Source organism: Chionomys nivalis, chromosome X, assembly GCF_950005125.1.
Source record: "Chionomys nivalis chromosome X, mChiNiv1.1, whole genome shotgun sequence".
NCBI classification, from domain to species: Eukaryota; Metazoa; Chordata; class Mammalia; order Rodentia; family Cricetidae; genus Chionomys; species Chionomys nivalis.
In genome coordinates this window covers 37993056-38064923 of record NC_080112.1, presented here as the reverse complement: position 1 = coordinate 38064923, position 71868 = coordinate 37993056, and the positions used below count along the sequence as shown (strand labels likewise).

General features: G+C 42.9%; 3 protein-coding genes across 3 annotated transcripts; all 3 read left to right on the top strand.

The window, feature by feature from the left end:
- The first annotated feature begins 26437 nt into the window (after positions 1 to 26437).
- Uxt (ubiquitously expressed prefoldin like chaperone) lies at positions 26438 to 37015 on the top strand. Its single transcript, XM_057760213.1, has 7 exons — positions 26438 to 26502; positions 26670 to 26775; positions 28497 to 28578; positions 28708 to 28775; positions 29044 to 29151; positions 36443 to 36506; positions 36690 to 37015. The coding sequence occupies exons 2-7, from the start codon at positions 26678 to 26680 to the stop codon at positions 36741 to 36743; spliced, it is 474 nt and encodes a 157-aa protein (XP_057616196.1). The 5' UTR covers positions 26438 to 26502; positions 26670 to 26677; the 3' UTR covers positions 36744 to 37015.
- A 717-nt stretch (positions 37016 to 37732) lies between these two features.
- On the top strand, positions 37733 to 58791 carry Elk1 (ETS transcription factor ELK1). Its single transcript, XM_057760210.1, has 6 exons — positions 37733 to 38181; positions 46550 to 46793; positions 54374 to 54820; positions 55359 to 55790; positions 56603 to 56704; positions 56790 to 58791. Exons 2-6 carry the CDS (start codon positions 46584 to 46586, stop codon positions 56886 to 56888), a joined length of 1290 nt encoding a protein of 429 aa, XP_057616193.1. The 5' UTR covers positions 37733 to 38181; positions 46550 to 46583; the 3' UTR covers positions 56889 to 58791.
- A 5685-nt stretch (positions 58792 to 64476) lies between these two features.
- Cfp (complement factor properdin) lies at positions 64477 to 70413 on the top strand. The gene is made up of 9 exons (XM_057760209.1): positions 64477 to 64600; positions 64688 to 64838; positions 66199 to 66374; positions 66781 to 66951; positions 67077 to 67268; positions 67471 to 67644; positions 67867 to 68058; positions 68199 to 68310; positions 70201 to 70413. The coding sequence occupies exons 1-9, from the start codon at positions 64537 to 64539 to the stop codon at positions 70364 to 70366; spliced, it is 1398 nt and encodes a 465-aa protein (XP_057616192.1). The 5' UTR covers positions 64477 to 64536; the 3' UTR covers positions 70367 to 70413.
- Positions 70414 to 71868: the final 1455 nt, after the last annotated feature.

Sequence of the window (71868 nt, the reverse complement as noted above, 5' to 3'; positions counted from 1 at the left end):
ATACAAAACATACAGAATAAAGAGCAAATATTAAGAGCTGCAAGGGAAAAAGGTCAAGTAACACATAAAGGGAAACCTATCAGAATTACACCTGACTTCTCAATGGAAACCATGAAAGCCAGAAGGTCTTGGATAGATGTGCTGCAGACACTAAGAGACTATGGATACAAGCCCAGACTACTATTCCCAGCAAAGCTTTCATTCACCATCGATGGAGAAAATAAGATATTCCAGGACAAAAACAGATTTAAACAATACATAGCCACAAACCCAGCCTTACAGAAAATACTAGAAGGAAAACCACAAACCAAGGAAGCCAACATCACCTCTAATAACACAAACATCTAACAACCCTCCACCAGCACAATTTAAGGAAGGGAAACACACAAACACACCACCAGAAAAAAATAACTGGAGTTAGCAACCACTGGTCATTAATATCATTTAATATCAATTAACCCGCCCAGAAGGTCCTAAGTTATTCCAGGGTCTGAAGAGGCACTATCTGAAAGACGAGAGAGAGAGAGAGAGAGAGAGAGAGAGAGAGAGAGAGAGAGAGAGAGAGAGGCCAAGCAGTATTCCTTTTTTCAAGGCATCCGTTTATTGAACCAAGTTTCATGTCTTAAATACTCCTCAGAAAGGAGCTAGGGCAAGGGGGAACTGAGAAAAGGGGGAAGGAAAGGAGGGGCTCAGTAGCTAGGCAACTAAGTGGGGCAGTTTGGCAGCTAAGCAGGGCACTTGCAATGTCAGTGGCTAGAACACCTGCTGTTAGTGATAAGCAGGAAGCCATGAAGACACTCTGTGGTGCTTTCCAGAGCTTGAGTCTCCACGGTCAGCACATAATCTTTTGGCTAACTTTAAGTTTTCTTGTCTCAAGATTTTTCCTTCAAGGCCCTGTGAGATGTGAGAAAGGAGAAGCCTGAAATGGCTCCTGACAATCAATGGGCTCAATTCACCTATAAAAAGGCACAGGTTAAGAGAATGGATACAAAACCAGGATCCAACAATCTGCTGTTTACAGGAAACATACCTCTACCTCAAAGACAGACACTACCTCAGAGTAAAGCGTTGGGAAAAGATTTTCCAATCAAGAGATCTGATCTCGGCACCAGAAGAGACAGCAGGGCGGTGAGTTTCTGACCAGTGGCGGCGGAAGCAGCCCTGGACAGGGAACTCTGAAGTTCCTCATCCCCCTCCCTATACTCCCCGGGCTCCCTGCAGAGGCTCTACCCCCCCCACACTGCCTCTCTCTTCTTGTCCCACCCAGCTTGCATCCAGAACCCTTCTTCCTTCTGTCCCCTTTCCTCTTTGGGCACATAACACCATCCAGCTCAGTCTGTCTGGCGCTGGGGGCAAACCCTCAGGGCAAGTAGGCAGGCGAGACCTCCTTTGTCTCACTGGCCCGCCTGCACCAACCAAGGTAGGCGCTTTGTTTACGAACTACCCAACCTGCACGGAGATCTGATCTCGACACCAGGAGAGACAGCAGGGCGGTGAGTTTGTGACCAGTGGCGGCGGAAGCAGCCCTGGACAGGGAACTCTGAAGTTCCTCATCCCCTCCCTATACTCCCCGGGCTCCCTGCAGGGGCTCTACCCCCCCATACTGCCTCTCTCTTCTTGTCCCACCCAGCTTGCATCCAGAACCCTTCTTCCTTCTGTCCCCTTTCCTCTTTGGACACATAACACCATCCAGCTCAGTCTGTCTGGCGCTGGGGGCAAACCCTCAGGGCAAGTAGGCAGGCGAGACCTCCTTTGTCTCACTGGCCCGCCCGCACCAACCAAGGTAGGCGCTTTGTTTACGAACTACCCAACCTGCACGGAGATCTGATCTCGGCACCAGGAGAGACAGCAGGGCGGTGAGTTTGTGACCAGTGGCGGCGGAAGCAGCCCTGGACAGGGAACTCTGAAGTTCCTCATCCCCTCCCTATACTCCCCGGGCTCCCTGCAGGGGCTCTACCCCCCCATACTGCCTCTCTCTTCTTGTCCCACCCAGCTTGCATCCAGAACCCTCCTTCCTTCTGTCCCCTTTCCTCTTTGGGCACATAACACCATCCAGCTCAGTCTGTCTGGCGCTGGGGGCAAACCCTCAGGGCAAGTAGGCAGGCGAGACCTCCTTTGTCTCACTGGCCCGCCTGCACCAACCAAGGTAGGCGCTTTGTTTACGAACTACCCAACCTGCAAGGAGATCTGATCTCGGCACCAGGAGAGACAGCAGGGCGGTGAGTTTGTGACCAGTGGCGGCGGAAGCAGCCCTGGACAGGGAACTCTGAAGTTCCTCATCCCCTCCCTATACTCCCCGGGCTCCCTGCAGGGGCTCTACCCCCCCATACTGCCTCTCTCTTCTTGTCCCACCCAGCTTGCATCCAGAACCCTTCTTCCTTCTGTCCCCTTTCCTCTTTGGACACATAACACCATCCAGCTCAGTCTGTCTGGCGCTGGGGGCAAACCCTCAGGGCAAGTAGGCAGGCGAGACCTCCTTTGTCTCACTGGCCCGCCCGCACCAACCAAGGTAGGCGCTTTGTTTACGAACTACCCAACCTGCACGGAGATCTGATCTCGGCGCCAGGAGAGACAGCAGGGCGGTGAGTTTGTGACCAGTGGCGGCGGAAGCAGCCCTGGACAGGGAACTCTGAAGTTCCTCATCCCCTCCCTATACTCCCCGGGCTCCCTGCAGGGGCTCTACCCCCCCATACTGCCTCTCTCTTCTTGTCCCACCCAGCTTGCATCCAGAACCCTTCTTCCTTCTGTCCCCTTTCCTCTTTGGGCACATAACACCATCCAGCTCAGTCTGTCTGGCGCTGGGGGCAAACCCTCAGGGCAAGTAGGCAGGCGAGACCTCCTTTGTCTCACTGGCCCGCCTGCACCAACCAAGGTAGGCGCTTTGTTTACGAACTACCCAACCTGCACGGAGATCTGATCTCGGCACCAGGAGAGACAGCAGGGCGGTGAGTTTGTGACCAGTGGCAGCGGAAGCAGCCCTGGACAGGGAACTCTGAAGTCCCTCATCCCCCTCCCTATACTCCCCGGGCTCCCTGCAGGGGCTCTACCCCCCCATACTGCCTCTCTCTTCTTGTCCCACCCAGCTTGCATCCAGAACCCTTCTTCCTTCTGTCCCCTTTCCTCTTTGGGCACATAACACCATCCAGCTCAGTCTGTCTGGCGCTGGGGGCAAATCCTCAGGGCAAGTAGGCAGGCGAGACCTCCTTTGTCTCACTGGCCTGCCTGCAACAAGCAAGGAGAGACATCACTATAACACCAGGAGACTAGCACTGCAGAGAGCCATCACTGGGAAGGTACATCAGTAGGCAAGGAGACCTGATCCGGTAAAAGAAGATCCAGAGGGGAGCATTCAGAGAAAGAGATGGGCAGGCGCCAATGCAAGAATTCACCTAACAATCTGAAAAACTATATGAAACCACCAGAACCCAGCGACCTCCCAACAGGTGGACATGAACACCTTAATCATGAAGAAGTAGATAAAATTGACTTTATGAAAGTGATTGACGCCCTTAAACAACATGTAAAAAATGCCCTTATAGAAATGGATGAGAAGTATAACAGAAAGTTTGAAGAATTGAGTAAATCAGTGAATGATACCCTGGGAAACCAAGGAAAAACAATCAAACAGATAATGGAAACAGTTCAAGACTTAAAAACTGAAATGGAGGCAAAGAAGAAAACACAAACAGAAGGTCAGCTGGACAGGGAAAATCTAGGTAAACGAATAGAGACTACAGAAGCAAGCATAACCAACAGAATACAAGAGATAGAAGAAAGAATCTCAGATTCTGAAGATACCATAGAGAAAATAAACACGCTGATCAAAGAAAACAGCAAGGCCAACAAATTCTCATCACAAAACATTCAGGAAATATGGGACACAATAAAAAGACCAAACCTAAGAATAATAGGAATAGAAGAAGGAGAAGAAGCGCAGCTCAACGGTCCAGAAAATATATTTAATAAAATTATAGAAGAAAACTTTCCCAACCTAAAGAAAGATATACCTATGAAGATTCAAGAAGCATACAGAACACCGAATAGGCTGGATCAAAAAAAAACATCCTCTCGCCATATAATAATCAAAACACAAAGCATACAGAATAAAGAAAGAATACTAAGAGCAGTAAAGGAAAAAGGCCAAGTTACTTATAAAGGTAAACCTATCAGACTTACACCTGACTTCTCTATGGAAACCATGAAAGCCAGAAGGTCCTGGATAGATGTACTGCAGAAACTAAGAGACCATGGATGCAAGCCCAGACTGCTATACCCAGCCAAGCTTTCGTTCACTATAAATGGAGAAAACAAAATTTTCCAGGATAAAAACAAATTTAAACAATACGTAGCCACAAATCCAGCCTTACAGAAAGTAATAGAAGGAAAATCACTAACCAAGGAGTCCAACAATGACCACAATATCTCAGACAACTAGAGACCCTTCACCAGCGCAACACAAAGAAGGGGAACACACAAAATTTCCAACTTAAAAAATGACCGGAGTTAACAACCACTGGTCATTAATATCACTTAATGTCAATGGACTCAACTCTCCTATAAAAAGGCACAGACTAAGAGATTGGATACGAAAACAGGATCCAACATTCTGCTGTTTACAAGAAACACACCTCAACCACAAAGACAGGCACCTACTCAGAATAAAGGGTTGGGATAAGGCTTATCAAGTAAATGGACCTAAGAAACAAGCAGGGGTGGCCATACTAATTTCTAACAAAGTTGACTTCAAACTTAAATCAATCAGGAGAGATGGAGAGGGACATTTTCTACTCATAACAGGAACAATTCATCAGGATGAAGTCTCAATCCTGAATATCTATGCCCCTAATATAAAAGCACCCACGTACGTAAAAGAAACATTGTTAAAACTCAAGGCAGCCATCAAACCGCACACATTAATAGTAGGAGACTTTAATACTCCTCTCTCACCAATGGACAGGTCAAGTAGACAGAAACCTAACAGAGAAATAAGAGAATTAATGGAGGTAATGAATCAAATGGACTTAACAGACATCTATAGAATATTCCACCCAAATAGGAAAGAATATACCTTCTTCTCTGCAGCTCATGGAACCTTCTCAAAAATCGACCACATACTCGGTAACAAAGCAAACATCCACAGTTACAAAAAAATATTAATAACCACCTGTATCTTATCAGATCACCATGGATTAAAGCTAGAATTCTGCAACAATGCTACCCCCAGAAAGCCTACAAACTCATGGAAACTGAATAGTCAACTACTGAACCATTCCTGGATTAAGGAAGAAATAAAGAAAGAAATTAAACTCTTCCTTGAAGACAATGAAAATAAAGAAACAACATACTCAAACCTATGGGACACTATGAAAGCAGTTCTGAGAGGAAAGTTCATAGCACTAACTGCCCACTTAAAGAAAACAGAGAAAGCACACATTGGAGACTTAACAGCCCACCTGAAAGCTCTAGAAAAAAAAGAAGCAGACTCACCTAGAAGGGGTAGAAGACTGGAAATAATCAAACTGAGGGCTGAAATCAACAAAATAGAGACACAGAAAACAATTGAAAGAATCAATGAATCAAAAAGCTGGTTCCTGGAGAAAATCAACAAGATTGATAAACCCCTATCCAAACTAATCAAACGGCAGAGAGAGAATTTGCAAATTAATAAGATCAGAAATGAAAAGGGAGACATAACCACAGACACAGAGGAAATTCAGAGAATCATTAGATCTTACTACAAAGGCCTGTATGCCACAAAACTGGAAAATGTAAAAGAAATGGATGCTTTTTTAGATAAATACCATTTACCAAAGTTAAACCAGGACCAGGTGAACAACCTAAATAGACCGGTTAGTCGTGAAGAATTAGAAGCTGTTATCAAAAACCTCCCTTCCAAAAAAAGTCCAGGACCAGATGGTTTCAATGCAGAATTCTACCAGAACTTCCAAGAAGACCTAATACCTATTCTCCTTAATGTATTTTACAATATAGAAACAGAAGAGTCATTGCCAAATTCCTTTTATGAAGCTACAGTAACTCTGATACCAAAACCACACAAAGACACAACCAAGAAAGAGAATTACAGGCCAATCTCACTCATGAACATCGACGCAAAAATCCTCAACAAAATTCTGGCAAACCGAATCCAAGAACACATTAGAAAAATTATCCATTATGATCAAGTAGGCTTCATACCAGAGATGCAGGGCTGGTTTAACATACGCAAATCTATCAATGTAATCCATCATATAAATAAACTGAAAGAAAAAAACCATATGATCGTTTCATTAGATGCTGAAAAAGCATTTGACAAAATTCAACATCCCTTTATGATAAAAGTCTTGGAGAGATTAGGGATACAAGGGTCATACCTAAATATAATTAAAGCTATATACAGCAAGCCGACAGCTAATATCAAATTAAATGGAGAGAAACTTAAAGCCATCCCACTAAAATCAGGAACACGCCAAGGCTGTCCACTCTCTCCATACCTCTTCAATATAGTTCTCGAAGTTTTAGCAATAGCAATAAGACAACATAAAGGGATAAAGGGGATTCAAATTGGAAAGGAAGAAGTTAAACTTGCATTATTTGCAGATGATATGATAGTGTACATGAGCGACCCCAAAAACTCCTCCAAAGAACTCCTACAGCTGATAAACGCCTTTAGTAATGTGGCAGGATACAAGATCAACTCCAAAAAATCAGTCGCCCTCTTATACACAAAGGATCTGGAAGCAGAGAGAGAAATAAGAGAATCATCACCTTTCACGATAGCCACAAACAGCATAAAATATCTTGGGGTAACTCTAACCAAGGAAGTGAAAGATCTATTTGACAAAAACTTTAAGGCATTGAAGAAAGAAATTGAAGAGGATACCAGAAAATGGAAGGATCTCCCTTGCTCTTGGATTGGCAGAATCAACATAGTAAAAATGGCAATTCTACCAAGGGCAATTTATAGATTCAATGCAATCCCCATTAAAATCCCATCAAAATTCTTCACAGATCTTGAAAGGACAATAATCAACTTTATATGGAGAAACAAAAAACCCAGGATAGCCAAAACAATCTTATACAATAAAGGAACTTCTGGAGGCATTACCATCCCTGACTTCAAACTCTATTACAGAGCTACAGTAATGAAAGCAGCGTGGTACTGGCATAAAAACAGAGAAGTCGACCAATGGAATCGTATAGAAGACCCGGATTTTAACCCACAAACCTATGAACAACTGATTTTTGATAAAGGAGCTAAAAGTATACAATGGAAGAAAGAGAGCATCTTCAACAAATGGTGCTGGCACAATTGGATGTCAACCTGTAGAAGAATGAAAATAGACCCATATCTATCACCATGCACAAAACTCAAGTCCAAATGGATCAAAGACCTCAATATCAATCTGAACACACTGAACCTGATAGAAGAGAAAATGGGAAGTACCCTACAACATATGGGCACTGGAGATCGCTTCCTATGTATAACCCCAGCAGCACAGACATTAAGGACAACATTGAATAAATGGGACCTCCTGAAACTGAGAAGCTTCTGTAAAGCAAAGGACACTGTCATTAAGACAAAAAGGCAGCCTACTGACTGGGAGAAGATCTTCACCAACCCCGCAACAGACAAAGGTCTGATCTCCAAAATATATAAAGAACTCAAGAAACTAGACTTTAAAAGGATAATTAACCCAATTAAAAAATGGGGCACTGAACTGAACAGAGAATTCTCAACAGAAGAAGTTAAAATGGCCAAAAGATACTTAAGGTCATGCTCAACCTCCTTAGCGATCAGAGAAATGCAAATCAAAACAACTTTGAGATATCATCTTACACCTGTCAGAATGGCTAAAATCAAAAACACCAAGGATAGCCTTTGCTGGAGAGGTTGTGGAGAAAGGGGTACCCTCATCCATTGCTGGTGGGACTGCAAACTTGTGCAACCACTTTGGAAATCAGTGTGGCGGTTTCTCAGAAAAATTGGGATCAACCTACCCCTGGACCCAGCAATACCACTCTTGGGAATATACCCAAGAGATGCCCTATCATATGACAAAAGCATCTGTCCAACTATGTTCATAGCAGCATTATTTGTAATAGCCAGAACCTGGAAGCAACCTAGATGCCCTTCAATGGAAGAATGGATGAAGAAAGTGTGGAATATATACACATTAGAGTACTACTCTGCGGTAAAAAACAATGACTTCTCGAATTTTGCATGCAAATGGATGGAAATAGAAAATACGATCCTTAGTGAGGTAACCCAGACCCAAAAAGAAGAACATGGGATGTACTCACTCATAATTGGTTTCTAGCCATGGATAGGGGCCACTGAGTCTATAATCTGTGATCCTAAAGAAGCTAAACAAGAGGGTAAACCCAAGGGAAAACATATAGATATCCTCCCAGCTATGGGAAATAGTCATGACTGATGGGCAAAAAATTGGAATCTTGGGGGTGGGGTGGGATGGGGATGAGGGGTGATGGGGAGAGAAAAGTGTGTAGGAGAGGATGAGGGGAACTGGGGGAATCGGGGTGAATGGGGATAAAGAAAGGTTGGATAGGGGAGCAGGGAAACTCATACCTTAGGTAAGGGAGCCACCTAAGGGGTGACAAGAGACTTGAACTTGGAATGGCTACCAGATGCCCAGGGCAATGTCCCCAGTTAGTTCATTGGGGCACCTGAGGATAGGGAACCTGAAATGAACCTATCCTATAATCTTACTGATGAATATCTTGCATATCGCCATAGAACCTTCATCTAGCGATGGATGGAGATAGAGCCAGAGACCCACACTGGAGCACCGGACTGAGCTCCCAAGGTTATAATGAGGAGCAGAAGGAGAGAGAACATGAACAAGGAAGTCAGGACCATGAGGGGTGCACCCAACCACTGAGACAGTGGGGCCGATCTATTGGGAGCTCACCAAGGTCAGCTGGACTGCTACTGAAAAAAACATGGGATAAAACCGGACTCTCGGAATGTGGCGGACAATGAGAGCTGACGAGAGGCCAAGGAGAATGGCACAGGAACTTTCATCTGGCGATGGATCGAGAGAGAGACAGAGACCCAATTTGGATCAACCGTCTGAGCTCTTAAGGTCCAAATGAAGAGCAGAAGGAGGGAGAACATGAGCAAGGAAATCAGGACCACGAGGCGTGCACCCACCCACAGTGACAGTGGAACTGATCTATTGGGAGCTCTCCAAGGCCAGCTGGACTGGGACTGAATAAGCATGGGTTGAAACTGGACTCTCTGAACATGGCGGACAATGAAGGCTGATGAGAAGCCAAGGACAATGGCACTAGGTTTCGATCCTAATACATGAACTGGCTTTGTGGGAGCTTAGCCTGTTTTGATGCTCACCTTCCTGGGCCTGGATGGAAGTGGGAGGACCTTGGTCTTCCTGTAGGGCAGGGAATTTGGACTGCTCTTCAGTAGCGAGAGGGAGGGGGAATGGACTGGGGGGAGGAGAAGAGGAGTGGGGTTAGGGGAGGGGAGAGGGGGGAGGGGGCAATGTGTGGGAGGAGGGGAAGGAAATGGGAAACGGGGAGCAGTTGGAAATTTTAATTAAAAAAGAATAAAAAAAAATATATAATAAAAAAAAAAAAAAAAAAAAAAGATTTTCCAATCAAATGGTCCAAAGAAATAAGTGAGTGTGGCTATACTAATATCTAACAAAATTGACTTCAAACTAAAATCAGTCAGAAGAGATGGAGAAGGACACTTTATTCTCATAACAGGAACAATTCATCAGGAGGAAATCTCAATTCTTAATATTTATGCACCTAATATAAAAGCACCCACATATGTAAAAGAAACAATACTAGAACTCAAAGAATACATCAAACCCGACACTCTAATAGTAGGAGATTTCAACACTCCTCTCTCACCAATGGACAGGTCAACCAGACAGAAACTTAACAGAGAAATAAGAGAACTAACAGATGTAATGAACGAAATAGACTTAAAAGACATCTATAGAATATTCCACCCAAACAGAAAAGAATATACCTTCTTCTCAGCAACTCATGGAACCTCCTCAAAAATTGATTGCATAATTAGTAACAAAGCAAACATCCATAGATACAAAGAAATTGTAATAACAACCTGTGTACTATCAGATCACCATGGAATAAAGTTAGAATTCAACAACAATGCTACCCCCAGAAAGCCTACAAACTCATGGAAACTGAATATTCAAATACTGAACCACCCCTGGGTCAAAGAAGAAATGAAGAAAGAAATTAAAGTCTTCTTTGAATTTAATGAAAATAAAGACTCAACATACTCAAACCTTTGAAACACTATGAAAGCATTACTAAGAGGAAAGTTCATAGCACTAAGTGCCCACATAAATAAAATGAAGAAAGCACATATTGGAGACTAAACAGCACACCTGAAAGCTCTAGAAAAAAGAAGCAGACGCACCTAGGTGGACTAGAAGACTGGAAATAATCAAACTGAGGGCTGAAATCAACAAAATAGAAACACAGAAAACAATCCAAAGAATCAATGAAACACAAAGTTGGTTCTTAGAGAAAAATCAACAAGATTGACAAACCCCTATCCAAACTAATCAAACGGCAGAGAGAGAACACGCAAATTAACAAGATCAAAAATGAAAAGGGGGACACAACCACAGACACAGAGGAAATTCAGAGAATCATTAGATCTTACTACAAAAGCCTGTATGCCACAAAGTTGGAAAATGTAAAAGAAATGGACATTTTTTTACATAAGGACCATATACCAAAGTTAAACCAAGACCAAGTGAACGATCTAAATAGACTTGTTAGTCACTGTTATCAAAAACTTACCTACCAAAAAAAGCCCAGGATCAGATGGTTTCAATGCAGAATTCTACCAGAACTTCCAAGAAGACCTAATACCTACCTATACTCCTAATGTATTTCACAATATAGAAACAGAAGAGTCATTGCCAAATTCCTTTTATGAAGCTGCAGTTACCCTGATACCAAAACCACACAAAGACTCAACCAAAAAAGAGAATTACAGGCCAATCTCACTCATGAACATCGACGCAAAAATTCTCAATAAAATACTGGCAAACCAAATCCAAGAACACATTAGAAAAATTATCCATTATGATCAAGTAGGCTTCATCCCAGAGATGAATCTATCAATGTAATCCATCATATAAATAAACTGAAAGAAATAAAACCATATGATCATTTCATTAGATGCTGAAAAAGCATTTGACAATATTCAACACCCCTTTATTATAAAAGCCTTGGAGAGATTAGGGATACAAGAGTCATACCTAAATATAATAAAAGCTATTTACAGCAAGCCGACAGCTAACATCAAATTAAATGGAGAGATACTCAAAGCCATCCCACTGAAATCAGGAACAAGACAAGGATGTCCACTCTCTCCATACCTCTTCAATATAGTGCTTGAAGTTCTAGCAATAGCAATAAGACAACATAGGGGGATCAAGGGTATTCGAATTGGAAAGGAAGAGGTTAAACTGTAGTTATTTGCAGATGATATGATAGTGTACATAAGCAACCCCAAAAACTCTATCAAAGAACTCCTACAGCTGATAAACTCCTTTAGTGTTGTGGCAGGATACAAAATCAACTCCAAAAATGAGTTGCCCTCCTATACACTAAGGATAAGGATACAGAGAGGGAATTCAGAGAAGCATCAACTTTCACGATAGCCACAAATAGCAATCTTGGGGTAACTCTGACCAAGGAAGTGAAAGATCTATTTGATAAGAACTTTAAGTCTTTGAAGAAAGAAATTGAAGAGGATACCAGAAAATGGAAGGATCTCCATAGTAAAAATGGCAATTCTCCCAAAACCAATCTATAGATTCAATGCAATCCCCATCAAAATCCCATCAAAATTCTTCACAGAACTTGAGAGGACAATAATCAACTTTATATGGAAAAACAAAAAACCCAGGATAGCCAAAACAATCTTATACAATAAAGGAACTTCTGGAAGCATTACCATCCCTGACTTCAAACTCTATTACAGAGTTTCAGTATTGAAAACAGCTTGGTACTGGCATAAAAACAGAGAAGTAGATCAATGGAATCGAGTAGAAGACCCGGATTTTAACCCACAAACCTATGAACACCTCATTTTTGATAAAGGAGCTAAAAGTATACAATGGAAGAAAGAAAGCATCTTCAACAAATGGTGCTGGCACAACTGGATGTCAACCTGTAGAAGAATGAAAATAGACCCATATCTATCACCATGCACAAAAATCAAGTCCAAATAGATCAAAGACTTCAATATCAATCTGAACACACTGAATCTGATACAAGAGAAAATGGGAAGTACCCTAGAACATATGGGCACAGGAGATCGCTTCCTATGTACAACCCCAGCAGCACAGACACTAAGGGCAACATTGAATAAATGGGACCTCCTGAGACTGAGAAGCTTCTGTAAAGCAAAGGACACTGTCATTAAGACAAAAAGGCAGCCTACTGACTGGGAGAAGATCTTCACCAACCCCGCAACAGACAAAGGTCTGATCTCCAAAAGTATATAAAGAACTCAAGAAACTAGACTTTAAAATGATAATTAGCCCAATTAAAAAATGGGGCACTGAACTGAACAAAGAATTCTTAACAGAAGAAGTTCAAATGGCCAAAAGATACTTAAGGTCATGCTCAACCTCCTTAGCGATCAGAGAAATGCAAATCAAAACAACTTTGAGATATCATCTTACACCTGTCAGAATGGCTAAAATCAAAAACACCAAGGATAGCCTTTGCTGGAGAGGTTGTGGAGAAAGGGGTACCCTCATCCATTGCTGGTGGGACTGCAAACTTGTGCAACCACTTTGGAAATTAGTGTGGCGGTTTCTCAGAAAAATTGGGATCAACCTACCCCTGGACCCAGCAATACCACTCTTGGGAATATACCCAAGAGATGCCCTATCATATTACAAAAGCATTTGTTCAACTATGTTCATAGCAGCATTATTTGTAATAGCCAGAACCTGGAAGCAACCTAGATGTCCTTCAATGGAAGAATGGATGAAGAAAGTGTGGAATATATATACATTAGAGTACTACTCTGTGGTAAAAAACAATGACTTCTCGAATTTTGCATGCAAATAGATGGAAATAGAAAATACTATCCTGAGTGAGGTAACCCAGACCCAAAAAGAAGATCATGGGATGTACTCACTCATAATTGGTTTCTAGCCATGGATAGGGGCCACTGAGTCTATAATTTGTGATCCTAAAGAAGCTAAACAAGAGGGTAAACCCAAGGAAAAACATATAGTTATCCTCCTAGCTATGGGAAATAGACAAGATTGCCGGGCAAAAAATTGGAATCTTGGGGGTCGGGTGGGATGGGGGTGAGGGGAGATGGGGAGAGAAAAACGGTGAATGAGAGGATGAGGGGAACTGGGGAAATCGGGGTGATTGGGGATAAAGGAAGGTTGGATTGGGGAGCAGGGAAACTCATATCTTAGTTAAGGGAGCCACCTAAGGGTTGGCAAGAGACTTGAACCTGGAATGGCTACCAGGTGCCCACGGCAATGTCCCCAGTTAGTGTCTTGGGGCACCTGAGGATAGGGAACCTGAAATGAACCTATCCTATAACCATACTGATGAATATCTTGCATATCACCATAGAACCTTCATCTAGCATTGGATGAAGATAGAGACAGAGACCCACACTGGAGCACCGGACTGAGCTCCCAAGGTTCTAATGAGGAGCAGAAGGAGGGAGAACATGAACAAGGAAGTCAGGACCATGAGGTGTGCACCCACCCACTGAGACAGTGGGGCCGATCTATTGGGAGCTCACCAAGGCCAGCTGGACTGTGACTTAAAAAGCATGGGATAAAACCGGACTCTCTGAACATGGCGGACAATGAGAGCTGACGAGAGGCCAAGGACAATGGCACAGGGTTTTGATCCTACTTCATGTTCTGGCTTTGTGGGAGCCTAGACAGTTTGGATGGTCACCTTCCTAGACCTGGATGGAGGGGGGAGGACCTTGGACTTTCCACAGGGCAGGGAACCCTGAGTGCTCTTGGGACTGGAGAGGGAGGAGAAGAGGAGTGGGGGGAGGGGGAGAGGGGCGGGAGGAGGGGGAGGGAAATGGGAGGCGAGGAGGAAGTGGGAAAATTTTTTCAATAAAAAAATAATAAAAAAAATTAATAAAAAAAGAAGAAAAAATAAAATAAAAATACTAAATAAAATACTAGCAAATCGAATCCAAGAACACTTCAGAAAATTATCCACCATGATCAAGTCGGCTTCATCCCAGAGATGTAGGGAGGGTTCAACATACAAAAATCTGTCAACATAATCCACCATATAAACACGCTGAAAAATAAAAACCACAGGATCATCTCATTAGATGCTGAAAAAGCTTTTGACAAAATATAACATCCCTTCATGATAAAGGTCTTGGAGAGAGAAGGTATACAAGGAACATATCTTAACATAATAAAGGCAATATTCAGCAAAACCAACAGCCAACATCAAACTAAATGGAGAGAAACTCACAGTGATCCCACTGAAATCAGGAATAAGACACGGTTGTCCACTCTCTCCATATCTATTCAATATAGTACTTGAGGTTCTAGATAGAGCAATAAGACACCAAAACGAGATCAAAGGGATACAAATTGGAAAAGAAGAAGTCAAACTCTCACTGTTTGGTGATGATATGATAGTTTACATAGGTGACCCCAAAAATTCTACCAAGGAACTTCTACAACTCATAAACACTTTCAATAATGTAAGCAGGATACAAGATTACTTCAAATAAAAAATCAGTAGCCCTCCTGTACACAGATGATAAAAGGATTGGGAAAGAAATCAGAGAAAAAATCACCCTTCACAATAGCCACAAATAGCATAAAATATCTCGGTGTAACTATAACCAAACAAGTGAAAGACTTGTATGACAAGAAAATTAAATCTTTGAAGAAAGAAGTTGAAGAAGACACCAGAAAGTGGAAAGATCTCCCAGGCTCATCGGTAGGCAGAATTAACATAGTAAAAGTGGCAATCTTACCAAAAGCAATCCACACTCAATGCAATGCCCATCAAAACCCCAGCAAAATTCTTCACAGATCTCGAAAGAACAGTACTCAACTTCATATGGAAAAGCAAAAAACCTAGGATAGCCAAAACAATCCTGTACAATAAAAGAACTTCTGGAGGCATCACAATCCCTGCCTTCAAACTCTACTGCAGAGCTACAATACTGAAAACAGCCTGGTATTGGTATAAGAACAGACAGGAGGACCAATGAAATTAAATAGAAGGCCCAGATATCAATCCGCACATCTTCAAACACCTGACTTTTTACAAAGAAGCAAAAAGTATCAAATGGAAAAAAGAAAGCATATTTAACAAGTGGTGCTGGCATAACTGGATATCAACATGTAGAAGAACAACATGCACAAAACTCAAGTTCAAATGGATCAAAGACTTCAACATAAAGCCAGCCACACTGAACCTTATAGAAGAGAAGTGGGAAGTACACTTGAATGCATTGGCACAGGGAACCACTTCCTAAATATAACCCCAGTAGCACAGACATGGAGAGAAACAATTAATAAATGGAATCTCCTGAAACTGAAAAGCTTCTGTAAAGCAAAAGACATGGTCAACAAGACAAAATGACAGCCTACAGAATGGGAAAAGATCTTCACTACATCCACATCAGACAGAGGTCTGATCTCCAAAATACACAAAGAATTTAAGAAATTGGTCACCAACAGAACACATAATCTAATGAAAAAATGGAGTACAGACCTAAACAGAGAATTCTCAACAGAGAAATCTAAAATGGCTGAAAGACACTTATGGAAATGTTCAGCGTCCTTAGCCATCAGAGAAATGCAAATCAAAACAACTCTGAGACACCATCTTACACCTGTCAGAATGTCTAAGACCAAAACAACAATGATAGCTTAGGCTGGAGAGGATGTGGCATAAAGGGAACACTCATCCACTGCTAGTGGGAGTGCAAACTTGTACAACCACTTTGGAAATCAGTTTGGCAGTTTCTCAGAAAATTGGGAATCAACCTACCTCAGGACCCAGCAATATCACTCTTGGGCATATACCCAAAAGATGCTCAATCATACTACAAGGACACTTGTTCAACTCTATTCACAGCAGCATTATTTGTAATGGACAGAACTTGGAAACAACCTAGATGCCCCTCAACCAAAGAATGGATAAAGAAAATGTGGCACATTTATTCATTAGAGTAACACTCAGCGGCAAAAAAACAATGACATCTTGAAATTTGCATGCAAATGGATGGAACTAGAAAAATCATCCTGAGTGAGGTAACCCAGACCCAGAAAGATGAACATGGTATGTACTCACTCATAAGTGAATGCTAACTGTAAAACAAAGGATATTGATACTAGAGAAGCTAACTAACAAGGTGAACCCTAAGGAAAACATATATAAATCCACCTGGAAAGGGGAAACAGACAAGATCACCTTACAAAATTGGGAGCATGGGGATAGGATAAGTAGGGAGGACAGAAGGGGAAGATGAGGGGAGAAGGAGAGCGGGGAGGAGAACAGGAGAAAATGGGAAAGTTGAGATGGAGGAAGGACAGAGATGAGAGCAAAGAAAGAAATATTTTGATTGAGGGAACCATTATGGGGATAGCAAGAAACCTGGCACTAGAGAAATTCCCAGGAATTCAAAAGGATGACCCCAGCTAAGACCCTAAGCAATAGAGGAAAGGGTGCCCGAATTGGCCTTGCCCTGTAGTCAGACTGATGAATATCTTAAATATCATCATAAAACCTTCATCCAGGAACTGATAGAAATAGAGACCCACATCAGAGCACTAACCTGAGCTCCCAAATTCCAGTTGAAGAGTGAGAAGAATGAGATTATGAGCAAAGAGGTCAAGGCCATGATGGGTACACCCATTGAAACAGTTTACCTGAGCTAATGGGAGCTCTTCAATGCCAGTTGGACTGGGAAGGAACAAGCATAGGACCAAACTAGACCCTCTGAATGTGGTTGACAGTTGTATGGCTAGGGCAGACTGCGTGGTCACTGGAAGTGGCACCAGGATTTATCCCTACTGCTTGTTACTGGCTTTTTGGGAACCTACTCTTTTTGGATGGATACCTTGCTCGGCCTAGATATAGTAGGGAGGGCCTTGAACCCTCCCCAAAGCAATGTGCCTTAACCTCTCTGAGAAGTAGATGAGAGGTGGGGGGGGGGTAAGTGGATGGAATGGGAAGAGAGGAGGGAGGGAGAACTTGGGTTAGTATGTATTATGAAAGATAGTTTGTTTTCTTTTTTAAAAAGAAGAAAACAGCCTGGTATTGGCATAAAGATGGGAGGACCAATGGAATCAAATCGAAGACCCAAGTATCAATCCACACACCTACAAACACCTGGTTTTTGACAAAGAAGCTAAAAAATATATAATAGACGAAAGAAAGCATATTCAACAAATGGTGCTGGCGTAACTGGATCTTAACATGTAGAAGAATGCAAATAGATTCATATCTATCTCCATGTAAAAACCCAAGTCCAAATGGATCAAAGACCTCAACATAAAATGAATCACACAAAACCTCATAGAAGAGACATTGGGAAGTACACCTGAATGCATTGGCACAGGAAACCACTTCCTAGCTATAACTCCAGTAGCACAGATACTGAGAGAAACAATTAATATAAGGGACCTCCTGAAACTGAGAAGCTTCTGTAAAACAAAGGGCGCGATCAACAAGACAAAACAGCAACCTACAGAATGGGAAAAGATCTTCACCAACCCCACATCAGACAGAGGACTGATCTCCAAAATATACAAAGAACTCAAAACTTAACATCAAAAGAACAAAAAAGTCCAATAAAAAATGGGATACAAGCCGGGCGGTGGTGGCGCACGCCTTTAATCCCAGCACTCGGGAGGCAGAGGTAGGTGGATCTCTGGGAGTTCGAGGCCAGCCTGGTCTACAAGAGCTAGTTCTAGGACAGGCTCCAAAACCACTGAGAAACCCTGTCTCGAAAAACCAAAAAAAAAAAAAATGGGATACAGACCTAAACAGAGAACACTCAATGGATGAATCTCAAATGACTGAAAGACACTTAAGGAAATGCTCAACATCCTTACCCATCAGAGAATTGCAAGTCAAAACAACTCTGAGATTCCATCTTACATCTGTCAGAATGGCCAAGATCAAAAACACTGATGACAGCTTATGCTGGAAAGGATGTAGGGAAGGAAAACACTCCTCCATTGCTGGTGGGAGTACAAATTCGTACAGCTGCTTTGTAAATCAGTATGGCGATTTCTCAGAAAATTAAGAAACAATCTACCTCAAGACCCAGCAATACCACTTTTGGGTATATACCCAAAGGATGCTCAGTCATACCCAAATTAAGCATTATTCATAATATCCAGAACCTGAAAACAACCTACATGCCCATCAACCAAAGAATGGACAAACAAAATGTGGTACATTTACACAATGGAGTACTATTCGGTGGTAAAAAGTGACAACTTGAAATTTGCAGGCAATTGGATGGATCTAGGAAAAAAAATCACATTGAATGAGGTAACCCAGAAAGAGAAATATAATATGTACTCACTCATAAGTGGCTTTTAGACATAAAGCAAAGAAAAAACAGCCTACATTTCACAATCCCAGAGAACCTAGATAAAGAAGACCCTAAAAGGGGCATACATGGATATACACAGAAAGGAGAAAAGACAAGATCTCCTGAGTAAATTGGGAGTATCTGGGTCACAGGAGATGATAGAAGCAGAGAGGGGAGAAAGGGAGGGGAGAGAACCAAACTGTATAGCTCAATAAAAACAATTTTAAAAAAAGAAAGAAAAATCTCATTCTAGATGTAAGACATTTGCAAGCAAAACTGCTCTTTTGTCATTTCTAATATATAAATGATGATGAAATTTTTCTTTATAAACATCTTTTCTTTTTCTAAAAAAAGATAAGGGTCTAGGGAGAATGACTGAGGTAAGCATATTGCATGTGGGAGTCAGAACTGGCCTGGCCCTAAGATAACACAGAAGTTCCTTAGGTTGTTGGAAAGCACAAGTGACTTCTCTCAAAAGGATGGGTTTTAAGCAATGCTCAAGATTTAGGGGGGGAAAATCTGGGATAAACAAACAAAATAGTCTGAGAGATTTGGGTGAAGCCTGAATCTACAAATAGCAAAAGATCACCAGGTCATATACTACATCACTTCCCAGCATTCCAGGTGGAAGACAGGTAAACATCTCTTTCCTTTGTGCCTAGGTGTTTAACGTTTCCTGGTTTCCCTAGTGCTTATCTGTTTGTACAAGGACCTCCTACCCTCTACAAAACCTCTGTCTACATTCTCTGGGAGGTGAACTGCTTCTTTCCATAAGTTATCAAACTTAAAAGAAACTGTTTCTTGAATCTAAAACTCTACTACCACCTGAATCACTGTGCTCTATAATTAAGACCTGATCAGACATAAAAATGGCTCTACAAGTATGAGCACTGGCTGCTTTGACAGAAGATCTATGTTTAATTTTCTGCACCCTACACAGCTGCTCAAAACCATCTGTAACTACAGATCCAGGGGATCCTGTGAGTATTTCTGGCCTCCACAGGCATTATACACATGGTGTGCAAACATACAAATGGGCAAAACATCCATAGGTATAAAATTTTAAAATTAAAAAAAAATGTTTTGAAAGACCTGATCTTTATATCCTTCTAACTTCACAGGTGAAAATCGATCCATATTATGCTGGGAAAACACGGAATACTGCTCCTTCCTTGGAGAAATTGTCATTATTAAATAGTAACCAGACAACATTGAATATGTCATTAAACTCCCCTGGGGTGGGTCAGTGATGAATTTAGCCACTTGCTTTATTTTCTTCAAGGAATTTGTCACCACTAAACATATAATTAAATATTTATGTTGAATACCTTCAAAAGAATTCCAGGAGCACAGAGCAAAGGTCCTCTCTTAACACTAAATCCTCAAATTTTGCCATCTTTGGTTGCTCTGACTGGCTGAAAGCAGGCTGGACTGAGAAATTTTTATAGGACCCTGAGTATACAGTTATACGAAAAAAGCATAGAAATCAAATATTTTAAAATTATTTATTTTTAAATGACTCTTTAATATATGTGCTGGTTAGGTTTGTTTTGTCAACTTGACACAAGTTACAGTCATCTGGGGAGAGAAACCTCAATTGACAACATGTTCCCATCAGATTGGCCTATGGGTATTTTCTTAGTGATTGATATGGGAAGTCACAGCACATGGTATTCAGTGCCACCTCTGGGCACATGGTCCTGGACTGTATAAGAAAACAGACTGAGCAAGCCATGGAGAACAAGTAAGTAAGCAGCAGTCCTTCATGATCTCTGCATCAGTGCTTACTGATGAGAGTTTCTACCCTGATTTCCCTCAATAAGACTATGGTATAGAAGTATGAGCTGAAACAAACCCTTTCCTCCCCAAATTGCTTTTGATCATAGATAGTATTTATCCCATCAGTAGAAAGCAAACTAAAGCAGCATACAAATAATTTTTACCGTTATTAAAGATGAAAATATATATATTAGTAAAATGTATATGTTTGTTTATTTATACAAGAAGAAATAAATCTTGGCTGGATATCTGATACTATAGGACACAGCAACTTTCACTTTAATTTTTTAGATTTGATCAATATTTTGATTTTATAATCATCAATTCTAAGAACAGAGCAAGAGATGTAAAGAAATGTCTGTTCAATCCAAATAAGAGTGTACTGGCAAGCCAACAGGATCCTGTCGAAGTCAAGTTTGGTGAATAAAAATTGAGATGACTGGACTGAGCCAGCGACCTGTGCCGGAGAAGGCCAGGGATGGTGAACTCCATAGGAGCACAACTGAGTCAGTGACCTATGCCAAAACAGGACTGAGGCAGCAAGCTCCATGGGAGTGGGACTGAGCCAGTGACCTGGGCCTGAGACAGCAAACTCCACATTAGTGGGAGCAGATCCTGATGGGGGACATTTATGGAAACAGGATTGAGCCAGCAACCTAGGATGGAACAGGCCTGAGGCAGTGAACTCCACAGAAGCAGGACTGAGCTAGAAACTTGGGCCGGAGCAGGTCTGGTATGACAAACTCCATAGGAGCAGGACTGAGCCAGCAACCTAGGCCAAAGAAGGCCTGACACAGCAAACTCCACAGAAACAGGACTGAGTCAGTGAACTGGGCCAGAGTGGACCTGGGACGGTGAACACAACAGGAGCAGGAGTGGATCCAGACCAGGGACATTTGCAGAAGCAGGACTGGGCCAGTGACCCAGGCCAGAGTAGGCCTGAGGCGGCAAGCTCCACGGAAGGAGGACTGTGACAATGAACTAGGCCAGAGCAAGCCTGAGACAGCAAACTCCACAGGAGCAGGTACAGGGAAGCAACTGCTGAGGGAGTAGGCTGGAGCCAAAGACCTCTGTAGGTCCAGGCATTAGTCTGTGACCTACGAGAGTACAAGCAGGAACCAGAGACTTCTGCAGGTCCAGGTGTGAGTATAGGACCTTCGAGGGACTAGACCTGAGCCAGGACCCCTGCAGGTCCAGGCATGAGTCTGGGACCTCCAAGGAACTAGGCTTGAGCCAGGACCTCTGTAGGTCTAGGAATGAGTCTGGGCCCTCCGAGGGAGTAGGCAGGAACCAGAGAACTCTGAAGGTCCACGCATGAGTCTGGGACCTCTGAAGTAGAAGGCCTGAGCCAGGATCTCTGCGAGTCCAGGCGCAACTGAGTCTGGGACCTCCAAAGGAGTAGATCGGAGTCAGAGACCTTTGCGATACCAACCCCAAACCAGGGAGCTCCACAGGAGTGGATCCAGACCAGGGACATTTACAGAAACAGGTATGAGTGGGCAACCTATGCCAGAGCAGGCCTGAGACAGCAAATTCTATGGGAGCAGAGCAAACCCCAGGAGTACTGAGAAACCTCCATGAAAAAAATGGAGTGAAATGGGGTAACGAGAACCGTGGCACTAACTGCACCATGAGGAGCACCATATGAACCTTGGATCCACTGGTACCTGGAAAACTGATCACCAGAGTCACAGACATCCCCAACTACACCAATTAGAGGAAAAGATAGGTAGACAAAGTGAAAACACATGTAACAACACAAAAAGTAACACAACACCAATAAAATCTAGTGCCTCTACAACAGCAAGACTTGAACAACCAAATATAGATGAAGCAGAAGAAAATGACCTAAAAAATAATTTTAGGAAAATGTTTGAGGCTCTTAAAGAAGAAATGAGAAATTCTCTCAAAGAAATGGAGGAAAGACAAACAAAAAATTGGAAGACATCAGCAAATCCCTTAAAGAAAACCAAGAAAAAGAAATCAAACATATGAAAGAAACTATTCAAGACTTGAAAATCGAAATAGAGACAATAAAGAAAACACAAGCCAAGAGAATTATAGAAACAGAAATCATGAGAAAATGATCAGGAACCACAAATGCAAGCATAAACAGCAGATTACAAAAAAGGGAAGAGAAAATTTCAAGCACTGAAGATACAATAGAGGAAATAGATTCATCAGTCAAAGAAAACATTAAATCTAACAAAAGCTCAACACAAAATATCCAGGAAATATGGGACACCATGAAAAGACCAAACCTAAGAATAATAGGTATAAAAGAAGGAGAAGTTGTTCGACTCAAAAGCACAGAAAATATATTTAACAAAACCACAGAAGAAAACTTTCCCAACCTAAAGAAAGATATGCCCATGAAGATACAAGAAGCTTACAGAACACCAAATAGACTGGATCCAAAACAAAAAGTCCCCTTGCCACATAATAATCAAAACACCAAACATGCGGAATAAAGAAAGAATATTAAAAGCTGCAAAGGAAAAAGGCCAAGTAACATATAAAGGCAGACCTATCAGAATTATGCCCCAAATACAAGGGCACCATCATATGTAAAGCTTAAATCATACATTAAACCCCACACACCAGTAGTGGGAGACTTCAGCACTCCCCTCTCACCACTGGACAGGTCAGACAGACAAAAAATTAACAGAGAAATAAGGGAGCTAACAGATGTTATGACTCAAATGGACTTAACAGACAATAGTTTATCCAAACTGAAAAGAATATACCTTCTTCTCAGCACTTCATGGAACCTTCTCAAAAACTGACCACATACTCGGTAACAAAACAAACCTCAACAGATACAAAAAAAATGGAATAACCCCATGTATCTTATCAGATCACCATGGCTTACAATTAGAATTCAACAGCAACACTAATTCCAGAAAGCCCACAAACACATGGAAATTAAACTACGTTCACCTGAATCATCAATGGGTCAGGGAAAAATAAAGGGGGAAAATAAAGACTTCCTAAAATTCAATGAAAATGACCACACAACATACCCAAATTTATAGGACACAATGAAAGCACTGTTAAGAGGAAAGTTCATAGCACTAAATGCCTACATGAAGAAGCTGAAAAAAATCCCACACTGGTGAATTAACAGAACATTTGAAAACTTTAGAACAAAAAGAAGCAAACTCACCTAAGAGAACTCAAAGGCAGGAAATAATCAAATTGAGATCTGAAATCAACAAAATAGAAATAAAGAAAATAATACAAAGAATCAATGAGGCAAAGAGTTGGTTCTTCGAGAAAAATCAACAAAATAGACAAACTTTTATCAAACTAATCAAAAGGCAGAAAGACAATATCCAAATTAACAAAATCAGAAATGAAAAGGGGGACATAACAACAGACAATGAAGGAAATTCAGAGAATCATCAGGTCATTATTTGAAAACCTGTACTCCACAAAATTGGAAAACTTAAAGGAAATGGACAACTTTCTGGATAAATATCACTTACCAGAATTAAATCAAAACCACATAAGCAAATTAAATAGACATATATCTGCTAAAGAAATAGAAACAGTCATCAAAAGTCTCCCAACCAAAAAAAAAAAAAAAAAAAAACCAGGACCAGATAGTTTCAGCTCAAAATTCTACAAAACTTTCAAAGAAGAACTAATACCAATACTCCTCAAATTGTTCCACACAATAGAAACAGAAGGAACATTGCCAAACTATTTTTATGAGGCTACAATTACCCTGATAACCAAGCCACAGAAAGACATAACTAAGAAAGAGAATTACAGACCAATCTCACTCATGAACATTGATAGAAAAATACTAAATAAAATACTGGCAAATCGAATCTAAGAAAACTTCAGAAAATCATCCACCATGATCAAGTTGGCTTCATCCCAGAGATGCAGGGAGGGTTCAACATACGAAAATCTGTCAACATAATGCACCATATAAACAAGCTGAAAAATAAAAACCACAGGATGCAGAAAAAGCTTTTGACAAAATACAACCCCTTCATGATAAAGGTCTTGGAGAGAGAAGGTATACAAGGAACAGACATAAACATAATAAAGGCAATAAATAGCAAGCCAACAGCCAACATCAAACTAAATGGAGAGAAACTCAGAGTGATCCCACTGAAATCAGGAACAAGACATGGTTTTCCGCTCTCTCCGTACCTATTCAATATAGTTCTTGAGGTCCTAGCTAGAGTAATAAGACAACAAAAGGAGATCAAATTGGAAAAGAAGTCAAACTCTCACTGTTTGGTGATATGATAGTTTACATAAGTGACCCCAAAAATTCTACCAAGGAACTTCTACAACTCATAAACACTTTCAGTGATGTAGCAGGATACAAGATCAATTCAAATAAAAAATCAGTAGCCAGATGACAAAAGGGCTAAGAAACAAATCAGAGAAACATCACCCTTCACAATAGCCACAAATTGCATAAAATATCTCGGTGTAACTCTAACCAAACAAGTGGAAGACTTGTATGACAAGAATTTTAAATCTTTGAAGAAAGAAGTTAAAGAAGACACCAGAAAGTGGAAAGATCTCCCATGTTCTTAGGTAGGCAGAATTAACATAGTAAAAATGGCAACCTTACCATTTAAAAAAAAAATAGGAGGGAGTATTTTTTTCTTAACTACAAGCTAGTCTATCTTCAGTACAGGACTTCAGTGATGGACATGTAACTATGAAGTGAGGTGATTAAGCACAGCATTTTGCCAGTCTCTGCCTGAGTCTAGGTCAAGGAATGCAAGCCACCAAGCAGGAGTTATTCAAAATGAATTTCTTATAATTTGTCTCTGTTTATGTACTCTTGCTCATTCCTTTTACAGAGGGTGAACCCCAAACCATGTGTGACATATATAATCAGTATTCAAACTGACATGTTGTCGCTGGACATACTGCCCTTTTTATAAATTAGCACCATAATTGTTTCTGGTTTATAGGCACTCTGGTGCTTTTTAACTTTTTTTTCCGTTTTTCGAGACAGGGTTTCTCTGTGTAACAGCCCTGACTGTCCTGGAACTAGCTCTTGTAGAACAGGCAGCCCTCGAACTCAGAGAGATCTGCTTGTCTCTGCCTTCTGGGTGCTGGGATTAAAGACATGCGCCACCTAAAAGCTTAATTGAACTCTGAGGTTTGTTGTTGTTGTTGTTGTTGTTTCAGGTTTTATTTTGTTAAAGAGGACATGACCATGACGGTGGGAGGGGAAGGTGATAGGGTCTGGGAGGAAGTAGGGAGAGGATATAATGGTTAATACACACACACACATATGTATATAATACATTGCACACATATATTAAATTCCCGAAGAATAGAAATGATTTAAAAAAAAAAAAAAGGGGGGCTACATAGATGGATCAGTGGTTAAGAGCTATTAGTCACTATTCTTGTAGAGGCCCAATGTTCACAAATGGTCAGTAGCTTCAGCTCCAGCCCTGTTTTAGCCTCCGCGGGCACTGAATGCACATTGTGCACAAACTTGCAGACAAAACAGATAAAGTAAGAAAATTTCTTAAGAGTTGGGAGGGGGCTACAGAAATGGCTCCGCAATTAAGAGCACAAAGGGATCTTGTATAGGACCGGAACTCCGTTACTAGCACCAAAATCATGGTAGTTCACAACTGCGTGTAACTCCAGTACCGCTGGGACTCGCGTACGCGAGCATGCGAGCGGGCATGCACACACACTTCAACTAAATAAATTGTAAAAGATTAACTCCCTCTCCCTACCTTCCTGTGAGTCCAGCCTCCCTCAGAACCCGCCAAATCACATTAAACTTCACCTGATCCAAAGCAACACAGAGAAACTCTGTCTCGGGGGGAAAAAATCAAACTTTACTTGAACCAGCCAGCCGCAGGCTCGCGACCTGGTCCGCTAGCAGACAGCTACCTGGCTCTCCGGCTCGGCAAAATTCGGATATCTCCAGGGATTCATTAACGGAGCGCGCCGCCTGTAACCCGTCCCTTTAAGTGGGTCTTTTCTCATTCTGGACCGCCCCTCCCACCAATTTGGTTGGCGCCCATGCTGGAAGCACGTCATCCAACTGCGCCACCCGGAAGCCGTGGTTCATATTAACAGTTATTGCAGGTGGCCTTAAGGTAAGCACCGCGCACCGTGAGTGGATGAGTCTTAGAGTCGGGTTGGGCAAAAGGAGGAACCCCGTAGCATGATCCGACAGAAGTCATCCCCAACGTTGAGAGGTTGGAGAGAACTTTTTGAAGTTAAACAGGAGCACTCATTTTGGTTTTCCCCCCTCCTCACTCAGGCAACATCATGGCGACACCCCCCAAACGGCGGGCCTTGGATACTGTCGGAGAGAAAGTGCTGCGGTACGAGGCCTTTATCAGTGACGTACTGCAGCGAGACTTGCAGTGAGTGACAACGCAGATTCTAGGCGTGACGTTTGAGAAATTCCACGTAGTGGGTGGGACGGAATCCCTGACAAACTTTTGGATTGGCCGGGAAAAGGGGTTGACGTCCGGGCTATGATTTGGTTAAACATGGCCCTTGTAGGAGAGCCTTTGATGCTGTTTGTCGTATTAAAATAGTCATTACGAACCCACAATATTTCAGACTGGGCTATTTAACCATTATTTATAAACAAGTTGTACCTCACCTTCCTATGCTTTATGAACTTTTCCTCATCAGTGAGATGGGAAAGTTTATGGGGCCTTCATAATGTGGTCTTTTTGAGTTTTACATGTGTCAACTCAGGTAAAGAATGTAACCCAAAGCCGAGCGTGATATAACACAGGACTGTAATTCCAGCACGAGGGAGGCAGAAGCAGGCGGAGCTTCAAAAGTTGGAGACCAGCCTGGGCTATAGACTGACTGTCTCAAAAAGAAAAAAATTTAGACTAAAGCCAGGCTCAGGCTCTGTGGTGTGTGCCAGTAGTCCTATCTAGTGGTGAGGTGGGAAAATTTATTTCTTTAGCCAGAATGTTCAAGCCAGCCTTGACAATAGAACATGGTTGTATTAAAAACTAAGAATTAAAAAAAGCTCACTGTGATGACACAGGCCTGTAGTCCCTGTCCTTGCAATGGGTAAAGCAGGAGGACCCAGAGCTCAAAATTATCCTCAGCTACATTTCAAAGTTGAGTACAGCATAGACTCTGAGACTATGTCTCAAAAAATAAGAAGAAAAAAGCTAGCAGGATGGCTTGCCTTGCCTCCAATACCAGTGCTCTGAGCTAGATCTCTGGGATCTAGTAAAAGGAAAAAACTCCCAAAAGCTGTCCCCTGACTTACATGTGTGTACAATGTCACCAATACATGTACACAAAATAAATACATTAAATAATAATACTTTTTTTTGATGTACATAAACCCAACTGCTGTTATATTAAGGCTGAGAGAAATACTAGCCTGGGAAACTCAGCTCTAGTATCAGAAAATAAAACAAATAACCTGGATAGTTGTTTTGAAAAAGGAATTTTGCTCCAGTGCCTGAAACAATAAAGACTCAATAACTAGATGATTACCATTGCTGTCATTATTAATCTGAACAGTTAGGTGTTCAGAACTAGAGCTGTATGATCATCCTAAACAAGATGGCGGAGAGGAGAGATATATTTAGGGTGAAGATGGGACATTTTAATTAGCATAAGGCACTGCGTAAAATGTAATATTTGTAATAGTATTAAAGTATACAGTGCTTACCCATTTGGGTGACATTTAAAACACTTTAAAGTCAAGTCATAATAAACACTTGATTCTAATGACTCCTATGAGGGGAAACCAAATCCCAAACAGATTTCCTACTTGCCAAAGACACATTGCTGGTAAGAGGTAGAGCTCAGGATGAAATACAGTCTGACTTATATTTATTAAAATACTTGGTGCTTCTTTCTCTGTCTATACGCCGCCGTGTGTGTGTGTGTGTGTGTGTGTGTGTGTGTGTGTTTAACGCAGGGTCTCGCTATGTAGCCCAGGCTGGTCTTGAGCTCAGTTATCCTGCCTCAGTCTTTCAACTACTGGAATTACTTTCATGAACCACCACACCTGGCTTAAAATGGTTATTGGGCCATGCTGTGATATATCTCAAGAGGAATGGGACTGCCTAATGTTCACTGTTGTATTTCTACATGTCAGAAAGGTGCTGAATCATCGAGACAAGGTATATGAGCAGCTGTCTGTATACCTTCAACTGAGAAATGTCATTGAGCGACTCCAGGTAAAGGCCTTTAAATTGGGTATCAGTTTGTGTATGTGTACAAAGAAGGAAAGAAACCCCAGAACAAAACCTTTTACCTGCCCTAAAAATTGGCCACTGACATCTACTTCTTTTCTCCTGGCCCTACAGGAAACTAATCATTCGGAGTTATATATGCAGGTGGATTTGGGCTGTAACTTCTTCGTTGACACAGTGGTGTGAGTGTATTCCCTCCCCTCTGAGTTTCTCCCTTCTTTCTGCAACAAGTATTTCTTAATATTTTCTATATATTAGATTCTGGTGGCTTTTCTGTTGCATAAAGATATAAGCTACATGCTGTGGGTATGACAGTGAATGAACAGAAAATACCTTCTCTTACAGAGCATTCACTTTGGGGAACTGAAGGGAATAGGAAACATCTTAAACTGTCCAATATGCTAAATGATAATAAAGACTTCCTCCACTTCCTCTGACTTCTTTCCTCAGCCCAGATACTTCACGCATCTATGTGGCCCTGGGATATGGTTTTTTCCTGGAGTTGACACTGGCTGAAGCTCTCAAGTTCATTGACCGAAAGAGTTCTCTCCTTACAGAGTGAGTTCATTCCATGAGGATAGTATGTAAAACCACCTACATTGGCTCGGGGTGCAGGGCAGTGGAACAGCATTTGCCTAACATGTGTAAAGCCCTGGGTTCTATCTCTAGCACACACCAGACAGAAAGATACACACAAAATACATAAAAGTCAGATATGGTGATACACACCTGTAACCCCGGGACTCTGGAGGATGAAACAGGAGGATCTTGAGTTTGAGGCCAGTCTGGGTGATAAAACAAGGCCCTATCTAAAAATAAATAAATAAATAAACATCACAAAATTTAACACTCTATCCTTTTTCCCCCATGACTGCAGGGAATGGAACTTATAGAACCATACTACCTTCCTCTTTAAAGCTAGGACTCTAAAGAAAAGTGAGGATGCAAAGTTCAACCTTTGCATAATAAACAATAAATGTTTTTTGTGTCAATTCCTTCACACATTTATTGAGTACCTTGTGTATACCAGGTTATGTGATTAGTGTTGAGAAGAAAAGAGTCTTACATTCTAGGACTATGCTGTTGTATGTACATATATCTATGGATATCATGGATGAGGTTTCAACCCATGAGTCAGTAACGGTCAAAGAAGCTACTTGTCACTTAACTATCTGCGAATATTTCTGCTTATTGACATTTTTATTCACAGAAGTTTCTGTTTTCTCAACACTCTAAACCTCACATGCCTGTACCCACACATGCACAGATAACACCCTCTTCTGTTGCTGTCTGCCTTATTCTCTTGGGACAGGATCTTCACCAAACCTTAGAGTTTGCCATTTTGGGGGCTTCAGCAAGCTCCTGTCCTATGGTTAGAGGTGTTTTTACATTGTTACTGGGGATCCACGCTCAGGTCCTTATGCTTGTACAGCAAATGTTCTTGTCCACTGAGCCACCTTCCTAGCCTTAACACATGCTTTAAGCATTCCCTTTGGGAGAATTCAATAGCTGCTGGTTTTTTGTCTGCAACTGCTCCCCCATTAGTTTCTTTTTTTCCTCACTCAGTTGTCTTGTACAAATAATACTCTCTCAACAAATTCTTCTGTGACCTAACTTCAAAATTGCAACCCCTAGCCCTCTTGACTTGCCCCTCCACTTTAAAAAATTAATATTACTGTGTGTGTGTGCATGTAGGTGTGTGCTCATATGCACTTGTCTGTAGGTGTATGTGCTATATATAGCATGCATGTGGAGATCAGAGAATAGTTTTATAGAGTTGGTGCTCTGATTCCAGGGATTCTATGAATAGAACTCAGATTTCCAGGCTTATGTGGCAAGTACCTTTATCTGCTGAGCCATCTCACTAGCCATCTTCTAGTTTTTCTGTTTTTCCAGCATCTTTCTCATGTTCATTGTGTTTTATAAATAATTAATAAGCATTATTTACATTTTTACAGGGCTAATACGTAAGCCAAGGTCTCTTGTATACTAAGCAAGAGCTCTGTTGCTGAACTATGTCCCCAGCCCAGGTTTATAACCTGGCATTTGTAAAGGGGAAAGTTTAAACTATAGATGCCTAAAATAGTGTAAAGCACAAAGTTTTTGTTGAATGAAGTGTATTGTTTCAATATGCTAGAAGCATATTGAAGGGTTTATCAAAGGTTACCTATGTGGGTAATGGTGGGCAGAGAAAGTGTGGGTTCCAGATGAGTTATGGTTTTGTGTAGGGAAAAACTAGTTTAGGTGAGTAGTTTGAAATATTATAGGTAGTGTTGTAGCTGGAGAGATGGTTCAGCAGTGAAAAGCACTTGCTACTCTTGCACAGGACCCAGGTAATGAGTCCAGAGCCCACACAGTGGTTCACAACCTATAACTCCAGTGCCAGTGGATCTGATGTCCTCTTCTGGCCTCTGAGCACCAAACACACAAATGGTGTATAGACATGCATGCAGGCAAAACATCCATATACATAAAATAAGGTAGGTAGTGAAGGCCTTCTAGAAGGCCTACCCTCAACTCCTACTCCCAGAGGAGTGACATTTGAATAATATTGTGTGAACAAGCCATGAGCTATCTGGGAGAAAATATTCTTGGCAAAGGTGACAGAGTGCCTGGCATGCTAGAGAAATTGTCACATGTAGAATAGCTTAGAATAAGTATGAAGGGGCAGTGAGCAGTCCACTTAGATAAATATACACTTACAAACACGAACACCGGCCGGGCGATGGTAGCGCACGCCTTTAATCCCAGCACTCGGGAGGCAGAGGCAGGCGGATCTCTGTGAGTTCGAGACCAGCCTGGTCTACAAGAGCTAGTTCCAGGACAAGCTCCAAAGTCACAGAGAAACCCTGTCTCGAAAAACCAAAAAAACCCAGCCCTAGAGAGGAATATAAAATGGGAGGAAACAGATCTCACACAGTTTCATTCTGAGAAGGATCGCCATTTCAGACTGAGTAGAGATAAGAGTCAGTGGCTGGCTGTTTTACTTTTCTGACCTTCAGGTTGAACCCCAAAAAAAAAGAAAAAAAAAAAAAAAGAAAACACAAACACCTCCAATGTAAAATTTCCCCTTGGTCATATTTATTCCTGCATTCATTTTGCCCAGAGTTTCCTCCTTTAAGGTTTCAGTACTTATTCTATTAAGCTTTCCAGAGTTTCTAGTTTTAGTAGACCTGAGTGATCAAACAAATTGGCAAATAGTTTGATCAAGGGCAGTATAATTCCAAACTAGTGGCCATTTAGAACAAGTTCAGTTTTTATAGCAAGTTTTTCTCCTATGACACAGGGTTTCAGGGTCTTTAATTTTTTTTCTTTTTGAGAATTGATGATTTTCCTCAAAATGAGGCATTTGAAGTTATCAGTACCTATCAGAAAAACTCCTTGCCTGGTCTTTCTAATCTATTGACATGCTGTTATAACTAATAGAGCTGTCTCAAACTTTCATCATTCTAGATTAGGATTTGAGTCTACGTAGTTGAACTTTCTTTTTAAAACTTGATTACTTGGGATATACTTTATAGTAACATATTTTCTGGTTGCTTTTTGTATCCCAAACTGCCTGCCAGTACTTAATTGTTTTTAATGTATTTCTTTGGTTATTATTATTGCTGTGTGTGTGTATCACACATGTATATATAATCTACTGAGTCCATTTAGCTTTGTTTGTATGTACATGTGTCCAGGGTTGACTACTTGAGATTGGGCAACCTATGTGGGAGTTTATCCCTAAAGGAGACTGATTCTGCCTCTTTCAGCAGACTTTGATCACTTGTAGTTCTTCATCTCAAGGTAGGCCATTGTGTAATTTCCCCTTTCCACTTTGACATGCCAACTGGTGTTGTCATTATGCTGGCTTTATTCATATTCTTGGAAATTCATGGGTACAGCTTTCCTAGCTTGTCCAGGGAATATCTAACAGCAGACATTCTGAGCCTCTGACTCTTATAATCTGTTCACCCTGTCTCTATGATTTTCCCTGAGCCTTAGGAATAGGGGTTACATTACAGATGTATCAGTTGGGGTTGGGCACCTCACAGACTCTTATTCTCTGCATTTTGGCCAATTGTGGATCTCTGTGATAGTCTCCATCAGCTGCAAAAAGAAACTTTTTTTTTTTATTTATTTATTTATTTTTTTTTGGTTTTTCAAGACAGGGTTTCTCTGTGTATCTTTGGCTGCCCTGGATCTCATGCTATAGACCAGGCTGGCCTCAAACTCACAGAGATCCACCTGCCCCTGCCTCGCGAGTACTGGGATTAAAGGTGTGCGCCACCACTGCCCGGCACAAAAAGAAACTTTTTTAATGAGGAGTGACGGCTACACTTATCTGTGGGTAAAAGGATATTTTTTTAGAAAACAGAAATTATATTAATTTAGGCTCTTGGGTCTATGGCCACTCCAGCAATGGGTAGTTAGCTAGGTTTACAGTACTAGGACTAAATTCCTTCCTGTTGTGCATGGCTTAACTCCAGTAAGACAGCTGATGGTTAACTCCAAGATAAAAGGTGCTTCTCTTGCCCCATTGGAAATATCTTGAATCAGTTGTGATTCATAGATTTTTATAGCTGGGTAGAACTAGTATTGATCCTCTCCCTTTGTAGCTTACATAGCACCTATGAGAGCCAGTCCCCATGGAAGAGGCGTCCAGGTTAGTACCAGCTTGATTCCTCTTAACTCCTGTGTCTGAAGTACCATATGTATTTTCAGGAGTGGAGTCTTAACATTTAAGTTCTGGGAGGCAACCAAGAGCAACAGCAATTGCCTATATAGCTTTGGTAGTCTCTTTAATTACCCTGACCAACAACTCTATAGCAGTCCAGGCAAGTAGATCTCAAATTGGAGGCCAGATGGGCTCTGCCTTGTCACTGGAGTTTTTGCTATAGTTTATACATAATACATACATACATACATAATGTATGTATATATGCATATATAAAGTACATACATATGTTATAAACATAAAATAGTGTTTCCCTATGGCCATTTCAATCATCCTCATGTTTTTTAGCCCTCCTCTGTCCCTCTTCCTCAGTGTTTCTCTCCCTCTCCCCTCCCCAACTTTTCCCAGTTCCCCATCATAGCACCTGTGCCATACTACCCCATTCTCTACAGTTTCTACTCCTCCCTATCTCCTGGTCCCTTTTAACTTTCCTGGTTTCTGTGGTTACTCCAGCTTATATACTCACATCTAAAGATTCAGAGTTAGCATCCACAAATAAGAGAAAACTTGCAATGTTTATCTTTCTGGGTCTGAGTTACCTCATTCAGTATAATATGCTGTAGTTCCATCTATTTACCTGTAAATTTCTTAATTTCACTTTTCTGTGTAGCTGAACAGAATTCTGTTGTGTATATGCACCATATCTTTATTATCCATTCATCTAGTGGATGACATTTATATTGTTTCCATTTCATAGCTATTGAGAGTGAATAGAACAGCTATGTATGAACATGGCTGAGAAAAGGTATTCTTGTTCTCCAGCAATAATGCTATGCTTCATACCCTGTCCTAATCATAGACTTAAGTATTATTTAAGGATAAGGATATTGGGTTCCTTTGAATTCAGCAATCTTCATTCATTCAACATCCATTGGGTCCCCACTCTGTGTCATATACTTCTTCTGGTCCTCATTATACAACAAGCAGCAAAACAGACCACAGTCTGCCTTTGCAGCTGTCATTCTGATAAAAGGAAACAATAAGTAAATAAGGCCATGATGTAGTATAATAGATGTTGACAGTGGTACAGACAGTACATAATGGAGATGGGAAGTTTTGCTTGAGATGCACTTGTGGTGTTGAATGGCTGACTGGATATGAAAAACAAAGAGGAGCCTTGAAGCTGTGGTACCTGTCAGTCAATAGTAGAGTACATAACTGGGCTGTGTGAGGTCCTGAGTTCAAAGCTAATTCTGCAAAAAGAAGAGAATCTGGGTTTTTTGTAAGCAACCAGAAAGATGCCATTACTTCTATCTGAGATGGAAAAGCAGACCAGTTGGAAGAGCTGGGACTCATTGTAGGACTTAAACACCAAAGTGAGGTTTTTGAAGATAGTTGGCAATATAAATTTGGGAAGATAGTAGTATATAAATAGTTGATACTAGTTTTTTTCCAACTTAACTTTCTATCCCATTGCCTTGTTTCTTTGTGAAGTCTTCAGTCTCATTTACGCAGATCAGCACAATTAAATTGGATTTCCTATTATGCTATCAAGATCCTGCACTATCTAGCCCCTTCTGCTGCTTCCACATTCTCTAATACCATCTCCCTTAACTACACACTTAATTCATAATACTGACTGCTTTTCACAAAGCTTTTTTGTGCCCAGTGGTCCTTTCTCTTACACCTGACTGCAACCCTTTGGCCCTGCCTTCAAAATACTTACCAAACTGAGTTCTTTCTATTACTTCAACTCTACTGCTCCCTGTGGTCTGAGCCTCCATTCTTCACCTGGACTATTGCATTAACCTCCTCACTGCACTTACTGACCTCACATTTGGGTTTCTTGTCCTGTCAGTGCTCTGCCCTATAGCCAGGTGTGTTCTTTAAACCATAATGAGTTTATTTATCCAATCAATTTGCATCTATCCTCCACTCTCAACCTTCCTCTTTTTCCCACCTTATTTAATATAAAAGCTAAGGTCTTTACCACAATCCTGTAGACTTTACACCCTCTGCCTCCTCCCTTACCTCTGCTTCACCTCTTAGGGTCCTCCTTCACATATTCTCTAGCCACAGTGGCTCGTACCTGAACCATACCAAGCACACTGCTAGCACCTTTGTATTGCCTGCTCTTTTCATTGGAACACTTATCTTCCGTGTCACCCACACTATATAAACTTCTTCATTTTAGGTAAGTGGTAGAGTGATAGTACACATCTGTAATCTCGGCAAATCAGCAGGAGGATCTTGAATTTGGAAGTGAGGCTGGGCTATATAGTCTTAAAAGAAAACCTCTCAGTATAGCCAAACCTGAGCACTCTTTAAAATTGAAGCCTCCACTTGCTACCTCTTTTCCTTTCGTTATTAATTTCCTTATACTTAGATCTTACACATAGTTGCTTGTGTTTATTTTGTCTCTTAATATTTTAAGAGCTAGAGAGATGGCTTCGTGGTTAAGAGCACATACTGCTCTCCAGAGGAACTGAGTTTGGTTCTAGAACCCATATCAGGCAGCTCACAACCAGCTATAAGTACAACTCCAGGGGATCTAATGTCTTCTTCTGACCTCTGTGGGCACTTACACTCAAGGGTACATTTTCCCTACACACAACAGACAGATAATTAAAAAGTAAATTTTTAAAGGACCTCCAGGGGCCCAAGAATTTTGTTTCATTTACTCCTGTTTCTGCTGCTATTTCCCCAATATTTATAGCTGCCTGACATCCAGAAGATATTCAATAATCTTTACTTTTTTATCATATACTCATTATAATGGGTTTCATAAAGACAGTTTCTTTCCAGTATAGTTTGATCAGAGACCCTGTATTCTCCCCACTCTTCCCCTTATCCAAAAAAAAAAAATTACTACATTTTTTGTGAGTACATGTGAAGGTAAGAGGTCAACTTTTGGAAGTCAATTCTCTCCTCCACTATTTGGGTCCTGGGAATTGAACTCAAGTTGTCAAACTTGGCAGCAATCACTTTTACATGCTGAGCCATCTCACTGGCCCTATTCCCCTCAGTTTTTAAATGAGGAAATTCCAAGTAGTAGTAGACATCTCTGCATAGGAGCAGCCCAGGTGGAAATCATCCAGGATGCAAGCATTTCTTGAAATGATGAGGAAGGAATCATCGTTGTAAGCCTAAATAGGGCCCACTTTGCCCTTTCTTGTTCCTTTTTTCTAGGCTCAGCGACAGCCTCACCAAGGACTCCATGAATATCAAGGCCCATATCCACATGATGCTAGAGGTGAGAACAGCTCACTCTACTCTACCCTTCAAATATTTTAGGATGATAACCTGAAGGAGAAAGCTAAAAAAGGGAGGGATCATCTTTCCTTCTGAACTGAAACCAAGGAAGTGAAAAGCAGAGAAAACCTGGGGCAGGATCTGAACCCAGCCTCTGCTCAGTCTATTTTGTCCTCTTTTACAGGGACTTAGAGAACTACAAGGCCTGCAGAATTTCCCAGAGCCATCTCCCCATTGACTGCTTCCTCCCATCTAATATTAAAGAGCCGAATGCCTTGGAATTACATAGCCATTCTTTTTCCCCCTCTCACTGACTAAGTGCCCTGGAGACCCATCCACTCTGTAGAACCTCTAAAACACTCTAGAGGTCTTGCCTCTGATTTGTATTTTCCACGTGACTTTATGCTTTACCCTTTTTGTCACCTTGTGAACTTCGACCCACCTCGTCACAATTTAATTCCTTTTCCTAGATATTTGTATCTGTGCTCTTTGTATTACCATAAAGAATGGACTGATGCATGGGCTGGGGGTGAAGTTCAATTGGTAGAGTGCTTGCCTATCACACATGAAACCCTCAATTCATAGGAGGTCTACCTGAGTGAGATCAGGAGTAGGCAGGAAGGTCAGAAGTTCAAGGTCATCCTGAGCTATCCATGAGACCCTTGGAACAAATTTTAAAAGTGCCAATTCAAAGTGATTTGTTTCCATGGCCATTAGCCTTTTCCTCAGATCTTAAGGTTTATTACCTCTCTCTCACAGCCTTGATTTGTTCCCTAAATGGTTCCAATAGTTCTAAATAGATCTGGTTTCCACCAATAGGCACAGATCCTGCCTTTCTTGCTACAGGCCCTATAACCTAGAGTCTAGTCTTAGATAACTAAGAACCAAGTTCCACCCTTATAACTGGCTGCAATTTGACCCTGCCCTTGTAGACAGTTAATTTCCACCCCTCAACTCCCTGGCAGCCATTCAGTCCTCCTACCTCTGCTGGATTCTAAATTCGTCTTGCCTAGCTAATTACCACAGCGTTACCCTACCCTCCTTCATAGAGTCAAGCCCTACCCTACTGCTATTCCTCATTCTAAATAAGTCCCGTTTCCGCTGAACCGCATGGTGTGCAGCACCACCTACTTTGGTGTTTTGGCAGCTGTCTCGGTGTCTCCACCAATCAGCTGAAAACAGAACCCATCCACCGCCCCTCCATCCTCTGGGACTGTCTGCCATCAATCTCATTTAGGCCAATCGGTGTGAACCAGGCGCCCTCCTCCCCCAACCTTGGCACTTGCCCACTTGGCTACCAGTCGTCGACCCAATCAGGGTGAAGAATAAGTGCCGCCCGACGCCTCTCTAGTTGGCCACCCGCAGTCCATCAATCCCCTTCAAGCCAATCGTGTCACAGCTCTGTTAGGATTCCACCACCGGGCCCTGAAGCTGTGCCTACATCCTTGACTTTTTGGCCAATCAGCAAACAACAGGACGCTCAGCTCCTCCTCTGAGGGCCCACGTGAGCGGAGGGGAAACGCAGGGGCGGCTTCTGGGTGCTGCCGCTGCCGCCTCTGTTGCTCCCGCCGCCCGCTACCGCCACCGCCTTGGAACTCGGGCCTGGGGGGCGGTGGGGCCTCGTATGGAGCCCCCGCCCCCCGGAGCTGCCGCCGCCACCGCCGCGCCACACGCAGGTGAGCCCCAGGCCCACAAGGTGGAGGGCGCCGTCCATGACCCCATGTATCCTCGCCCCCGCGCTTAGGATGTGGCTTGGCCCAGCCTGCTGCTATTCGACTCCACTGCCACCAACTGATTTCCCCTGTGTGTGCATTTCCAGCTCCTTTTGCCACTTACAGTGGATCTGAGTGTGGCCTAACCTCCTACTGTGTCTGTATAATGGATCGATGTTTTTCCTCACCCCAACTTAATGGACTCGTCCATGTCTTGCCCTCCCCAACCCCCACTTACTGGAAACCAGTCTGTTGCATTGTCCAGTCTTCCTTTAGTAGTAGATGCTTCTCAAGTGTTTGCATTTCTCCTAGCCTCAACTTTAAGGGGATCTTTCTGTGGCCTTGTTTATTGAGCCTCTCATGTTTTGTTGTAGTGAATCAGTTCGTGGCACTGTACCCCCTCCAGGGACACAATGTTTGTTTAACAGTCAGTCCACCTGAGTTTATATTTCTGCCCCCTTGAATCCCCAGTGCATAAACCCATGACTTTACCCACCTCCTCCCGCTGCCCCCATCTTACTGTGGGTTAGTCTGCATGGCTGCATTCACATCACTCTAGTTATCACTACCCTAACTTTTCTCCCTTATTTGTAGACTATAGCCATTGAGCTGCTTCCTTTTAACAATGGGTCAGTTTAGTGCTTTTTCTTTCTTTCTTTCCATTTTCGGCAGCCCAGTCTATGGCCTTGTCCTGTCCCTCATTTTAATCATTATGTGAGGCTCTTCTCTGCTATTGTATAGGAGTCAGCTTAAACCATATCTCCCTCCTTTTGTGATAGATCTGTTCAGTAGCATCCTGCCACCTCAGTGTTTGTATTTCTCATATTCGTCTGAGTTCAGTGCTTGCAATCTGTCCCCGAGGAAGATAGGCCTTGCGATTTTTTTCCCTCCTCCTCTCCATGTGTTCGATCAATCTTCCCTGCCCCATCTCTTAGGCGATCCTGTGTACTTCTGAAACCCAGGGACTAACACTGTATACTTTATATATTTTCTCATAGACACTCTTAACCACTTAGACATTTTGCCTTGATACAGTTCTCAAGTACAGTAGTGGTACTGATGTTAGTGACAGTCAGAGCTAACCTTTCCACTTTACACTTGCTGAGTGTACTATAGTCTCCAGCTTGCTTAGTCCTCATCACAGCCTTGTGAGACAGGCTACTGACGAAACTGGGGCATATGGAGGTTAAAAGCCTTAGTCAGAAATGGTCCAATAACTACTTAAAACAAGAAACATTTTCGAAGTGCCCCCTCTACCTCATTGCATCCCACATGAGGACACATTCCTTAACAGTCAGATTAGCGCCAATTACCAGGTTTTTGTTCCTGCTCTTCTGCATCAGAGCTATCTCCATTCCACACTGGTCTCAAAACCCATCAACCCCCAGTCCCAGCAGTGCTATGACTTTACATGAATGGTGTAACTACTTTTTCCCTGTACTGGACTGAAAGAGGGGAGGCAGGAACTATAATCCTTTCCAGTGTGAAGAGAAAATATGTACTTAGCTCCTTCACCTCCCCTTTCAGACCCCATGGTACAGTCATGCTGGCCTCCTCTTCATGGCTTCTCAAAAGCAGCAGGTACAGGCAAGCCTCAGGGTATTTGCATTAGCTCTTCTTTCTCCCTTAACACTACGCCCACATTTCTGTATGGTAACTTCCTAGGCTCTGTTCAGGTGCCATTCTCAAAAGAATTTTACCACACTGTGCAGGGAACACACTAAAGATGTTTCTAGGAATGCCATTTGAGTTGTGGCTAAGGTGAGTGTAAAGGGTGTGTTAATAGAAATGTGATGCCGGTGATATGAAAAGACACAAATAGAACAGATGTTGCAGTGAACACTTTTCTGTCTTTGCATCTGGGTAGTGTTCTTTCAGTAAAACATGTATTTGCCCCACTGGTACTTGGATTATACTATATAAAGGCACATGTTTCAAAGGATACTTTGTTGAAAGCAAAGTAGTCAACACCCACCCCTCCCCTTGACCATCTGATTTTGCACACCCAGCAGGGTTCAGGTCTCCTGCTTGCTTTGTTCTTTTCTACTCTGTCACCGTTAGAAATGCTGTACAGATCGTTATATTGTCTGCCTTTCCTCAGAATGGAGGTCCTATGGGTACTTAGAGATTTTATCTACTTACTCAGTGATCATTCTTTATCTAAAAATGTGCCTTCTTAAAGTAGGTGCTTGAAAGAATTGGTGCACAAATAAATGAGGAGATGTTATCTATCTAGGCTGTGCTTGGGTGATTCACAACTATGTATTTCCAGCATGGAAGACCAAGAGAGATTTTTCAGGAAGTAAATGCTAACTTGGGCTATATAGTGAGTTTCAGACTAACCTGGACTATGGAGTAAGATCCTGTCACAAAATTGAATATGAAAATTATATCCCAGATATCAATATGGCAACAAATAAAAGAAGAAAGGGGATGTAAGAATTAAGATACTTGTTGGGATTATTTAAATGTTGACAGATATTTTCTAAGCACCTAGTGAATACCAACCAGCCATTCATTCTAGATGCTGGCGATATGGAGAAGCAAAACGGCAGAAATCCCTGCACATAGGAAGCAGGTGTTACTAAAAGTAAAGAAGACAGACTGTATAAATAGGTAAAAATAGTGTATTATACAAATGCTAAGGAACAAACATGAAGTGGGGCAAATAGGACTGGAGTATCAAGATGTTTGATACTCTTGGAACAAGGCAGGCTACACTTGGAAATGTGACTCATGAATTGAGGCCTGAAGGAAACAGAGGATGAATCCATAATGTGTAAAGGAAGAGTGTACCAGAAAGAGCACTCAGTACAAAGACCATAAAGTCACATTGTACCTGCATGTCCAAAGCCAGTGTGGCTGGAAAAGAGTCAGCAGGAAGCGGGGGGGGGGGGAGGCAAAAGACAAAGTATGAACAGAGCCAGATGCGGGGTGGGGGGGGAAGGATGACACACAACCTAAGGGCTAACATTTATTGAGTGTTTACCATGTTCTAGAGACACTTTTCTAAGTCTTTTACATATATTGGCATGTTGAATCCTTATAAAAAGCCTTTGAGGGAAGGCATACTTTTTTAAAATTCTTTTTTGGTTTGAGAGTAAAATACCCTGTTTTACAGATGTTCAACTAGACGTAAAAAGTTGAGCAACTTGCTCAAAGCCACACAGACAGAACAGGGCAGAATGTGAGGCTGTGAAGACCAAGACAGAACAAATTTGCAAGGACAAGCAAGTTACTCCATGCATTGGATTGTGCAGAGGAAAAGTTAATTCTACCTGCTAGGGACTAGAACTTGAGAGTACGATAGAATTAGTCCTGGGAGGAAATGACACTCCTGGCAGAGAACATTGTGTGTCTCAGAAAGTGAGAATTATCCTAGGAACCATGATACCTCAGGTAGACACTTCAGAGCTTTTGTATATGTGATTTCCTTTACCAAAATTATCCTTCCCGTGGACATCAATATGACTTGCTACTACCCCTCCTTCAAATGTCACTTCCTCAGGGAAGCCTGTCCTACTCACAGCATTGTCACTCTGGGATCTTGCCCGTCTATATTTTCTTCATAGAGAACCGGCCTTGAGTAGCTAGGGATGCTGAGTCAGAATTTATCCAGCATTCAACATCTCATCCAATGATGAGATCTTAGGCAAGTTACTTAACTACTAGCTCCACACTTACTTGTCTGAGAAATGGATGTAATAATACAATCCACCTTTTGGAGGGCGGTTGTATTGTGTTGTGTTTTCTTCTTTTTGGAGATATTGAATGTATGAATTATACTAGCACGCAGGAATTCCTCTCTGTTGTGTCCTAAGCTGTTTTGGGGCATCCAGTAAATGAGGTGAGGAGCAAAAGGAAAACCTTCTAAGAAGGGCAGGTGACAAGGATTCTCATTAGGAGTTGTGCGAGAAAAGCAATAATCAAATTCAGCCCCCTGTCTGACAGGCTGCCCACTAATTGGGCAGCTTTCACTCAGCTGCTGGATTTTAGCATAGCTCAGAAGAGGTGGTGAAGTTGCCTGTCTTCGCCACTAGGAGTCACACTGGACTCGGCCTCTGAAAGAAGTCAGTCTTGGGTATATTTTAGTCTTTTAAAGCTCTGAGGAGGGGACTCTGATCCACTGTTCTTTGGCACTGTAATTTGGATAGCTGCCTAACACTGTGCCTGCTAAATGAACCTTGAACTAGCTCAGACATATGAGACAATCATACTTTAATTTAATTCAGATTAAAGAATAAAGCTATAGATATAAATCATAAGTTCTTCAAAACCTTAGAAGGTTTATTCTTAACCTAACAGTCCCAGCCAGGTGGACAGCTGGTTGATGGAGTCCCATCAGGGACTAGAGGGTTCAAGGTTAGCTCCAGTTTGCTTACTGGAAAGAACAGTAATGGGATGACAGGAAACATCCTTCCTCTTCAGGGCATGCCTAAAAAGAGTAATCATTTGAAGTAATATTTTGATTTGCTTTGTTCTTCCTTTTATTGAAAATAGATTTTTTTCTCAAATAATATACATTCTGTTTATGGTTTCCCCTCCTTCTTACTCCCACTAATTCCTTCCCATTTCTCAGATCCACTCTCATAAGAAAACAAACAGGCAAAACAAGCGTGGTGGTGCACACCTTTAATCCCAACACTCAGAGGTAGAGGCGGTACACCTCTGTGAGTTCAAGGCCAGCCTAAGGGCATCGAGGATGTTAAACAGAGAATCCCTGTCTCAAAAAAATAAAAACAAAATGAAAACAAACAGGAAGCCGGGCCGTGGTGGCATATGCCTTTAATACTAGCACTCAGAAGGCAGAGGCCAGCCTGGTCTACAGAGGAAGTTCAAGGACAGCTAGGGCTACACAGAAAAACCCTATCTCAAAAAAAAAAAGAAAAGAAAAGAAACAGGCTTCTAAGGGTTAATAATTATAACAAAACAAAAACTAACACATTTAACACATTGCAACTGGGCAAAACAAACAGAAAGAAATAGCCCAAGAGAAGACCCAAGAAACAGGGACTCATTTGTTTAAACACTAAGGAATCCCATAAAAACACTGAACTGTAAGGTGTAATATATACTCAGAGGACCTGATGCAAACCTGTGCAGGTGGTTAAATGCTCAGATCCTTTGAAGCTGGTCATGGTGACCCATCCCTGTAAGTTCAGTCACAGGGAGGTAGAAACAGGAAAATCAGGAGTTCAAGGTCATCCTCCATATGGCAAGTTTTAGGCTAGCATAGACTGTGTGAGACCTTGTCTCTAAACATAAACAAACAACAAAACACTTAGATCCCTGGACTAAATTTGGTTCAAATGCAGGAACTGTCTGTCACCTACAGCAGTGTAGCATAGTGAAGTCACTTGGACATCTCTTGCCTCAGTATATAAATTAGGTGACTTGTATATAAATTAGTGATATTACAATAAGAATATGTCCTTTCCAAAAGGAAAAATGCCTACTTTCCAGAGTTGGGATGAGAAATAAGTGAGTCAGTGCCTATAAAAATAACAGCCCATGCCTTTATCCAAAACCCCAGAGACCAGATGTATTTCAGAATTGTGAATTTTTCAGTTTAGAAAGGTAGCAGGGTGCACATATGATACGTTACATAATATCTTCAGCAGCTCTGTCACCAGCTGCTTTTAGATCTCTGCAGCAGAATGCATGAACATTCACACTAAGCAGGATCAATAAAAACCAGAATGGGCCTTGCTTTCTTTCAAATCATGTTTTGTTGCCAAAAGCATTACAAAAGTTCTTAGAGCTTTTTGGATTTAGAGATAGCAGGAAAAGGACCTTTGAACAAATTAGAAAATTCTTAAAGCTTTTACCCCAAGCAGGTTATATTTAATTCACACAATGATAATGGTGCATAGTGTCTGTTTTATAGATGGGTATGTCACTGTCCCTATTTCACAAATGAAAAAAAAATTGAGGTACAGAGAGGTTAATGAATCTGGCCAGGATCACACAGTTAATAACTGGCAGAACAAGGATTCAAAACATAGAAGTCTAGCATTAGACTGAGGCTGATTGTCCAGTAGACCAGCCTTTATGCTTAGAGCAGTGCCTAACATAATAGTTTACATGTTTGTTTAAAGAAAGACATAGGTTTATAGTGAAGCTCTGTGATAAAAACATGTGTTTAACATGCATGAGGCCCTGGAGTTGGTCTCTAGCACTTCAGAAAGAAGCGGCAGCCATGTATTCTTGATATGTATAATCTCAGCACTCAGGAGATGGAGGCAATAGCATCAAGAGTTTGAAGACCACTTGAACTACATAAGAATGAATGAATGAAATGTATGCCCTGGTAATGCTGAAACATGCATGGGCAGCCCGTATATGGTGGTTCTGTTGAACTTGTCCATATTGGGTTTTATAGTCTAAGTTGATGAGGAGGCCTGTCCAGGTCTCTTCCTCAAGAGAGCACCAGATCTCATTACAGATGGTTGTGGTGGCATACGCTGGTAGGGTTTGTTGAAGGAGGAACTACATAAGACCCTGTCACAAAACAGCAACATGGCAAAACAAGGACTCATATGGCCCCACGATTTCCTGAGGGTCTATAGGACTTTAATGTTTACTGGAAGAAGGAGAGACATTTTCTTAAGTGACATAGCCACTGATAAGACATCTGTGCTCCTGAAAACAAACCCACACCCCTGTGACTCTGCTGAAACCGATTGGATCATAAAAAGTCATAAAATACAAAGAGGCCTAGGCGGGAAGAGGAAGGTGATCAGTGGGAAGGAAGGGAAACAGGCTAGGGGTAATGGAGGTGAATGTAATCAAAATGGTTCCAATGGAAATATTATAATGAAACCCATTATTATGTATAATAAATATGTGCTCATCAAGAAAACATTTTTTAAAAAGCCTAAACCGAGGCTAGAGAGATGGCTCAGAGGTTAAGAGCACTGGCTGCTCTTCCAGAGGTCCTGAGTTCAATTCCCAGCAACCACATGATGGCTCACGACCATCTATAATGAGATCCAGTGGTGTCTTCTGGCATACATGCACACAGAACACTGTATATGTAGTAAATAAATAAATCTTTTTTTTAAGTCTAAACCATTGAGGGACAGAAAAGTGTAGGTATTCAGTTTTAGAAGGCTTCATAAACCTGACTTGAACTTTGAGTGGGTTTTTTTTTTTTTTTTTGGAAGATGACTGTGCACTACAGGAAAGGAGCCCCATATGCAGTGAACAGTGTTTACAAGGGCCTAGCAAAAGGCACACCCTCAAAAAGTTAATGGGGTAGAAGATTGTTAGAGTCAAGTCAAGGACATTTCACTAGTTTTCTAGTACTGCTATATAAATTATCTCTAACTTAATCTCCTTAAAACTACAGACTTGTGTAGGTGCATAGATGCACACCTCTAAGCCCAGTACTCAGCAAGCTGAGACAGAAATTCAAGACCAGCCTGAGCTACATAATAAGACACTGTCTTTTTAAAATAATTACACATTTATCATCTGATAGTTCTGTAGCTCAGAAATCCAACACTGTTCTCACCAGGCTAACATTATTGTCTTGGCAGGACTTTAGTCCTTTTTAGAGAATTGTTGCCTGTTCATTCAGGTTGTCTTTTGAGTTGTGATATTGAAATTTCCTTCCTGGCTGTAGGTGGAGAGTCATTCCCGATTTGTGAACCTGCCCAACTTCTTTGTCTTGGAGCCTTCTCCAGATTCAGGGATGGCAGGAAAAATCCCTCAATGTTTGAAATCTACTGCCTCTCCTGCCATTCTGCCTCTAATGTTTCAGCCTTATTTTTCTGCTCTTAAAAGAGCTCATACAGTGAAGCTGACCTCAAATAAAAACCAGAATTCTTGCTGTATCTTAAGGTCTGTAATCTTAATTTCATTTAAAATTCCATTTTGCTATGTAGCATAACATAGTCAGACTCTAGGATATGGGAACTCTTTGGGACTCAGGTTGTATTATCCTGTCTTCCCTCTAGCTCCTAATGATACATATTTGTCATGGTTGAACTGATGGCTCAGTGGTAAAGAGTGCTGGCTGCTCTCACAGAGAACCAGAGCTCAATTCCTAGAACCCATGTTGGGCAGCTCATAAGTGGCTGTAACTCTAGCTCCAAGGGATCCATTGCCCTCTTCTGGTCTCCCTTGGCACCCATACACATGTTCACATACACACAGACATACATAAATATCTTTTCTTTTAACTCGCTTTTGTCCCACGTGTGAAATGCAAGAGGCATCCAAAGCTATATAAGGGAGTTTAGGAGACTGTTTAGGGAATAGTAGTGGGATTTGGAAACAGAGGTGGAGACAAGGTAACAAGAAAGAAATCATTTTTGCTGTCCTCCAGGTACCTCTGGAATGGCGTGAGCACTTCCCTAGTGATGGACCCATCTGTGACGCTGTGGCAGTTTCTGCTGCAGCTTTTGAGAGAACAAGGTAATGGCCACATCATCTCTTGGACCTCACGGGATGGTGGTGAATTTAAGTTGGTGGATGCAGAGGAGGTGGCCCGACTATGGGGGCTGCGCAAGAACAAGACCAACATGAATTATGACAAGCTCAGCCGGGCATTGCGGTACTACTATGACAAGGTATGGCCTCAGAAACCAAGACTGGAAACCCTTGAAACCAGAAAACTATTTTCTGATTTTTTTTTTCCTTTTGAGGCAGGGTCTCCCAACGTAGTATAGATTTGTCTGAAACTTACTGCGTAGCCTAAGCTGGCCTCAAATTCACTGTCCTCCTGCCTCCTACCCCCCAATTCCTGGAATTATACTTCTGGCCTAGAAATTCCATTTTTTGTCCCAGTTACTGTAGCTATAACATTGAAAACAATATTAAAACTTATCAAATTTTGACCTATCCTCTAGTTTCCTGCAGGCTTTGAGATAATTATGTTTTCTGGAACCCTCAGACCAATTGTGGGTTCCCCTGGTTACTTTATATATAATCTTCTCTCACTATAAAACAATACATATTCTTATTCCTAGACTCAAAATCATCCTGAAATTATAATACTAACATTCCTTACTTCATTTTCTAGAAACCCCAATATCTTTAATCAATTGTTTTGTTTTCTCCTATTCCTTTATTTTATTTTTATTTTTGAAGCAGGTCTCTTGGTGTTACGGAGGATGGCCTCAAACTCTCATTCCTCTTGTCTTAGTCTCCTGAGTGCTAGGCTTACAGGTCTTTGCCTTTAACTAAATGCTCCAGAATAACATGTAGTGCCAGCTCCAAGCCAACTCCTCTTAGATTCCTAGAACAACACTTCAGTGTCTATATCACTACTGCAGCTCAAATTTTAGATTATCTCATCTTACATTCTTAGACTCCCAGATCTGTATTATATTTCCTCTCCCCCAATATTTATACTAATTATTTCATATTTCTTCAGTATATACCTTCAAAACAATATTAATAATTATCCCTTTTCATTCCTCTTCTGAAAAATATAAGGATACTCCGAAATAACTTGACCAGCATTAAGACTTCCACCAAAATACCTAGCGTTCCCAGATTCCTCGTTCCTCTTTCCCCCCAAAAAAATAGTAATTCTCACCTGTGCTTTGTGTACTTGAAAGTTTATGGCATATATTCCAGTTTCATACATTACTCTTTCGGTTCAAACCTCTAAAGCAGTGTTAATGACTACCTCATTCTGGTCCTCTCTGAGACCACCAGGACATCCCTGGAACCCTCCAAACCATATGTGTCTCTCTTAGTTAGGGTTTCTATTGCTGTGACAAAACCTCCTGACCAAAGAGCAAGCTGGGGAGGACAGGGTTTTTAGTATTATTATTATTATTATTATTATTATTATTATTATTATTATTATTTTTAAAAAGGCCAATCCAAATTCCCACTCCCTCCCCTCCTCCCATTCACTACACCCCCCTCCCACCCCATCCCTACCCCCTAATCCTCAGAGAGGGTAAGGCACTTTGTTTTGTGGAAGGTCCAAGGCTCTCTCTACTACATCTAGGCTGAGCAAGGTATACCTCCAAAGAGCATAGGATCCCAAAAAGCCAGTACATGCAATAGAGACAAATCCCAGTGCCACTGCTAGTGGCCCTCAGTCTGCACCATGCAACTGTCAACCACACTAGTTTGGTCCTAAGCTTGTTCCTTCCCAGTCTAGCTAGAACTGGTGAGCTCCCATTTGTAACATGGAGGGTCCTGTTTGTTTGGGTTTCTGTCCTGCCTGGTACCCCACAACTGTTAGGCCCCAAAGAAAATCACTCATAGGTCTCCATAAATTATAAGCTGATTGCCCCATTAGCTCTAGCCTCTCACTGGCTAACTCTCACATCTTGATTAACCCATTTTTCTGATCTAAGTTAGCCATGTGGCTCAGTACCTTTTTCAGTGGTTGCAGATCACATCCTGTTGCTTCGGTGATCTGGGCAGGAGTGGGAGGTATCAACTTCCTCCTTCCCAGAATTCTCCTGTTCTCATTACATCATTTCTACTTCCTGTCTGGTTTTCCTGCCTATATTTTCTGCCTGGCCAATCAGCATTTATTTAAAACATGATTGACAGAATACAAACAATTCTCCCGTACCACCCATTAGCTCAGGAAAACTGTTTCAGTGGGTGAACCCATCATGATCTTTACCTCTTTGCTCTTATTCTCATTCCTTCTACTCTTCAACTGGACCTTGGGAGCTCAGTCCAGTGCTCTGATGTGGGACTCTGCCTCTGTTTCCATCTGTTGTTGGACAAAGCTTCTATGGTGACATAGATTAAGATAATCATCAGTCTGACTACTGGGCAAGGCCAGTTCAGGCACCCTCTCCTCTATTGCTTAGGGTCCTAGGTGGGGTCATCCTTGTGGATTCCTGGGAAATTTTCTAGAGCCAGGTTTCTTGCTAACCCCACAATGGCTCCCTCAATCAAGATATCACTTTCCTTGCGAGGACAGGGTTTATTAGGCTTATACTTTGGCATTGCTATTCATCACTGAAGAAAGCCAGGACAGAAATTCAAAGCAGAACAGGATTCTGGAAGCAGGAGCTGATGCAGAGGCCATGGAGGGGAGCTGTTTACTGACTTGCTTCCCCTTGCTTGCTTAGCCCTCCTTATAGAACCCAAGACCAGCAGCCTAGGGATGATACCACCCACCATGGACTGGGCCCTTCCCTATTGATCACTAAATGAGAAAATAACCTACAGTTGGATCTCAAGGAGGAATTTCCTCAACTGAAGCCCCTTCCTCTCTGGTGACTCTTATCTTGTATCAAGTTGACACACAAAACTGTCTGTACAGTGTCATAAGATACCACAAAGCATGCTCTCTGACCCACCCAAGCAAACCTTGCTACCCTCTTCATGCTTACACCAGTTTCTCATGCTCTTCTCTAATTACTGCTAGTTACCTCGTTTTTTTATTGCTTTAGCTTAAATATCCAGAACAGTACTAATAATGAAACATTGCCTGTCCTCTTTAGTGATATTTCTATCCTAGTTGATTTTCTTGTTGGGATAAACACAATAACTAAAAGAAACTTGGAGAAGAAGGGGTTTGTTTCCCTTACAGTTCCATGTCACAGTCCATCTGAGGGAAGCCAGGAGAAGAACTCAAGTCAAAAACCTGGAGGCAGGAGCTAAAGCAGAGGCCATAGAGGAAGGCTACTAACTGGCTTGCTCCCAGATGAATCACTCAGCATGCTTTTTTATACAACCTATGACCACCTGCCCAGGGGTGGTATGCTGGACCCTACTATATTAAATCATTAATCAGGAAAATGCCGCCACAGACATGCCTGTGGGCAATCTGATGGAGTATTTCTCAATTAAGGTTCCTTTCTAGGTTACTCTACTTTATATCAAGTTGACCAAAAACTAACCAGGACATTTGACCATTTTGTGAACTTGACACACCAATACATCACTATTAAAGTATAATCTTTAATTTTTTTTTTTTTTTTTTTTTTTTTGGTTTTTCGAGACAGGGTTTCTCTGTGGTTTTGGAGCCTGTTCTGGAACTAGCTCTTGTAGACCAGGCTGGTCTCAAACTCACAGAGATCCGCCTGCCTCTTTATTCTCAAAATGTCATTTAATATCAGTATCACAGTATAAAACATCATATAACTTTAAAAGTCCCAGAGTCTTAAACACTTTAAAGGTTTGATTTTTTTTTTAAATATCCAATGTTTCTCAACTATGAGGTCCTATAAAGTAAGAAGCAAGTTAAATACTTTCTTACTTTTACTCCAAAAGGGAAGAACCGCTTACAATCAAATCAAAACAAGACCAAATTCCAGTAGTCTAAATTAAATCCTATAGCTCAACATCTGGCATCTGGGACTCACTTAGGATCTTTTAGGCTCTTTGGGAAAGCTCTGCTTCTCCAGCTGCACCATCTGGAGACCAGAAACGCTTCTATCCATACTGTAAAAGCGTCCACAAATGTTAAGAGATAACGGAGTTTTTTTTATGAGTAGGCATATGGGTGAAATTAACCTGCCAATCTTCACCTGGTTGGTGTGGTTGGTGTCCGCAAAGCTGGTGTAGAGACTGACATATGTGGAGAGCCCCTTGTGGGTTGGCCTGGGCACACGTCTGGCAGGAGGAGTGAACCTGTAAAATATGATCTCGGACATCGGTGGGGTCAAAAGGGGGCTCCAAGAAGCAGAACAAAGCTTTGGGGAAGCGGCTAAGGATATCTCTACCCAGTAAAGGTGCTGGGCAAGCAGGTATCACTAAGAAAGAATGAGAGAAAAATTGTCCTGCAAGAATGCAGGGCAGTGGCAAAGTTTTAAGTGGGTCCTGTCTACCTCCGTAACTGAAACTGGTGAGGGGAACATAAGGCCTGAGTAAGAATAAAAGTAATGGACTTACTGCTACCTGCAGCTTTACCCTAGGCTCAGATAGGGTTATGGGATAAAACAAGTCTGGGCAGTGTCAACCCTCTGCAAAACTGAGAAGTTCGAAGGCTGGCACAGTTTCACTTGCCGATGTTGGTGAGGCTGGACTTCCATGGCGAAGCATAGAAGACAAGCCTGCATGGGGGCATTGTGATTTCCAGTGTCCAGGTTGCTGGCAGATAGGGCATGGCCTTGAAGGAGGCTTAGTGCAATATCATGCCACGTACCATTTAGGCCACACTTGAAACAGCTTGCCTGTGAGGTTGACTTAGGCTGGGCTCTATCAAAGCAGAGCCTTGTGGTTGGCTTCCCTTGTCCCCCTTCCTGCGACCTTCGGGCAGTTGCTAAGGCCTGGTCCTGTAGATTGTTGTAGCTTTGTCTTTCGGGAAGACTCAGCTTCTCAGGCATTAAAACTGTAAAGGCCATTTTCACCAATTCCCATATAGGGGTTTGGGGACCATCCTCAACCTTAACTCTTTCCTAATATCTGGTACTGACCGAGAAATAAAATGGGTAAGCAAAAGGATTAGTAGAAAAGGAACCTTTTTCCTACTTTTTCACAGCTTCTGAGAGAGATCTGGAAGAGAAAAGGGAACATGGGGAGGATTGGGAGGGGCTAGCCCAGAGCACAGAGGGTAGGAAGATGAGGGAGGAGGGGGAGGGGAAGGTGGGTAAGGTGAAAGATGACTTTGAACCAAGGGAGGGGGTAGATGGGGAAGGAGAAGAATGTGGAGAAGGTTGCTCCATAGGAGGGGGTTGGGTAGTGTGGGCTTGAGGGAGTGGGGAGGGGCCAGTGCCTCTGGCAGCATGGTGCTGCAAGACACTGACTACTAAGGGAGGGGCTAGAGCGCAGAGCCCAAAAAACTATGAACATCTGTAAGCTCTGTCCATTTGTCTTTATGACGGCAAAAAGTTTCAAGGTCCCAGAGGACAGTTGAGGCCAAATCTTAGTGCATAGGGAAATTAGCCATTTGGGACAGATGGTATCGGACAGTCTCAATTTAAAAAGATTAAGAGGTGTCCAGGGGAGACAGCGGATCTGGCTTTGAACTGCAAGTGCCCATTTTAAAGTCTGTGCCCAACCAAGTGGCCTAAGTCTATTACAGTGTGTCCTCTAAAATAGCTCTCAAGCCCAACAGGGCCGTGGAAATTTAATGCTTAGCTTCCCAAAACAAACAAATCCCACCTCAGCCAAACTCGGTCTTGCCGGTCTAGCCGCTGCTGAGATCAAATTCTTGGTGCAAGCTCGCAGCTTCAACAAGAGTCCGATAGTCGACAAAGTAAGTACAAATGGGTCCCCCCAAAAACCCTATAGCATAGACAAGAAAAAGGAACTCACCAAAAGGCCATCACTGTAGCCCAGGAGCCGGTTTTAGCATGGTGTGGAGAGCTCAGATTGTAGACTAGGGGCTTTTGACACGTGGCCTAGGGCCACGTGGAAAGGCGCTCTACCCAGTAGGACCTCCAGATGTTAGGAATTTTTCCTAATGTGAGCTCTCTGCCAATGCAAAAACCCCAATCAAGCCAAATCAAAACAAACCAAGAAATATCCAGGTTTAATGCAATTCCTGCACTCTCGGGTGTCCCCAAGGGGGAACCAGGAGGCCACGATTGCTACCACCAGAAGGAAGGACAAGAGACCACATGTTCCTCTTTTGGGAGTTCACTTAAGTACCCTGTGGAAGTGGTTCTGAACCCCCCAGGGAGGGGTCAGGACCTGGCATGCTGGGATTTGAAGTCCAGACCAATACAACTCTCAGACCTGGGGGCTAGGATAGATGCGAGGGGCTGGGATCTATGCTCACAACTTAACAAATATCACATAAGTGGACCCTGTAGAGACTTTGATGGGGGACTCTGAAACATCCCTCTGAAAGTTCACAAGCCAGACCTCCATCGTCTGCTCTGCTCTCAGCATTATCTTCGAAGTTCCCTCCACAGCTCATTTGAAGCTGTGAACAGTAAGCTCACCCAGCCCAAAGATCCAGGTGCTACCACAGTCCTTTCCAAAACAGCAAGGTCAGGTCTATCACAGCAATAGTCCCCTCTGGTACCACTTTCTGTCTTAGTGTGCTTTGTTTGGTTGTGGGAGTTTTGTTTGTTTTTGGTTTTTTGAGACAGACTTTTTCTATGTAGCCCCAGCTGTCCTAGAACTCACTCTGTAGACCAGGCTAACCTTGAACTCACAGAGATCCCCCTGCGTCTGCCTCCCAAGTACATGTGCCACCACACCAGACATCTTATTGTGCTTTCTATTGCTGTGATAAACACCATGACAAGAAACTACTTGGGGAGGAAAAGGTTTACTTCATGTTACAGGTTATACTCCTTCATGGAGGGAAGTCAGGATAGGAACCTGAAGGCAAGAACTGAAGCCAAGTCCATGCAGGAACACTACTTACTGGTTTGCCTTTCATAGCTTGTTCAGCTACCTCTTATACAGCCCAAGACCACCTGTGCAGAGATGGCACCACCCACAGTAAGAAAATGCCTACAGACTTACCTAAAGACAATCCAATAGAGGCATTTTTTTCTCAATTGAGGCTCCCTCTTCCCAGATGACTCCAAACTAGAGTTAACAAAAACAGATAACCAATACTCTACTCCATATCAGCATCACTAGCTTTAAAAAGATCCACTATATCTGGCCAATGAGATGGCTTAGCACCTGAGTTCATTCCCTGGGACCTACATACTGGAAGGAGAGAACCATCTTCTGCAAGTTGTCCTCTGATCTTTACATGTACTATGGCATGCTTATGCCACCTCAGTCAGTCAGTCACATACTTCCCCTCCCTGACACAGTCCATCAATAAATTGTTACAAAACCCCTTTATATCAATCATTTTATCTCCCTATTCATCTACAATAACCCAGTCTCTTCTGGCATGTATATATCACTTATTTCATTTTCCTATTGCTGTTGTTAATTTCCAGAACAGTTCTGTTAACATTCCTGACTCTGTTATGCCCAGGTCCTTAGTTCTCACCTGCTCCCCTAAGTAGGTCCCTTGTGAAATGTAGCCAGCAGGAAAAGGGGAGTTAGATGGATGAAGATGAGTGACAGAAGAAGACTTATAAGGGAAATTTTGGGAAGGACACTAAAAAATTGTTGAGAGGGCCCAGAGAAGGAGTTGAAACTGGGAAGACATAGAAAGGGTTAAAAAGGAAAGCATAGCCAGAGAGGAAGAATCCACAAGCCAAAAAGAGATGAGTGAAATGGGATCAAATGGGAAGAAAGATATCAGGAGAAGAGAAACAGTCCTCAAGACCCTCCTTCCACCCTGTTCTTTACTTCTCAGAATATCATCCGCAAGGTGAGCGGTCAGAAGTTTGTCTACAAGTTTGTATCCTACCCAGAGGTTGCAGGGTGCTCCACTGAAGACTGCCCACCCCAGCCTGAAGTGTCTGTAGCCTCGACTGTAGCAATGGCCCCTGCTGCTATCCATGCAGCCACAGGGGACACTGCCACTGGAAAGCCAGGAACACCCAAGGGTGCGGGAATGGCAGGCCAAGGTGGTTTAGCACGCAGCAGCCGGAACGAATACATGCGCTCGGGCCTCTACTCTACCTTCACAATCCAGTCCCTGCAGCCACAGCCACCACCACCTCTGCATCCTCGGCCTGCCTCAGTGCTCCCCAACACTACCCCTGCAGGAGTACCAGCACCTCCCTCAGGGAGCAGGAGCACCAGTCCAAACCCCATAGAAGCCTGTTTGGAGGCTGAAGAGGCTGGTCTGCCCCTGCAGGTGAGTACTAGAATTTGGAAATTTAATAAAGGGCTTAGAGAGGAAGGATGCAAAATTCTGAAATGAAGCACAGAACTGGTGGAATAGATATAGGTGTACTGCTAAACGATGTAATGGTAGAAGTGGGGACACAAATTCCCTCAGAAAAGGATGAGGAGAGTTATGCCTTTCTTGTACAATTAGTCCCTTACAGGGCACATCCAATGCACTGGTTGCCATGTTTTAACACTCATCAGAATCACCAGGATGGCCTTAAGCATAGATTGCTTAGACCCATTTCCAGAATTTCTGATTAATGTGGGTATGAGGATGAATGACAGTGATATGTCTAGTCTAGACTCTCTTCCCTGTCAAGTTGGCTCACCCCAGGGCCACTGCCCCAGAGGATCTCCACTTTCATTAAGTCCCATGACCTGTTAGAGGACAGCCTTGCCCCCAATATCATATATCTTCCTAGAGATATCCTTGGATGACCCACAGGAAAACATTCTACATACTAACAGCCTATGTGTTCCCTTTGTGCCCATCCTTCTCCAAGGTTATCCTGACCCCACCCGAGGCCCCAAACCAGAAATCAGAAGAGTTGAGTCTGGAGCCAGGTTTTGGCCGTCCACTGCCCCCAGAAGTGAAAGTGGAGGGACCTAGGGAAGAACTGCAAGCAGTAGGGGCTGCAGGCTTTGGTTCAGAAACTGTCAAAACTGAACCAGAAGTCTCACCCTCAGAAGGCCTTCTGGCTCGGCTCCCAGCTGTCATAATGGAAAATACAGCACAGGTTTGTGGCCTCTCTGCCTCTGCCACTGAGATCACCCAACCCCAGAAGGGCCGGAAGCCCCGGGACCTGGAACTTCCACTTAGCCCAAGCCTGCTGGGTAGCCCAGGACCTGAACGGACTCCTGGATCAGGAACAGGCTCTGGTCTGCAGGCACCAGGGCCAGCACTGACGCCATCCCTGCTACCCACACATACCTTGGTGAGTGCCTTGCAAAGGAACAAGGGCTGCCAGCCTCGCTGGGTGGCATTGGCACTGTTGGCAAGTATAATTAGCTGCTCTGGGGAGCTAATTAAATAGGGCAGGTCAGCCAGGCAGTGGTGGCTCACACCTTTAATCCCAACACTAGGGAGGAAGAGGCAGGTGGATGTCAGTGTGAGTTCAAGGCCATCCTGGCCTACACAGAGTGGGTCCCAGGACAGCCGGGGCTTCTCAGAGAAACCCTGTCTCAAAAAATAAGAGAAGGTCTGAGGACTTTGTGGTGGCCCAACACCCTAGGGCTTTCTATGGGATTTGCTTCTAGAGGGTACGTCTGAAGAACTGCCTAGTTATTTGGCCTAGAATTTGTGCATTTGGGTTTCCTAGTGAGTTATATGGATGGAAGTTGAGCTCTTCTGATGGTCACTTACATGGTTTGAGAGGAGAGCACAGGTCTACGGCCATACTACCCTGAATGTGCCCGATCTCGTCTGATCTCAGAAGCTAAGCAGGGTCGGACCTGGTTAGTACTTGGATGGGAGAGCAGTGCACAGGTAGAATCTGGTGGATAGTCTTGCCCATTGAAGTCTAAATAACAGGAGGTGGGCTCCTAGGGGTTAGCAGGAGTGATCTTTGTAAAGATTGAGAGATGTCATTGGCATGGTCTTAATAGTTACACTCTAGGTCTGTGAGCTTTTGAGGTGTGACCATGGAAGTCTGAGGGGGATATGTGTAGAGGGGCTGAAAGTAGGTTCCTTCTATCTTCCCATACTTGTCATCTGTTCACTTGAGTTCCTGCCATTCCATCTCCACAGACCCCGGTGCTGCTGACACCCAGCTCACTGCCCCCCAGCATTCATTTCTGGAGCACTCTGAGTCCAATTGCACCCCGTAGTCCAGCCAAGCTCTCCTTCCAGGTAGGATTCTCTCCCTCTTTGCAGGAAAGGGTGAGAGTCGACGGCATGGTTGTCATCCATGACCTCTCCTTGTTTCTTCCCCCAGTTTCCATCCAGTGGCAGCGCACAGGTGCACATCCCTTCCATCAGCGTGGATGGCCTCTCGACCCCCGTGGTGCTCTCCCCAGGGCCCCAGAAGCCATGACTCCACCACCACTCCCTTTCTGGAGTCCCTCCATCCATGCTCCTGAACTCTCCAACTAGCCATCTCAAGGAGAAACAATTCAACTGACAGACTCATGCTCTGGTCGTGGTGGGGTGGATATTCCTGGGAAAGAGAGAATCTTTCACTAACTTCCACCCAAAATAGACAACTTCTTTCTTTTTTGCCAGCCTCCCAGTGGCCGCCTTTACACGTCTCCTACTTGAATGGTAGAGGCGGTTTATTTATTTATTTTTTGAAGGCCACTGGGAAGAATCTGGCCTAACCCTTTTAGGAGAGTGGGTAAGACATCTCTCCCATTTCTTCCCCAGTTTTCTCCCTAAAACAAGACAATCAGGGTATGGCTTGAGAAGGACCTTTATTTATTTCTCAGCCTGCCCTTGGGGAGATGAGGGTGCCCTGTCTTTATTTTGCAACATGGGTTGAAGAGCTAGTTTGTTTTGTTTTATTATTCCTGGCCATATCTGAGTCCAGGAAGCACTTGTATGATTTAATGGTTTGGGAGTGGTAGCCAAGGAAGAATCACACTGTTCACATAGGAATTGCTACCTCCCCAACCTTCTCAGTCAGCTTGTTCTTTCTCAAGTAAGCTTTCAGCCAGGGAGGAATACTCCTCTTGTTCTTCACCTGAGAAGCCATTCCTTTGTCTCCAAATTCCCTGGGGGCCTGCCTATTACCTCCCAATGGAGGGTTTTTTTGGGATGGTGGTCCCCGTCTGGGGGACCCCTCCAGCCAGTACTCCAGGGCTCTCTGTCTCCCATCTTCTTCCATTTTGATAGTATAATCTATTTTTAAATGGGGCTTTTCAATAGGGAAGAGGGAAGCATCCCTTCCTATATCTGATGGGTGGGTAGGCGGGTGGGTGGGAAGTAAGGGATTTGGAGGCGGTCTTCCTGCCAACCCCAAGTGTTTATTTTTTATACCAAATGTGTATTTTCAGCTCCCTCCCTCCCAGCCCCCCAATTTCCTGCGGGCGGGTGCAAAGGACTCTTTTAAGTGTCCCTGGAGTTGGGAGGGAGGAATGGGGAACATGAAACCTGTCTTGTATCAATTCTAGGCTGGAAGGAATGGATTCAAAAAACTCCCAGGCTCACCTCCTGTCAGCACTGGCCCAGACCAGGCCTGAAGACCTGGGGGCTGGTGATTTGGGGGACGGTGCTACACTCGTCTCCACTATTTGTTTTACTTCCCCAAAATGGACCTTTTTTTCTAAGAGTCCCAGAGAATGGGGAATTGTTCCTGTAAATATATATTTTTAAAGGTGTTGATGAAAGCTGTTGGGTTTTTTTTTCTCCTGATGTTAGCAGAATGAGCTATGACAGACATGAATGTATGTGAAGAACAGTAATGATGGCGTATACACTGATACAGACTGCTGATTGATAACCAGTGTGCTGAGAGAAACTGAAAGGTTTGTGTGTGACAGGCCAAAAGTGTGACCACAAAAATTTTTGTGCATATGTGTGTATTGTCTTGTGTGTGGCAACTGGACAACAACCTTGGGTGTTGTCTTCTGGAACACTGTCCTCCTCCTTTGAGACAGGATCTCATATTGGCTTGGACTTTACCAGTTGGAATACAGTGGCTGGCCATCAAGCATCAAGGATTCACCTTTCTCCACCTCTGAATTCTGGGATTGCAAGCTTGTGCTTCTCTATGCCTGGAATTTGTACCTGCATTCTGAGGATCCAATGTATGTTCTCATGCCTGCAAAGCAAGTGTTTCATTGACTAGGTCAATCCTCCAGTCCCAACTGCAATTGACTTTGTCTATGTGAGATGTTGTGGCTGTATTTCAGAAACTCAACCAAGACTGAATGAATTATTAGATACTATGTAAGAAGAGCTAGGTGTGTTATCATATACCTATAGTCCCAGCAGAAACTGGGGCAAAAGTCTTTTGAATTTAAGAACAGTCTAGGCTACATAGCAAGATCCTGTCTCAGACCAAAAACCTGCAGTGATTTATACATATTGTTTATAGTAGGGAGTGGGGACTGCAAATTAATCATTGACAGACTGGTATGACAGACAGCATGGATAAACTGACCAAAACCATAGGTGAAAGTGTGGTGGAACTGGTGGAAGTTGACAAGGACCACCATTTGTAGATGAAAAATCTCACTGTTTAGTAGCAGGCAGTCCTCAGCATTTGAGAGTGGTTTCTGTGTGAAATTAAGTCATGGAAGTATATGCGTAAGCAATTGGTTGTGTGAAAGATAATGACCACTAGACCCAAGAAGTGACTGATAAGACACAAGGTATGAGACTATGTGTATGAAATGTTTCAGAGAAACCATGAGAAAGTCTGCAAAGCAGATTGGCTGTAGCTGCTAAAGTCTGAAAGGCTAGCGTGTGTGTTTGTGTGTGTGTGTGTGTGTGTGTGTGTGAGAGAGAGAGAGAGAGAGAGAGAGAGAGAGAGAGAGAGAGATCCTGAGTCTAGTGAGTGCAGACTGGTTTGCAATTAACAATTGCAGCTTCCCCACAGGTTCTGGTGAGGTTGAGGAGCTGATACACAAACCTGTCTGTGGGAGGAGAAAAGGACCATGGGACCAGCAGTAGCAAGGACTCATAGTCAGCAGTTGTGAGACAAACTTGACAACCAAATGGTGTCTGAAGTATATAAGTCTGAAACATTTCATGAAACTGAATGAAACCTTATGTATGGAAAACAAAATGAGACTGAACCAGTGAACTACTGTATAACCACAATCAGGATATGTGAGAAACTTGAAGGCTAGTCAGTGTACAGATATATCCATGATAGCTGACTGTATGAGGAAAACAGTGGTGTGTTTGACCAGGACATGGGAAACTCATCACACAAGACTTAATGAAAGCCTTGTAGCAATTGTGAATTAGTGACCTTGTATATCAGAAGGTACTGAGGGAAAATGATGGTGAGACTGAATGGACCAGGTGTCTAAGAAGATATATATATATATATATATATATATATATATATATATATATATATATATGTGAAATTTTTTGCTGGGCATAGTGGCTCACACCTCCAGTTCTGGCACTCAAGAGGCTGAAGTAGGAGTTCATGAGTTCAAGACTAGCCTAGCTACATAATCAGTTTGAAGCCAGCATAAGCTATAGAGTGAAACCCTGTCTCAAAGCAAAACACTACCTTGTCAATAAAGGAGTCAACATGGTGAAAGGTGATTGAGAAGAATTTTATTACTCCATGAGGAAGATGAGGTGTCTGAGGTACTGTACCTTTGTATGTATTCAGAGGAGACTAGAACTGTGTAACAGGCTATAAATAGGGAATTCTTGGGGATGTAACCTAAGTGGCTTTAAGAGAGAAGGGGGTGTTGAGAAATGGTGATTTTATATGTGTAAGTAACTTCATGAGACTTAATTAGTGGTGACTATACATCAGTAATTGTGCATGTAAGAAAATATTAGGCCAAGGGAAATGAATAGTTCCTGTGATGGTAGAACTGTGCTTATACATGTGGTAAAACTGACCTAGTGAGAGAAAGTACTGGTGATAGTAACCAAATGAGACAGACTATAACACATGATGCTCTCTCTCTCTCTCTCTCTCTCTCTCTCTCTCTCTCTCTCTCTGTGTGTGTGTGTGTGTGTGTGTGTGTGTGTGTGTGTGTGTGTGTTAGAAGACTAATGAGGCAGGGGATCAGTGACAGAGACAATGACACCTTGAGTGAATGATAGTGTCTGAAAAGTTATGTAATCAAGCACATATAAATATGTATGTAAGCCAAATGTGGTGGTGCGTGCCTGTAATCCTAGCACACAGGAGGTAGAAGCAAGAGTATCAGGTGTTCAACGTCACCATTGGCTATTCAATTCAAGAGCACTGCAGACTTTATAACCCTATCATCTTAAAAAATGAACACAAAATCACGTAGGTCAGATGAGAGTAAACTAGCCCCAAAGCGTAGTAACCTGTTTTCCATCCCCAGAACCCACATATTGGGAGGAGAGAACTGACTCTCAAAAGTCATTCACTGACCTAATAAAATAAAATGGGCCAGCAAGATGGCTCTGTGGGTAAATGCACTTATCATCGAACCTGACAACCTAAGTCCCTGGGACTCAATGATAGAATGATATATATGAACCTGTTCCTAGGAGGCTGTAGTAGAGACTAGAAATCCAGAACTCTGTATATAAATGAAAAAATAAGAAAAAGTGATTGAGATCGAATGAGGCCATATCTGAGAGATCACAGAATGCATGCACCAGGGCCTCCTCTGTCCTCTTCCTCCACAGGCCTCTCCTACTCAGTCTCCTGAGTAAGCCTCCAGTTCTTCAAACTTGAAATGCTGAGATTAAATCACCTGGACTTTGCCCAGAACTCCTTCCTCGTACAATCTCCAGATAGTCTTATCTGGTCCTAGCATTTCAAATAGATGCTGGAAGGTGATGCCTGCTGTTAGCACTTACTAGAAATTCAACATTTATTTCGTTTATTGATTGTCTGTAGATGTTTGTTGTTCATCTTCTGTTAGCACATACCTGTCTGCTGTCCTGAAGACCTAACAGCTAACAAATTAGACAAAAGTTTCTGTCCTTCTCAACACTCAGGATTCTGAGGCAGCAGGGTTGCCATGACAGTAGCATGGAGATGTCTGTGACTAAAGCCTATAATCCCAGTATGCAGGTGGGCTGCCATGAATTCAAGCCCTGTCTTATCTGCCTCCCCCCCGCCAAAAAAACTTTCTTTATGGGGCTCATACTCAGAGAAACTGACAAGGAAGATAAGTGAATTATATCAAGCAGTAATAAATAATACCAGGTTCTCATTCTTTGTTTAAATAAGGAATCTGTTAAATCATTTGAATACCTTAAAAGTGTGTGTGGGGAAAAAAGTGCTGACAACCTTCATCCACAGGGAATCCTATGAGTATTTATGTTATGCCATGTAGGAACAAAGGAAATATCGATTATAACATTATTACCAGGGTAAAAGATGATTGAATAATGGAGCCAGGCAGGTTTGTTTTTACAAGATAATAGCACTGACAGCTGAAGTCTTGGAATCTTAACAAGAGCCTTTTGTTCAAGGCACATAGTTAGAGACAAACATATTCTCAGAAAATAAGGCACTTCTGTGAGGCAGTAATTTTTATCTGTCCTATTCTCTATTCCATCTAATGCTGAGAACCCATCTGACCCTCAATAAATGTTGAACAATTTAATAAACACAGCCAGGAACTATTCTAAGTATTTTAATTCTCAGGCAGTGACAGATCTATGTCAGGTGCTGTAAATGTGCTTTATTTTTTCAGTACTGGGGATCAAGCCCAAAGCTGCTCACATGCTGGGCAAATGGCATACTACTGAGTTAAACTCCCAGCCATCCCTTTGCTTGCTTGTTTGTTTTGGTTTTTTGAGACAAGGTTTCCCTGAGCAACAGTCCTAGCTGTCCTAAAACTCACTCTGTAGGCCAGACTAGCCTCGAACTCACAGAGATCCACCTGCCTCTGCCTCCTGAGTGCTGGGTTTAAAGGCGTGCACCACCACCACCCAGCTTGCTTGTTTGTTTTTTATTTTTATTTTTATTTTTTTTTAGAATTGCTAACAAGCACTTTTAATATTGCTACTTCTCTATGGAGAATAGTTTTCATTTTCTTATTCCATAAATTTTGTTTTCTGTTATGAATAGTATTACGAACAAGTGAGTAATATTAAATACAATGCAAACATCATCTTGATAGTTAATACACATGGCCACATTACATTAAATATTTTTAAAGTGAAACATAATAAAGAACTAATATTTAAAATTATTCCCATGAGGCCTGTGAACATTTTTTAAACTAGAGTAGATTGAATAGTAATAACCAGAAAAATATCCTAAGAAAATTCCTAGGAATCTTCTAAGTGAAGGCTTAAGAATAAGTATGAACTAGGAGTTCTATTATCCCCAGAGGAAATAAATCATCTGGTCTGATTATCTGAAACCAAAAAGAATTTGGTGCATTAACATAAGTTAAAATCTAATACAGAAATTATTGAACTAGTGAAATACAAAAGAAAGCAATCCCAGATCTGTATAGGTTATACTAGATTTGTGGGGTAGTCAAAGGCAAAAATGGAGAATGAAATTGTTTAGTATACTTTTTTCTAAGGTTAATAGGATAACTTTGAAATTAATTTATCAGGACACATGCTTGTTTGTTTTTTAAACTGGATCTCACGTACCTATCTTAAAACTTGCTGTGTATCCAAGGATAGTCTTGAACTTCTGATCTTCTTGCCTCTACCTCCCAATTGCTAAGACTACAGGTATCATTGTGCTCAATTTATATATGATGCTAAGTAACAAATTGAGGGCTTTAGCAATGCTAAGTTAGCACTCTACCAACTGAGCTACATCTCTAGCCAGCCCTAGTCTTTAAACATTCTACTGCATCTCTTTATTGGGAAAACATGGCACACAGGTGTCACAATGCACAAGTGGAGGTCAGAGGACAATTTAAGGGAGTCAATTATCTCTTTCTATCATGCGAGTTCTAGGAATTAAACTCAGGGTATCAGGTTTTGCAGCAAGCACCGTCACACACTGAGCAATCTCACCTCTACCCTGCCCTTTAAGTTTTATATTTGGAGACAGAATCTCACTGAATTAGTCAGGGTAGCCTTGAACCCACACTGTAGTCTAGGCAAGCCTTGAACTTTCATTCTGCTTGTTTCAACCTCCAAAGTAGCTAAGATTACAGGCCTGTACCTCCCAAGGCCCTGTTTGTGTGCACATTTTACAGAAAAGGAAACAGGCTTAGAGGCAAATGTTATCTACCCTAGGTACTCATAGGACACGGCCCAGATGGTTCTCTCTTCTCTACTCCTGTAGACCCTAAGGATTTCTTCAGATGCTTCCCTTGGGCAATGGGTATGCCTGAAACACCCCCTACTCCCGCCCACTTCTGAATCACTTCCCACACAATGCCACTTCCCTTTCTCACTTCCCTTGCACTGACCTCCCATACATACATGTTGACCACAGGAACCTCACTTTTAGGAAAGAGGTGGGTTTTCAAGAAGGAAGATGAAGCAGTTGTTCTGATGCCTTCTCCTGGACAGACTACTTGAGGAAGACTACCCTCATTTCACCCTTCTTCAGTACCCCATTGAAGTTGATCCTGTCTCTATAGTCAAGATTGTGTATTTTACAGCTAAGAAAATGAGCCAGCCATGGTGTGACATCCCTGTTCAAGGCAAGCCTGGTCTACAAAGCAAGTTTCAGGCCTGGTATAACTACATTATAAAACCTTGTCTCAAAAAAATAGGGAAAACTAAAGCTGAGAATTTAAAATGAATTGTCCAAGGTCACATACCTAGGTGGTTCTTGCTTCAGACTTGCAGGCTCCAATGCCCTTCTGTGAAAATTTATCTCATATGTATTAATTGAAAACTAAGAGGTTCCTGGGTAGAATGGGGTGGCAAATATTGGGTGTCAGAACAGGACCAAGGGTAACACAGGAAATGGAGAGGGGAGAGGAGGAGGCAGAGTTCTCAAGGGAAAGGTCAAAGCTGAAAAGGTCACACCCTCCCAGTTCCTCCTACCCGGGGTTCCTCTTTCCTAATCAGATCAGCCCAGATTAAACAAGTCCTCTTCTCTGTAAAAGTACGAAGACACAGTGCTCAAAATGCTTGCTACGATGCAAACCCTTCAGTCGCTCCTGCTGCTACTGCTTATCCTGCCAGCCACAGGTAAGTGGGTGAGGGCCCAGATGTCCTCCCAGGGATGCCCAGGCCAACCACACCCTGATTGTCCTTTCCTCTCCCCTGATCTTACAGGTTCAGACCCTGTGCTCTGCTTCACCCAGTATGAGGAGTCCTCTGGCAAGTGCACAGGCCTGCTTGGGGGAGATGTCAGTGTGGAAAACTGCTGTCTCAATGCTGCCTATGCCTTCCAGGAGCATGGTGGTGGTCCCTGTCAGGCATGCAGGTTCGGGGGAACCTAGGTTAAGCCCTGTAATCTAGAACTGTACTCTCTTTCCCTGGAGCTTCTAAAAGTGTCCCCCACCCAAGTCTTCCTCATGACCATAGCTCAGAGTTTCAAAACCTTGGCACTATTGCCATTTGGAGCTCTTTGTTGGGGGTATGAGTTCTGAGCTTTGTTGGGTGTTTTATAACACACCTGACCTTCCCCTAAGTATTTTAACAACTCCCTTCCACTGGTTAACAGGAATTGGGGTGTCTCTGACTCTTCACCTGCTCTTGGGATTTTTTTCCTCCTATTGGGTTGCCTCGTCCAGCCCTGGTATGAGGTTTTGTGCCTAATCTTATTGTATCTTGTTATGCTGTATTCACTTGATATCCCTGAGAGGCCTGTTCCTTTCTGAAGAGAAACGAAGAAGTAGATCTGAGGGGAGGGGTAGAAAGAGGGGAAACTAGTCAGAATGTATTGTATGAGAGAAGAATTTAAAAAAAAAAAAAAAAGACAACTATAACTGACTCTAGAAACTGCCAAATGTCCCCTAGTGGAGACAAAATCAGCCTTCATTGAAATACTTTTTTCACTGTCAGGGCTTCCTGTAAATATTGCAGGTGGGTTGCAACTTGGTTATTTTTGGTGATCATACTTAAGTGCTTATTGTACATAGATCCATTATAGGCCTGGAGAGCTTTGGGTAAATTCTGAGGACAAAGCCCAAACCTTTCATTGTAATGCCACATTCATTGTGTGATTCCTCTGTGGCAGTTAGATCTCTGAAAGCACCTCAGTTCTCCTAACCATGACTTCCAGTTTACATACATTGACTCTTTCTGTATTTTAGATATATTTTATGACTGCCTACTGTGTACTCAAGGTAACACTGTAAAGATGGTGGGTTTGGAGATCTTGGAAAGCGGCTCTCTCCCCCTCCCCATCATGCTAACAGTTTGTGTCTCTAGCACTAGCATGCACACCCAGATCTGTGTAGGAGGCTAAGAGTAGCTCTGGGATGTTCCTGAAGGGACCTCTGAGCTCCTGTTTACTAAGTACTTCCTGTCTGCCTGCAGCTGTACAGTGTGGTGACCTATTGGGTTCCTGGCAGAAGTTCCGGGCTTTTAATCCTTACATTTGCTTATTGTGTATGGCTTTGCCCCTGGGGGATTTCCAGGGCCCTTGTCATAAAGGGAAATGAAATTTATCATACACTTACTGTATACTTACCTCTTCCTATTCAGTTCCCCACCATCCCTAGTTGGTAAATAGGTTCTCATTGATTCATCTTGTATATTTACCTAGAACCTCTCCTGTGCCAACCTGTACTCTTTAGAGTCAGTTCATACCAGGATGAAACATGGGCTCCTCTCTGCAGGTCCCCACGATGGTCACCATGGTCCTCATGGGCCCCCTGCTCGGTTACATGCTCTGAGGGGTCCCAACTGCGACACAGGCGCTGTGTGGGCAGGGGTGGGCAGTGCTTTGAGAAGGTGGCTCCTAGGACCCTTGAGTGGCAGCTACGGGCCTGTGAGGACCAGCCATGCTGTCCAGGTAAGGAAGATCAGAAATTTGGACATGCACTTCTTACTACCCAGTCCTCAGGGCCAGAAACATCAGTGCAGAGGCCCTGAGGATAGACCTGTATGTGGCTTTAAGGGGAACTGAGGAGGCTGGGATTGCTGGAGGAGAATGCTTAGAAGTGATGACATTGACCTTGGTCTAAGAGATTTGGATGGGAAGGGGAGAAATTTACTTTGACTTGATTTGGGAAGGGGATAGGCCATATCTGAAGCAGAAGGATGAGTATGAAGGTCACAGTCATAATCCAAATGAGCAATGCTAGTAGGCCAGAAATAGGAACAAGAGATAGGAGGACAGAGTTAGCTTCTGTGGTACATACATGAAAGGAAAGAATCCTAAGTGCCACCCCCACCTCCCATCTCTTTTTCTCCCACAGAAATGGGTGGTTGGTCTGAGTGGGCACCCTGGGGGCCTTGCTCTGTCACCTGCTCCAAAGGAACCCAGACCCGTCAACGAGTATGTGATCACCCTGCTCCTAAGTGTGGGGGCCACTGCCCAGGAGAGGCCCAGCAATCACAGGCCTGTGACACTCAGAAGGTCTGCCCCAGTGAGTAAGGGCAGTCGAGGACATAGAAGGGGTACCCAGGATGGATCTGTTGGGTTAGAGCGGAAAACTACCAGAAAAGACTTGAATATGCTTGACCACAGTTCATCCCTCTACTCCTACCACAGCACATGGTGCTTGGGCAGCCTGGGGCCCCTGGAGCCCCTGCTCAGGATCCTGCCTGGGTGGAGCTCAAGAACCTAAGGAAACACGAAGCCGCACTTGTTCTGCACCAGCACCTTCCCACCACCCCCCTGGGAAACCCTGCTCAGGACCAGCCAACGAGTATCGGGGCTGCACTGGCCTACCACCCTGTCCAGGTATGTAGGGATATGGTCAATGGCACATAGCTAGCGGATCTTTGGATTTCTGGTAAAGATACTGTGGTATTTGAGGGAATAGAGTTCTTGTACCATATGACTAGAAGCCCATCATTTAAAGATAGAGGTAGCAGAGAAGGAAGCTGGGGAATATACATGATTAATGTGGCCTGTCATTTCACTTTCTTTTCTGCTCCAACAGTGGCTGGTGGCTGGGGACCATGGGGCCCCGTGAGCCCATGCTCTGTGACCTGTGGCCTAGGCCAGACCCTAGAACGACGGACATGTGATCATCCTGTACCCCGTCATGGGGGCCTCTTCTGTGCTGGTGATGCTACTCGGACCCACATCTGTAACACAGCCGTGCATTGCCCTGGTTAGCAACTTAGGAGGCACTATTCCCATGCCTAAGCCCATTGCCCATCACTGCTCCCCACTTCCTGTTGCCAAAGCCTTGTTCCTGCCTCTGATTCTCCTCTTCCTGCCCTCTTGCCTTGGTTCACCTCTACTCTGTCATTCCCACTCCTTTCCAGAGCCTTCATTTCTTCCCCTGAGGCCCTTTACTCTCTCCAAACCTCTTTGTCCCTTGTCTCTACAGTAAATGGGGAGTGGGAAACCTGGGGGAAATGGAGTCACTGCAGCCGTGTGAACATGAAGTCCATCAGTTGTGAGGAAATCCCAGGCCAGCAGTCACGCACAAGGATCTGTGGAGGCCGCAAGTTTGATGGAAAGAGATGTTCCGGGAACTACCAGGATATTCGACACTGTTATGACATCCATAATTGTGTCTGTGAGTAACCCACAGACAATACTGTAAGGGTGGACAGCCATGCAGTAGCAATGCTAGGGATCCTGTATCTCTACAGCCTCCTTTTCCTGTTAAGACCTCCAGTTTTGCCTGTGACATTTTACCCTCCTCCCCCATTGCAGTGAAAGGTTCATGGTCACAGTGGAGTACCTGGAGTCTGTGCACACCACCATGTGGACCCAAACCCACCCGTGTCCGCCAGCGTCTCTGCACACCTTTGCTCCCCAAGTTCTCGTGAGTTGGGGGACTTTGTTCCTAGGAGGGGGTAATGAAGCTGAATAATGAGAAGGGAGTTGGTTACACTGAACATAAGCTTCACCACTGCATCAAAGGTGCCTATCTTGCAAGTGCCATCTTCCAGTTTAGAGAAGAGGAGAAAAAGAATAAGAGAGGCAATTAGGGATGACTTCATGGCCTCTGTGCTCCTTGGTTACTAATGCAATCACTCAGCTGTGCTTCCAAGCACACAGTCTTTCATGTGGCCTTCCCCATTGAACTCTTAGCACACTTTGACTTACCTTCATTCATCCATTCCACATTTCAAGGCCTTTTCAGCAACAGTTGCAGATAAAAAGAACCCACATTTATGGACAGAAGGGACCCAGGTGAGATGAGCTATGATACAATCCATATAAAAATGACAAGTAAGGGGGCTGGAGAGATGGCTCAGTGGTTAAGAGCACCGCCTGCTCTTCCAAAGGTCCTGAGTTCAATTCCCGGCAACCACATGGTGGCTCACAACCATCTGTAATGAGGTCTGGTGCCCTCTCTGGCCTGCAGGCATACACACAGACAGAATATTGTATACATAATAAATAAATATTTTTTTAAAAAAATGACAGGTAAGTGGCAATGAGACTATCACTGTCCTCTAGGCCTAGAAAGCTAATCAGGTCCAGAGGTAATTGTGCAGATAAGGATTGGAAGAAGCATTCCTGACATCCAAATTGTGAGCAGGGTCCTGGAGAGAGCTGATGAGCCACCCTAAGTGTTTACTGGACACCACAGTGGACCAGGGGTGAGAAAGGGTTAAGCTAGCCATCCCTTCCTTATACCACAGAGATCAAGATTCAGTGGCCTTTTCCCAACTAGTGAGAGGCCTGTCATTGGGATCTCTCAGCTGTGGATGTCAGATTGGTTCCTCAAGAAGAGTTAAAGGCGGGGCTGGAGAGATAGCTCAGAGGTTAAGAGCATTGCCTGCTCTTCCAAAGGTCCTGAGTTCAATTTCCAGCAACCACATGGTGGCTCACAACCATCCATAATGGGTTCTGGTGCCCTCTTCTGGCCTTCAGGCATATACACAGACAGAATATTGTATACATAATAAATAAATAAATTTAAAAAAAAAGAAGAGTTAAAGGCTATGTAGAGAAGGACCAATTGAGAGAATCTGGGTGAAAATGAAATGAATGAAAGGCTTGCCTACTAGGAGAAAGAATCCTGACAAAAACATTCCTGGATACATAAGGTTCCATTCAGATAAAGTGGGGAGAGATAGAGAAGAGAAATGGGCAGAAGAAGAAGAAGGACAAAGAATGGCTTGGGGTAGGGATTTAAGGTGAGTATGAGGAGAGAGAAAGGGTTTGGAGGAAAGAGAGTATTTCTAATCCCACCATTTTTTAGATAAGGGAAACAGGCACAGGAAGTTTTTCTTTTTTATCAGGAATAGCCCAATATCACAGTTAAACATAGTATTAGATACACAGTAAGTTGCTAATCAAGGTGTGGTGATGCAAACCTGTAATCCTAACTACTTGAAAGGCTAGAGCCAAAAGGACCACATTTTCAAGACTTTCCTAGGCTACAGAATGAGTTCAAGGCTAACCTGGGTGATACAGTGAGACCCTCAAAGTTAATAAAAAAAAATAGGGGACAGGTCAGTAGGGCCTAAAAGAAGAAGAAAAAGAATGCTATGCTATGTAGGGCATTTGACTAGCAAGTACAATCTCTACTACCACAAAAAATATGGTTCTGCTTATGAGACATGCTTGTAATTCCTATATTTGGGGGGCTGAGGCAGGAGGATCATTGACTTTGAGATCCGACTCTCAAAAAAAAAAAGTTTTTCAATGCATTCTTGATGTTCCTGAGCTTCTCTTCTCCATTGCTTCCCCAACATCCCAGGCCTACAGTTTCCATGGTCGAAGGTCAGGGTGAGAAGAATGTTACCTTCTGGGGAACCCCACGGCCACTGTGTGAGGAGCTACAAGGGCAGAAGCTGATGGTGGAAGAGAAACGCTCATGTCTACATGTGCCTACCTGCAAAGACCCAGAGGAGGAGAAACCCTAAAATCTCTTGCTTCCATTCTAACCCCCTGATCTTCCAGACTTCAATAAACAGCCTTTCTAAACTCTTCTAAGATTGCTTAAAGAAGGGGGCTAACATACCTACCCCCTTTCCTGTTAGTGGGGCAACAGAATTTTCTGAGCAAAGTAGTAGTGGCCTGTTGTGAAATATTCTGTTCTATTGTACTTGCAGCTTGAAAGCAAGTGTCCAGCCCCAGCCTGTCTTTGCCACAACTATAAGGGGGTGGACTAGGAGACTGTCAAGAAGGTGAGTTTTGTCATTGGCTGCTCACCTTGGCAGGAACTTTTGGATTAGCCCATGTACTATTTAGTTGCTGTCTCTTTATGAAGTTCCCTAGGTTCCCACCCACTCATCAGAGCCTCTCAGCTGGCAGATCTGCCAAAGTAGTGAACTGGGTGGGATGTGACCAGAGTTGGCACCCAGCTGAGGAAGCACCTGCACCCACCCACTGAAAACAGCCTAGCTCTGACACCACAATTACCAATAATAAATAGCTGGGGACGGGACACTGAGGAGGAGGCTATGATGCACTTTGAGCTAGGGCAGGGGCAAAGAGAAGCTAGGTTAGCATCAGCCTAGAGGTGCTCCCAGATGCATCCTTTTGTATCTGTTCATTTAACACTTTAGTGTCTACTGTATGCTGGAGATAAGTCCAAGCATCTGGGCTGAAGGAGGACTGGTAGAATGAAAGGACATTTGAGAGCCAGGGAGCACACTCAGAATAAGCATTTCTTTTATTCAAACGTGTATTCAAGCCGGGCGGTGGTGGCACACGCCTTTAATCCCAGCACTTGGGAGGCAGAGGCAGGCGGATCTCTGTGAGTTCGAGACCAGCCTGGTCTACAAGAGCTAGTTCCAGGACAGGCTCCAAAACCACAGAGAAACCCTGTCTCGAAAAACCAAAAAAAAAAAAAAAAAAAAACCGAAAAAAAAAACGTGTATTCAATGCTTAGTGCCTCCTATATATTAACAGTAGTGCTGGGCATGGGGCCACAAGGGAAAAAAAGGAATCAACTTCCCATGTCTCCACAGTAAAGGTAACACACCCAGATGAGTGTTTTGGGGATTTGATCATTCATTTACCATTCACTGAATGCTAAGCCCCCTCATGATAGAATTATGAAGGAATCATAAAGAGGGGTAATAGCTAACACTTAGAAAGCAACTTACTGGGAGCCAAATAGTATCTTAAGGCTTGTCATAGTGTGGATTCATTTAATCCACAATGAAACCACAAGGGTCAATATTATCCCCACTCTGCAAAGGAGAAACTAGCCCAGAAAGGTAATAAACAGGATGTTTTTGAAGCGCCGCACATGCGGCACAGTGTTAAGTATTAGGAGCAGAGTTTGCAACTTTGTGCAGTAGGTGAAGGGGATCTTTTCGTGGGGGAGATTGGTGAGACCCAGAGTCTTGTCAGTAACATGATCCAATTGATGGGTGGAAGTAAAGTCCATGAGAACATAAGTCATCTTGAGAAAACT

Bases quoted from the DNA above. Each gene is read 5' to 3' on its own strand.
- Uxt (XM_057760213.1), top strand. From the start codon at position 26,678: ATGGCGACACCCCCCAAACGGCGGGCCTTGGATACTGTCGGAGAGAAA. The intron at 26,776-28,496 runs GTGAGTGACAAC...TCTACATGTCAG, and splicing joins GTACTGCAGCGAGACTTGCA to AAAGGTGCTGAATCATCGAG. The intron at 36,507-36,689 runs GTGAGAACAGCT...CCTCTTTTACAG, and splicing joins ATATCCACATGATGCTAGAG to GGACTTAGAGAACTACAAGG.
- Elk1 (XM_057760210.1), top strand. From the start codon at position 46,584: ATGGACCCATCTGTGACGCTGTGGCAGTTTCTGCTGCAGCTTTTGAGA. The intron at 54,821-55,358 runs GTGAGTACTAGA...TCCTTCTCCAAG, and splicing joins AGGCTGGTCTGCCCCTGCAG to GTTATCCTGACCCCACCCGA. The intron at 56,705-56,789 runs GTAGGATTCTCT...TTCTTCCCCCAG, and splicing joins CAGCCAAGCTCTCCTTCCAG to TTTCCATCCAGTGGCAGCGC.
- Cfp (XM_057760209.1), top strand. From the start codon at position 64,537: ATGCTTGCTACGATGCAAACCCTTCAGTCGCTCCTGCTGCTACTGCTT. The intron at 67,645-67,866 runs GTTAGCAACTTA...TTGTCTCTACAG, and splicing joins CACAGCCGTGCATTGCCCTG to TAAATGGGGAGTGGGAAACC. The intron at 68,059-68,198 runs GTGAGTAACCCA...CCCCCATTGCAG, and splicing joins TGACATCCATAATTGTGTCT to TGAAAGGTTCATGGTCACAG.